Source organism: Halichoeres trimaculatus, unplaced genomic scaffold, assembly GCF_033239565.1.
Source record: "Halichoeres trimaculatus isolate MK-OKI-2021-1 unplaced genomic scaffold, fHalTri1.1 fHalTri1_scaffold_3, whole genome shotgun sequence".
Lineage (NCBI taxonomy): Eukaryota > Metazoa > Chordata > Actinopteri > Labriformes > Labridae > Halichoeres > Halichoeres trimaculatus.
Genome location: NW_027437181.1, coordinates 2,995,401 through 3,067,489, shown reverse-complemented (window position 1 = coordinate 3,067,489; position 72,089 = coordinate 2,995,401). Strand labels below are relative to the sequence as shown.

At 39.2% G+C, this 72,089-nt stretch overlaps 1 protein-coding gene across 1 annotated transcript; it reads right to left on the bottom strand.

Annotated features, from left to right (window-relative positions):
* Nucleotides 1-24,568: 24,568 nt before the first annotated feature.
* Nucleotides 24,569-62,523, bottom strand: lingo1b (leucine rich repeat and Ig domain containing 1b). Its single transcript, XM_074667006.1, has 3 exons — nt 62,509-62,523; nt 61,666-61,946; nt 24,569-30,821 (listed from the first exon to the last, which is right to left on the bottom strand). The coding sequence occupies exons 2-3, from the start codon at nt 61,675-61,677 to the stop codon at nt 28,962-28,964; spliced, it is 1,872 nt and encodes a 623-aa protein (XP_074523107.1). The 5' UTR covers nt 61,678-61,946; nt 62,509-62,523; the 3' UTR covers nt 24,569-28,961.
* Between the last annotated feature and the right edge of the window lie 9,566 nt (nt 62,524-72,089).

The window sequence follows — 72,089 nt, the reverse complement described above, 5'->3', positions numbered from 1 at the left end:
GCGTTCACAGGCTGATGGCTCGGTCCCAAATTACATTATCTATATATTCACTTAATTTGAAACCCATATGGTGCTTAGATGTGGATAAGTAAGAACACATTGCAGTGGAGGATTTAATTATGTGTGTTGATTGATAATTACAAGTCACGAGCTCAGAAAGTTCTTTGGGATGAGGAACTTTCAAGTTTGGGTTTCAGAACTTTTAAGGACTCTTTTTTTGTTGTTGTGTTTTAAAAGCAGGATGATAAAAGCACTAATAAAACTTATTTAAAAAAAACTTATAAAACTTTCAAACAAAGACGTCACTGCCTCACTGTCTCACTGCAGTACGTGAATTGTCTTAAACTGAATATATAGAATCTTTGGGTGAACTTCCTCCCTTCATTTGAGTTACAGAGCGACTGTTTCTGAAATATCAGTGCTCCAACACTAAAACCTTTCTGCCACATGCATGAGCACTTTTGATCCCTCTGTGTGCTAAAGGCTTGACAGCCCTGAGGGCTTTTTGTTTCCAGACTCTTTCACCCAGAAATTCACTCTTTATGTCCCCTGACCTCTTGTCTTCTGGATGGGCAGAGGAAGAGAAAACACAGTTTGGAAATCGGTCCACCGTCCAAAACACACTGAAACATCGGAAATAAAACTTTTTTTTTTGGTAACCAATACACTGCACTCAACATATCTTTCAGACGACCACCCAGGGTCAGATGTTTGTCACCACTATCCTAAATTCACTGAATGCTGCACACAAAAAAATCTATATCTTTCAATTTTCTGTACAGGATAATCCACCTGTATATGTAAGCCCTTTAATCAAAATTTTATCTTTCATGCTTTAATAAAAGTATTATTTAATCCATGAATTATTAAATGTACTGTTGTACTGCAAAGCATTTTATTTTTTTGTAAAAATTAGAATTAATGTTTTAGTTGGAAGTACAATGTGATTTCAACACCTCCACTGCAGTAGATGGCACCAAAGAGCTACTCTGCTGTAATTCGCCAATAGTCTCTATAATAGGGGTGGGGGATATAGCCTCAAAATTATATCACAAATTTTTAAGGAAATTTGCTTTTATAATCCTAATATTGCTTCTGAATAACAGCACTTTTATTGCACACACAGTATGGAAGCCACTTTTTCAATCATTTCCTACGACTACACAAACTTAAAATGTAAACATAGTCAGTAGATCAGATCCAGAGGAAATCTGACGTTTTGGAGGAGGAAAAGTTCATCTTGCAGGTAAAAAACTTTGTAACTCTTTCTATCTCTAAGGACACCAACAGAAAGGAGAAGGCATGGACTGAAGGAGCTGAAGTTTAGGAAGGATCAGATGAGCTTAACATGCTAATTAATTACCATGAAAGTTTGTTGTCATGGGTGGATTCCTGCAGGAACATGTGATTCTCCTGTGATCTCTAGTATCCAGCTGCTATGGGCGCTGCCCTGCGCTGTGCTGCAGAGACACAGCCAGTATGAATTGGCACACCCCCAAAATCTGCAGACCTGCGCTGCACAGCGCTCACCCTCTATGTGTGAATTAGGGTTAAGGATGAGACAGAGTTCAGACGTTCATCTCGACCACACGTCCAGTCGTAGAGGCAATATAATTGCACAGATGATAACGTAGCTTTCACGTCCTCCTCATGTGTCGTCATTAGCTGGTTGTATTTGGCCGTGTGTTTCAGCTTTAGGGTGTGGAACCTGTTTTGGTGTTGCTATCCTATCCACATCCTTTAATGTGTTTTGCTGCATGTCTGATCTTTGTTCAGCCAAACAACCTCCACATCACTGAGGTAGCTCTTCTTTTGGGCTCTAAATCCTCATGTGAGGACGAAGCTGATGCTGCCGGGCTACTTTCGCCCTCAGCCGTCATACAGCAGGGGGTGTCATACGTCATTGCATCTCTGCACTGTAACTATAGTGAAACGACAAATTTATATAGTCAAAGATATTAAACCAGTATTATTGTAGACGGAATGATGTGGCACACCTCTACTGTATAATAAATGTAATCGCAAAGTATATTTAGAATATTTCATTCTTAAACTTGATGATTTGGGTTCTGATGCCATAAACATCTGTTTCATCCTGTTTTTGGGTCAGTTGGTTTTAAAACATTTTAAATGTCATTTTTTACAGTGTAGTAAACTGGTAAAATCATTATCATACTAACTTCTTTTTTAATAACCAAGTAACATTTATCAGTTTGACCAACTGACCACATCTTTCACTCAATAATTTCTTTGCAACATTACTTAAATGCTACAGTAGCTTAAGTGACAAACTTGATGCAAGTGTTTGTATGAAACACTGCATCTGACTTTCATTGTTTCAAACACAATAAAATAGAAGAGTTGTTTTCAAAAAGAGTTTTTACTCTTTTTTTTCAATTCTGAGTAATACTGTGTGATTTACATAAACATCTTTATTTTTTTCTTGGTTAACTGTGTAGAATATTGCAGTATATCACAATATTGTGATATCGCGATACATCGGGACTATTGTATCATGACCCAAGTGTCGGGATGCATATCGTATCCAATACTCACCTCCATACGTTATTCTTCATTAGTTTGTGACTTCTCAGATATTTTCAGCATGTTGGCTCAAACTTGTGTATAGATACCTGAATTCAGCTTTAAATTATTTACCCCTCTTTAAATTGGAAGCATAAAGAACTCCTCGAGAAAGGACGAGTCTGAATTATAGGACAATGATGCTAAATTGTTTTCTCGTTTTTGAGAAAGTTGGTTTTATAAATCTGTAAAACTTTTCTTCCTGCTAAATCAGAATTTAATTATTTGGGTTTTTAAGTCTGTAAAAGTTGCACCCATCCTTCTGGCGGCCCTGATGCTGGGCTTATATGACCATCCATCCCCCCATTTCTCCATGAGGAGAAGGCTCGTAAACAAACCATCTTTTTTAAACCCAAAGACTTACATTTTGCTGGCACAGAGGTACTTACTACTAAAATGCAATAGTTTGAATTTCACATTAGCTGAAACCCACATGAGTATGCATTGGAGGTAAGGAAATCAAACTTCAGACTAACTGACTGGCCTGAAGGTAAGAAAACACACAAGTCCAAAGTGAGCTCATTTATTTAACAAGGGTAGATACAAGTTTAGAGAGTCTCAAGGCAAACTGTTGGAAATTGGTTTAACAGCCTCCAGTCTCCCTCAGAGGTTCAAATCCAAAACTCTGACTGCTGGTTAAATGGTTTATCCCTGTTTCTCCAACTTTGCCTGCATTTTCTAAAACTAAACTGTGCTTTGAGATACCATCTGTGCTTGTTTACATCCAGGTCGTATAGCATTATGGCATTATGGCTGCAGTAATTAACCAGAGCTACAACCTAATAGAGTAGCAGGTGGCTGCAACGCACCCTTCACAATGTATTACCAGCATTTACTCCCACAGTATGAAAACTTACTGACTTGTAATTATAGGAACACTTTGTGAGGATGGTCTTTTAATTGGTTGTGAGGAAGACCGGTGAACAGAAACACATTTGCAGCTTCCCTAAAACATGTTGGGAAACACACATTTAAAGCATTATCAGTCAGGAAAACAGAATTTTTATTTTTTCTTTTGCAAATTGCAGAGTTATTCAACATCCTTTCAGTGCATTATTTTAACTTTAATTTTTATTTTATTTCAGCCTAAGTGTGTATATATATGTTTTTTTTATTTTTCTCTGTATCAAGTTATGGATTATTATTATTATTATTTTATAATTATTTTTTAATTATTTTTATAAGCAATTATTTTTTTTATTTTTCTATGTAAAAAGTTGTTGTTATCATAATAATAATAATAATAATAATAATAATAATAATAATAATAATAATAATAATTACTATTATTATTATTATTATTATTATTATTATTATTATTATTATTATTATTATCTTATGATTATTAGTTTTATTATTTTTTATAGCACTTAAGCTTTTTATTTTCCATTTTTCAATATTTAGTGTGTATTTACAATAATTTTACGGTGAAAGTGCGGTTATTATTTTTTATCAATTTTTTTCCTTTAATTTATTTATTTATTTATTTTTTTCTTGTATTTATTTTTTATTTTTCTTTGTACAAAGTTCATAATGATATTATTAATGATAATAATACAAATAATTGTTGTGTTATTATTATCTCATTATTATTATTTTTTGTCTATTTTTTCCCCCTAAGTATTTTTTTCCCCCCATTTTTTTCATATGTTGTGTGTATTTACAGTATTCGTACAGCAAGACTGTGGTTAACAGGAGTCAAATTCCTTATATTCTTGAGATACTTTAGAATAAAGGCCATTCAGAAACAGAAACATAGCACTCTTTCTGGTATCCACAGTCGGTCTTTAAACTTCTGCTGTATCCTGGTGGACCTGATAGTGGAGTGCTGTCCATGGTGCTGAACCTCAGCACCGTCTGGTCCTCGTGGTATTCCAGCTCCACTGCTAACCATTGTGAACCAGCCTATGGGACTTTCTTGTGTATAGAGAGTAAAACGCCTGCACACTCTCCCCAGATCACCTCCTCTTAATTCCCACTCCCTTCACGTACCTCATTTGTCACCTTGCCCTCCCCCAGCCCTCCCACAGAGGATCACCCCAGGAATAAGCCTGTGGGTTTTATTGTGTAATTTAATCCCCGCCAGCATGTAGGTGTGTGTGATAACTGTCTTCAGGTGGAGCTGTGTTAAGTGCATTTTCTGATTGTCAAAGGTATGTATGCATCTATATAATACACTTAGCCTGAGCCCTTCACTGTGTCCCGTAGAATACAAGTGTGAATGCCGCACACATCCCTGCTCTCCGGTCTCTGACTGTACGCCTGCCTGCTCAGGAGGACTGGTTAACTCTTTCATAGAGACATACGTTTCCTTGAAAGCAGAGGTTGAATTTTGGATGATAGTGTTGTTTTTACTATAAAGTGAATGAGTTTATGTGGAAGAGGCTTGTTGCTAAAGATGCACCATTGGAAATCTACTTTTTGTGGAATAATAATTGTGGACGTATATTGTGAGCAGTGAAATTGACAGAGCATCGGGTAGTATAGTGTGAGACGGCAAACTTTTGAACTTGGCAAACTAATTGTTAGGCCTGGGGGGATGGTCAGATCGATCAATCATACGTCACGCGAAAGCAGCTTGATAATAAACAGGTTGGATGACAAGAGTTTTCACTGTGTGCATTGCTTTCAGCATGAATGAGTGAGCCTCATGAGCTTGTGAGGTGTAGTAGAAGTAAGCAGGAAAAAAGATGATTGTAAAGTGAAACACCACAGCCTCAGTGTAGAAATATTTTGGCTTAAAACTGAATGAGCGAGGTGAGTTTATCAACACGGACAAGCCAGTGTGCAGCAACAAAACAAGGCAACACAACAAACTCAAATGTCCACCTGTGCTTTTTTTACTGGGCCAGTTTGGTTTTTATTGTTTTTTTGTTTTGTTTTGTTTTGTTTTTAGTCAAGGTTATTTGAAAGTTATTGATATTCCAATTATCATAGAAAAAAAAATACTCCTAAGAAATAAAGTTTTTATGCATTTGAAAGGGTGTATTCTGTTAGTATGATATATTATTTTTATGCCATTGGTTAATTTGGCCTCAAAACAATATTGTTTATTGCAGTGGTGGACCGTGAGCACTACAGCTGGGCCTTCACCTCAGCCCTCACAGCCCAGAAAAGAAATCATCGCGGAAAAAAGTAGTGAACAAAAAACATTTTCATTGAATCAATAAAATAAAAATAAATACGAGGCTTTACATAAAACAATGACTAACATTATTAAGTGAGTTTACAAAAATTACTTAAATAACCTAAAAAGATGAATAAAATGTCTTAAGTTTTTATCTTTGTCAATCTGTGTCATACATAAACTCGTTACTTTTACCCATTGAGAGTACTGGCAGGCTGCCAACACTCTTGAATATGGAGGGAGTCTCCCATTTTTTAAACCCCTTCTCTGGCTGTTCTCCTGGCTTGTGATTTCTCCTGATTGTCCCCCAACTTTAAGTATGCTCCTGTGATCGCTAATATTTTTTGAAAGTGAATCAAGTCCTGTACTTGGGCGTTATATCGAAAACTCAAAAAAACATCCACCCCCTCTCTCTTAGTTGGTTTGATCCAAAGACGCTGCAGGAGACCTCTCAGAGACAGAGACAGGTAACAGTGCTGCACTTGTTGATGAAGACTTTATCAGAGCCTTAGCTGTTTTCTTTCTTTCTTTTTTGATGTTGACATGTCGTGAGTTAAACTAACGTAGCTCTGCTCTAACGCAGCATCCTCACCAATCAGGAGAGTTTAGAGCAGCGTGAATCATATAGTTAGAAGGCTGACTCTAAAACAGTGAAATGTGTGTCATTGTGAAGTTCTGTCTGTCTTCGGTGTGTGATGCACATGTACGCGACAGCGCTCTGTCTTTAGAACAGGAGAGTGTTCAGGTGGAGGAGACTGACTGAGCCAGTGGAAGAGAGGAAGAATTCAATCCACAATGTCTTACACAGTGCCCATGATAGATGAAGTATTAAGACAGAAGCACTCGCACGAGCGCGATCAGATGAAATTTTTACTCGCACACGCTGAAAAAATGCTAACAAGCTAGCCACAACTTTGCTCTCGTCTTCTGCCATTCCTTTCACCGCTCTCACAACTCTGCTCACTGTTCGGACTTCACGAAGGCCTATGCTCTTCTGTTTTTGTCCCGCCCCCCAAAAAATCAAATCGATCTGATTGGTCAATTTTCCTGTCTCTCTCCAAATCAAAACACACAGCCTGGCCTTCGTGAAGTCCTAACCACTTAACGAGCCAGCAAACCGGGCTCTGACAGAGATAACATGTTTCAAAACAGTAACCCTTTCATTACTGAAGTGAACTTTGCAGTACACTTAATTTTAAAACTTACATTTTGTATTAAATGTATTTTATTCGACTAAATGAGAAAATATATATATATAGATATATGATACGTATATTTTTTGGTCCAGATTTTTTAAGGCCTTCTCTGAAGACCTAGAAGTCCCTGAAGGTTCCCCACTGGTTTATCGTCAACAACCGTGGGACAATATATTGTCCAGCAAAATTTGTTATTGGCCCAGGCCTATTAGTTGTGCAGTTTGAGATAGGGCTTAATCAAACTATTTTAAATATGTCTAAAGTAGACTTACCTTAAAACAGCAAACACTACACGTCTGTGCTGTGGCTTACTGAAAGGACAGATGCTGCAGTCTCTTTGTTTCTCTGCTGAGTGCTTGATTTTCATGATTCCTGTAACGTCATGGGGAGCAGGAATGAAAGGTGTAACACGCCGTAGCAGGAAAAAACTGCATCTGTTGAAGTGTCTGTGTAAGAAACCCCCACCCAGCCCGACTCTGGAGCTTAACTTCTTTATTTCACACTCTCACGTTGTTCAGGTGTTGATCTGTAAAATTCATTTGAATCCTGATTTCTTTTCTGGGTAGAAACTCTGTATAACAATTAGTGTCCTGCACAGTTGCTCTGTTGGCTGAAATGTGGATATGAAATAATTAATGGCCCTGCCATGCACACACTCATCCTCATGGAGCTGGCTGGTCACACCAACTCCCACTCGTCCAGATGGCCAGTCAACCTTGGCTACACATGTTGGCACACACACAGACAAAGTTTTCACTGCCTACCCATAACATTATTCAGCAGAGTCAGTGATATAACCCGCCGTGTCCTGACGTCTCTGCAGAGGATCTGAGCTTCGCCACGGGCTCACCTGGTCAGGTTAGCCTCACTTCCACTTCCCCTGACAGGTGGAACAGGTGTCTCCTTGTGGATGCAACAGAGCCTTGTTGGGTGTAATGAAGTGCCACTCCACTCCGACTATTAGAAAATCTTACAAGACAAAACCTGGTCGGGGTCACGCTGTCCTCAGACAGAAAAGTCTGAGCTGGGGGACGTTTTATCGATATTTCTCTTGTTAAGGTGGAGCTCTGGAAAAAAAAGAAGAAAAAACTCTGTATGAATGCTTTTATGTGTCAGAAGAGCTCCCAATTACTGCCGTCTTTGTACTTTGTTGTGTGACCTGATTCTGTCACAGGCGTTCCAACATGGAGTTATAGACAGTAATGACAGAAACGCTTAGTAGCTGAAAAAGCTTTGAGTTTCCCCTCAAGGGTGACATGTTCTGTGTTTACTTCTGAGTGTGGATGAAAAAAAGGAGTGACAAAAACCTTAAAAGTAAAATATGAATTATTAAAGAGACATATTCTCATTTACACTTCATGCATTTTGGGCAGACAGTGTTTGCTTTCCAGTGTCAAATGATTGAAACGAACAATAAATCACTGTCCAAGGTGGAGTGAAAGACATAATGGTCTGATGCCTCCACTGTCTCTTCCCCTCCAAGTTGTGACTCCATCAGCTGTGCAGCGGTGTAGAGAGGATCTGTCTGGGGCTAAATACGGAGTCAGAGTGAAATGAGACAGTGAGATTGTTTAATCTGTTAAAAATGGAGGAAGGTTAATCAGGTTTTCCTTCACAGCCCAGAGAAAACGTGTCTCCATGACATTCAAACAAATGTAGATTAGTCTCATTCTACACAACAGAGATCATCTTATTGGCTCAAAGGAGAACAGTTAAATGTGGCAGCAACTCAATGCATTTAGGCATGTAGACGTGGTCATTGACGATCGAAGGGACTTTGAACGTGGCATGGTTGTTGGTCTGAGTATTTCAGAAACTGCTGATCTACTGGGATTTTAACCCACAACCATCTCTAGGGTTTACAGAGAATGGTCCCAAAAAGAGAAAATATCCAGTGAGCAGCAGTTCTGTGGGACAAAATGCCTTGTTGATGCCAGAGGTCAGAGGAGAATGGACAGACTGGTTGGAGCTGATAGAAAGGCAACAGTAACTCAAATAACCACTGGTTACAACCGAGGAGCATCTCTGAACACACAACACGTCCAACCTTGAGGCAGATGGGCTACAGCAGCAGAAGACCACACCGGGTGACCCTCCTGTCAACTAAGAACAGGAAACTGAGGCTACAATTCACACAGCAACACCAAAACTATAGAAGATTGGAAAAATATTGCCTGGTCTGATGAGTCTGGATTTCTGCTCCACATTCAGATGGTAGGGTCAGAATTTGGCCTCAACAACATGAAAGCATGGATCCATCCTGCCTTGTATCAACGGTTCAGGCTGCTGCTGCTGGTGTAATGGTGTGGGGGATATTTTCTTGGCTCACTTTGGGCCCCTTAGTACCAACTGAGCCTGGTTTAAAGTCCACAGCCTACCTGAGTATTGTTGCTGACCATGTCCATCCCTTTATGAGCACAGTGTACCCATCTTCTGATGGCTACTTCCAGCAGGATAACGCTCCATGTCATAAAGCTGGAATCATCTCAGACTGCTTTCTTCAACATGACAATGAGTTCCCTGTACTCAAATGGCCTCCACAATCTGCAGCAACTGTGTGATGCTATCATGTCAATATGGACCAAACTCTCTGAGGAATGTTTCCAGGACCTTGTTGAGTCTATGCCACCAAGGATTAAGGCAGATCTGAAGGCAAAAGGGGGTCCAAGTTTCTCTTCTTTGAAATACAAATTTGCGGCTGAATTGTCTGTAGGCGTGAGTGTGTGGGTGAAAGGTTGTCTTTCTCATTGTCTTGTTGTCTGGTGACCAGTCCAAGGCGTACCTCACCTTTCGCCCTAAGATGGCTGGGATAGACTCTGGCCACCCACAACCCTGAACAGGATAAGTGGTAAAGATGGATGGATAGATGAACTTGCATGTTGCTGTATGGCAAACTTCCCAATGAGCCAAGCAAAGTTCTTTATTTTCTCACATCCAGATTTTTTCCATTGACTCTTACAGCTGACAGATACAGAAGCACTCAGGAAGATAACCACTTTTCGAAATAATGCTAATTTGTTAAATTAAAAACTTAATCCCTTTATCTTCTGTTTTGAATTTAAAAAAAAATCAGACTAACGATAAATTAAAAAATGTGAAGTTGTGATTTGTTCAATTTCCATGGTCAGTAGTTTTGAACTTTTGTTCCTCCAGCTTAAAACTCATCTGGAAAGTTAATTTGTTTCTACTTCACTTCATGATCTCTGTCTCTGATTAATGGTCTCTTGTCGGCTGTTTTAGGCATATGCACATCAGATTTGTAAAACCAAATCAGAGCAGGGCCTTTCCTCTACCTCACTATGAAGACTTGGGATGTTCGAAAGCACCTAATGTCTGTGTCTGTGAAATGAAAAATGTTAATTTTCACTGATCAATTATAGTTAAAGGTCAGAAAACACAAACACAGGCATAATTGAGCAGGACTTCTTCAGCGGAGTCGACACAGAATCAGAGTCTGAGGTCAAACTGGTTTGCCGAGTGAAATCTGGGTAGGGTCATGTATCGAGAACTGACTCTGAATTTACAAGACTTGTTGCATCAACAAGTCCAGCGCATTTTCCTCCCAATCACAAGTTCCTGACAGTGGCAGATTTTTTAGGATTAAGCCTCGGAGAGAATTCTGGAGTGACTCATAAAGTTTTTTTTTTTATCTGCCAGATAACGTTACACCACATTTTTGATGGGGCATGTCAACAATGTTGGCAGAAAATGTTCAAAATGAACAGCAACAATCACTATGACACAATTTCAACAGCGTGAGTTAGAGGGAACACTCTGTCTTCCGTGTGCTGTGGTCTCCTTTTCATAAAACATCACTGTAGTAACGACTCATCCTGGGGACAAACACATCGTTTTATACCGAGTCAAACAGTTTACAAATATTGAATCAGTTTTAATCAGATACGAGTTCAGAGGGCTCCCTCCCTGATCCTCAGCTCTACGAGGAGTCCGTGTGCAGTTGATTATTTCAGACAGTGTCAGGTTGCCGTGTTGCACAACTAATGATCTGAACTTCAGGTTTAGAGTGACGAAAATTATCGACTAGTGATTCTGAGGCAAACTAGCAGGGCTGACAGTAGCTGTGTCCCAATTCAGGGGAAGGCTGAATTTGAAGACTGGTTACGCCACAGCAGTGCATGAAGGCAGTTCCATTTCAAAGGCTCCTCCTAAATGTGACCAAAGAACCCAGACTCCCTTTCAGGTGCCGCAAAGAACGGAAGATTCCCAAGATTCATTGGGCGTGAACGCTGAAGATGATGGGCGTAACTGAACGCCTGTATCATCTGGCTGTGGAGGATTTCTGGCAAAAACTGATTTCATTTCTAAAAAAATAATGAAGGTTTTATTTTACTGTGAGAAAATGTGTTGTTTGGGTTCCTTTTATGTAATTTACAAAAACACTTCTTCTTTACAAATATTCTCATTGCGGCAAAATTCTGTTCATAAATTTAGATTTTTGGGAAAAAAACGTCTTTGATTTTTTTTTTTTTAACAGGGAAATCAAACAATACATTCAATCAATTCAGTACTTTAATAAAAGAGAAGCAGTCAAACTAAAATGGGTTTATACAAATTTTTGTACTTGATTTACCAACCCCCTCCTGGCACTTGTGCAAATTTTGAAAATGTACGGTTTTGCTTAGCTCTGTATTATGACGTGATTGTGGGTCTATACTCCTATTTATGGAAAAAAAAATATATAAAGTAAAAAAGTAAGAAAAAATAATTGTACAAAAACACCCCATACTGTTTAAAATTTATGTGAAGTTGGTTATTTAAGCCTGACAGGTGAGCGTGACGCTGTGTGACTATGAGAGTTACCAACAGGAAATGCTTTGTAAACCAGACCGTCTCAATTCAGTTCGGCCTTTGTGGTCTGCGCAGGGTACGAAGACCAGGTCCTCTGAAGTAGAGATGGACCAATAAGGATTTTTCATGGCCGATACCGATACAGATTATTTGTAGTCAAGGAGGCCGATAACCAATATTTGAAGCTGATATTAATTTGCACTCAAAGTGCAAATATTGGTGTCAAAATTTTGAACAATACAAACTCCAACACTTGACTGCTTTCAAATGTCTTCGTTATTATTTCAAGCATATGTTTAACAGCTCCCAGGCTTAGCAGCATGTTTTATAAAGTTAAATGAAAACTTAAAAAAATCAATAGCTAATGTTTTCTACAGTAAATAAAGTTTTTCAAAATTTCAAAGCAACTGCAATAACTGTAATAACTGCACTGCTGATTGGCTGTTTCCCAATCCATGGCTCTGCTTGTAACCAATCAGATGGTACTGTGGGTGGGACAGTGCTGGGGACTGAGTAGTGACTGCAGACAGTGGAGCGGCTGCATCAGAGCCACAATGACACAGTTTTAAATTTGTTTATCAGCCATCGGATTAAAAAAAGGTTGATGCTGGTATGCTTCAAAATGCCAAATATCAGCCCTGAAAATTGGTCTATCCCTGCTCTGAAGGCTGCAGGCCCTAAATTAGGAACACAGAGACTGTTTGTTTCATATCATAGCGTTATTGTAACGTTCGTTATTTCACTGTTAATGGCAACATTCAATGACAGAAATTATATCTCTGATTTGGCAAGGAGGTAATAGCCTAGCATTTAACACTAGGCAGCTAAATAGGGATAGACAGATTATCGGCTAGGCCGATTATCGGGGCTGATATTTGGCATTTTGAAACATATCGGCATCGGCCTATTTTTAATTGGACGATTGATAAGAAACAAATTTAAAATTGGTTGTGGCTCTGATGCAGCCGCTCCGCTGTCTACAGTCACTATTCAGTCCCCAGCACTGCCCCACCCACAGCACCATCTGATTGGTTACAAGCAGAGCCATGGCTTGGGAAACAGCCAATCAGCAGGGCAGTTATTACAGTTATTGCAAATACATTGAAATTTTGGAAAACTTTATTTACTGTAGAAAACTTTAGCTATTTATTTTTTTAAGTTTTCATTTAACTTTATAAAACATGCTGCTGAGCCTGGGAGCTGTTTAATAAACACATGCTTAAAGCTATTTGTACTTTAACTGCAAATTAATATCGGCTTCAAATATCGGTTATCGGACTCCTTGACTACAAATAATCGGTATTGGCCCAGAAAAATCTATTTTGCTCTATCTCTACAGCTAAAGATAACTATCCCTATCAAAATTTTTAACCGTCATTTTAAAGTTGTCCTTGATTGAATCTCCCATGAGCAGATGCAAATTGTAGTTCTTATCTGACTAATGGAGAAACACGTGGCTGTGGTTAGGTGTAAATGAATATGTATAAGATCGTGTTTGGATTTTATCAAAGTTTGATACAGATCTAGTTACAAGTTAAGATCAGATAGATGGTGAGATTAGGCAGATTATCCAAAGATGAGATGCTGAATGCTTGAAGGCCTCAGACAGGCCTCTTGAAGTGAATCTATCACCGATGCTGCTCTTGAACTTAATCTGAAATGGAGAGTGTTTTTTGACAGTCCATAATAACCCCCAGATGGATCTCCCATCACACCTGTCAAAAAGAAAACGCTGCGTCCTTCGGCGTGTTTATTCCTCCTGCTTCATTATTTACTCCTGATGTGCTTTTATTTTTCTCCCCTTGGGTTATTTCTTGGCTGTGTGATTAATCTTAATCTCTTCCCTGACAAGAAACGGGAAAATATTCCAAATTGTCTCTTATCGCGTAGCTGTAGGCCTTCACGGTGGCCAGAATTCAACCATACAGACTGCACATCAAGCTTTCCTTCGACGACTTCAGAAACTTTAATGTGAAACTGGGGAATTATTCAATCAAACGTGTAAATTTGAATAAATAAACCAGACTGTTGTTTTGTTGTCTCTCCTTTGGCAATAACACGCTGTTTGTCCCGAACACGCTGTGACTCAGCTCCAGTTTGTACGTAATTCCTCTGCCAATAAGTTGCTGATTATTGATAGAGAATAAACACACTTCATTCATCCATATCAGACTCTTTTCACAGCTTCTCTACGCCGCTTTCATTACAGAATCGATTTTAAAGTTGCAGTTATTACTTGGCTCAGCGACGTCTGGCTGCTTACTGCTGCTGCTACAGCTGTAATTCTATAAAGTGTGTCCTGCAAGTTTCTCTTGCTTGAAATTGAAGCATAAATAAAATCCCTTCCTTAAAACACTCTCACAGAGGATGCACTGTACTGCAGAGCCTGCAGAAGCATTTATGTTTCTGTAAGTGAAGCTGCAAATAGACAAATAGAGTGTGGGAGTGGAATAACTTGTGTGTAGATATTAGAGTATTGTGTCCTCAGAGGGAAAAGAAAACAGGTTGTATTATAAACATACTAATTTAAGCCAATGCCTGAAATGATCCAGGGGAATCTAAGCAGAGAGACGGCCGTGAGGGTGTTTTCTGTGTTTTATAGCCAGACACATCAACGAGATTTAAGTAGGAGGATGTTTCTTGTCATCCTGGAAGTTATTTCACTTCGTCTTCAAGCTTTCTGGCTTTTACGAGTATTATGGTTGTTGTAACTTTTATCTCCATATCAATTTAAATGTATAACCGAGAGGAAACGGCTTCTCGGAAGATTTGGGGCACGTCATGAGGCTCATAGCCCAGCAATAAGGATGCTTCAAAACAAAGTACGAGGTAAATAATGCAGAAATAAGTCCTAAACTTTCCACTGGGTATCATTCAAGTAAGGAATCCTTTACTTTTATTTCACGTTTGTTTCCCAAAGTCCTTCAGAGTTTAAACAGAGTCTGTGTTGGTGGAGCTGGGTGACAAAAATAATCATTATTTATTTCTTTGGAGAGTCTTATAGTGGGGAAGATAAGTATTGAATGCGTCAACTTTTTTCTCATCACATTTATTTCCAAAGCTGCAATTCAAACAAAGTTTCTCCCAGACATTGGTATTAACTCAAATAATCCACACATGAAAAGAAATCACAACGTTCAGCTCCATAAATAATGATTATGGTGAATTAAGTACGATAACACAGGAAAAACATATTGAACACGCTGAGACTCATCTAATACTTAGTGGAGAAGCCTTTGTTTGCAATGACAGCTTCCAGAAGCTTCTTGTATGTTTGAACTAATGGCCCACACTGCTCAGGTGTGATTTTGGCCCACTCCTCTGCACAGATTGTCTTTAAATCTGGAATATTCTTTGGTGCCCTCTGGTGAACCCTTTTCTTTACTTCTTTCCACAAATGTTCAGTTGGATTGAAGTCAGGTGATTGACTAGGCCGTTCTAACAGATTGATTTTCTTTTTCTGAAACCATTTGAGAGTCAACTTTGCCGTGTGCTTTGGATGGTTGGCCTGCTGGAAGGTCCAGCCACGTCTCATCTTCATCATCCTGGTGGATGGCAGCAGATTCAGATCAAGAATTTCCCCATACATGGCTCCATTCATTGATCCGTCAGTTATATGAAGTTTGCCAACACCATGAGATGAGAAACAACCCCATGCCATGATGCTTCCACCTCCAAACTTCACTGTTGGTGTAGTGTTTTTTGGCTGATGTGCAGTGACATTTCTCCTCCAAACATGGTCTGTAGTATGACAGCCCAAAAGTTCAGTTTTGGTCTCATCTGACCAGACAACATTCTCCCAGTATTCTACAGGCTTGTCAAGATGCTGTTTAGCAAACTTTAAACTAGCTTCAACATGCCTTTTCTTGAGGAATGGAGTCTTGCGGGCTGAGCGTCCATAGAGGCCATGACAGTGGAGTGCATTGCCTGTTGTTTTCTCTGTAACAATTGTACCTGCTGCCTCCAAGTCTTTCTGGAGCACTTTCAGGGTGGTCCTTGGCCCGTTGAGTACTCTTCTGACTATCTTTCTGACTCCCTGGTCAGAAATCTTCAAGGAGCTCCTGTGCGTGGCCTGTTGATGGTAAGGTGGTGCTTCTTCCACTTGTGAATAATGGCCCCAACGGTGCTGACTGGAATATTCAGGTGCTTTGATATAAGTCTGTAACCAGTTCCATTCTGATGCTGAGCAACAATCAGGTTGTGAATGTCTTCAGAGAGCTCTTTGCCTTTACCCATCATGAGGTGTGTGGTATTTAACTGCTGGATGAAAAAATGAGAGAGCAGTTTTTTGTTTTACTGTCTGTGGTTGTGACCAGTGGCGGCTGGCCAGTAGAGGGCGCTTTGGTGCCGCCCGACCTCCCACAACATTACCTCGATTCAGATAAAAAAAAAGAAAGGAACAAAATAATCCTGAGCTGTATGTATGTATATTTTAAAATCTACCCAGAAATCTTTGACTATAGACTCTTGTTTAAAGTTGTACCATGCAAAACGGAGAAAGACAAAACGAATAATTCAGTTAAATCACTCAAAACAACACCTTTTCAGAGAAAAATGTATCAGGGAAAGCTTGATTTGAAAGAACGTGGACCTGATCAATCACTCCACAGTTTTACAAACATTGATACATTTTTTCTTTTAATACACGTGTAGTCTGGAGTTGTAGCGCCCCTGGAGAAAACTCCTCTAGTCGCTACTGGTTGTGATGTTTACACAGAAACATTAGTGAATGTTGGTTTTGAAAAAGTCTTGTTTGACCTGCTTGTTAGTCTCTACCAGAGCAAACTTTCCATTTAGCAAAGCTTGGTCATGTGACTCCATGTTGCCTCTTTAAGTGTCGCTGGGTGCACAAAGTGCCGCTCAGTACACATTAAAGTCTTGGTTGGTGCTAATTGGAGCAGCTGTGGCTCAGTGGTAGTCTGTTGCCTCTCACTTGGAAAAGTGGTGGTTACTAATTGTCTTTGGGTTCCCAGAAAAACAAACCGTGGCAACTGTTTCAGATTTGGTCTCAGATTCAGTGTTTTCACTTTCTTAATACATTTACTTTTCTCATACGGTCTTTACACACAGATAAAAGCCGTGTTATGAAGGAGTGTTCTTAAAGTCCAGTTAAGTAAAAAGAAATGACTCTTACTGTGGACACCGCAGCTTTGTTTTAATCTGTAGTTTCAGATTAAAGTGTGATGGACACAGAACGAGGCGTGAGTTACACCTTTTGTAACTGTCCGAGTGCACATTGGCAGGTAAATAGATCTGCGAGAAATAGGTCATCTGCAGTAGAGGTATGGGTTGGTGGTAGGGCTGAACGATTTTAAGAAAAGATTGAATTGCGATTTTTCTGGCAGATATTGTGATTTCAATTTGATACACGATTTTCTTCAAATCAAGCTTTGGGATATTCACATGTAGGGCTGAACGATTTTAGGAAAAGATCTAATTTTTCTGGCAGATATTGCAATTCATGATTTTTTAATCCTCAATAGTGTTGATAAATAATCTGTTTTCATCAACTTCTACTCCTAAACAGAGGCTTTGTGTTGTTGACCTGCTTACCAGCACTTTTAACATATAGATTGTCTACAGATTTGTAAAACATAATGTGTATAATCCTTGACACAACAGATCCTGGGTCAGTCAGGAGCGCTGCAAAAAAATTGCTGCTTTGGCGATCTCAAAATTGCATTGTCTAAAATTGCGATTTTGATCTGAAAACGATAAATTGTTCAGCCCTAGTTGGTGGGTTGGAGGGTTGGAGGTGGAGGGTTGTACACTGATGTGTGTTAATGTGGATTTGTCAGCTCACCTATGATTATCATTAGTTTTTGTTTGTTTTTCTTTTGTCAAGCATGTTGTGTTGCAACTCTTGTGCATGAAAAGTGCTTTATACATAGTTGGATCGATTGATTGATTGAATACACGGAGCTATTGATAATAATGGCAGCAAATATTAAACATAAATATCAAACAGTTTGGTCACTAACCCCGGGAATTTAAACCATTGAAAGATATTGATCCAATGCAAGGGTGTGCCATCTTATACTGTGTTTGTTTAGGGTGTAATGTGCACCTGTGTATGGATTTAGTGGTCAGTTTTCATGTATGGAACAAATGAATAAATAAAATAAAAAAATTAATAAATAAATACTGTTCACAATAAGACCAGTATAAATCAATTGATGATAAAAAAATACATATCCTGATATTTACACTACAGCGACAACACAAAACTTCCAACAATGTCTTAGAGTGAGATTAGCACAGCAACAATGGCTTCATCTGTCTGACACACATAATACAATAACCAATAACCCAATACAACAATTGAACAAAAATTTGACCCCAGAGGATTAATAAAGATGTCAGTGGGACATTTTGGCAGCTGTCTTGTTTTGAGGTTTTGCCTCCGCAAAAAAGAGACCAACAGGGACGCTTTGCGATAATCCTTTGAAGGAAATGCTAGTTACATCACAGAACAGGTGTCAGTATATGCCTAGCTCCAAGCTAACGCTGCACCCTTTGACTAACACAGCGACAGGAATGTACTGTTTTTATTTTGAAGGAATAGACTCATGGTGGAGGAAAATATGACAGATTTTGGATATCTGACGGTCCAACACCAACATTTTCTTCTTGTCATTGTCTTGTTCAAGGGGTCTCAACCTGCAGCTCAGGAGCCTCATGAGGCTCTTTCACTCCTTTGACCTCTTTGTAGCTTTAAAAAATATTATTGAAATAAAGAGTTTTTATTTTTCTTACAGAGGGTATTGATGATTAAAGACAATAACACTCAATAAAATCATGTGTGAATTTGTTGAACTAAATGTACTACATCGTGCACTAAATCTTTCATTTTTTGGCATTTTGACATTTAGAATTAAAAAATGCAAACAAATTTCTATTTTTATTGTGTTTTTTTTTTTTATTTGAGAAAATTCCGAATTTTTTAAAGATTTTGCAAAGTTTTGAAATTTTTAAAATTCTATTTTTGTTTTTGAATTTCTAAAAAAATTGCGAATTATTTATATTCCATTTTTTTTATTTTTAGTTTTATTTTTTTAATTTAGTTAATTTTTTGGATTAGATTTTTTGTGTTTTTTGTGTTCTTTTTTTTCAAATTTATGACATTCTAGCAAATTTTTGAAATTTCAAAATGTTAGAAATTTAGAAATTATGAAATTTTTTTGTACATTTTTTAAGTTTCATTTTTTGGAATAAAAATTGCAACTTATTGAAATTAAATACATTTGGCAAATTTATGAATTTATTACAGTTTATCTTTAATTTTTTCTTAATCATTTGGAAAGTTATTAAAAAATAATAAAGATAAGCATCACATGCTCAATTTTATTAACCCCAAAATTTCTCATTTAGAAAATTGTCTACTAGATTTTACTATGTTTAGAATTTTACACACTTTTGTGGCTCCTGAATGACTTGAAACCAGATGAGCTGAGGCAAAATGGCTCCTATGAAAGTAAAGGTTGCAGACCCCTGGTCTACTTAATGTAAAAAACAACAAAAACATCTGAAGGCTCATTTGATCGTTGTTGACTAACATGCATTGTAAATTTTTTGTTAATGAAAGTGAATGAATTAGATGTGAATGGGTAAATTTGGACAGTAGTGGAAAAGCACAGGCTGTTGGAGAAACTAGTCTTGTGACATTTAGGTAAAAGTCTATTTCCCGTATAATTAATCCTGTCAGTGAACACACTCAGTAGTCTATGGAAACAGTCTGTTCTCTGTCCCTAATGAATTCACTCTTTGTAGAAAGTGTTAATCTTAAATGACAAGCCGTAGTATGGATTAATGAACACCTGTAAAGGTATTTCCCCTCTGCGTGTGCTTGGATCTGTTCTCTAAAGGTGCTTGCACAGCTGAGCAGGGTTCTTGGAAACTGTCAGCAGTCGAATCAGAACATATGGAGCTATTTATCAACGTTAACCTGACAGCTTTCAATAAATGCATGCAGAGGTGTTCATCATGAGTGAACACAGAACCAGAAACTGGAGCAGATGGTTTCTCCTGGAGGTTGTACTGAAGCTGTGTCCAAGCATGACCCGGTTTAAAAAGTCGTATGAACACACGGTTTTTACATGGTACAGGAAGGAAGAAGGGCTTTACACATCAGGTGTTTTCATTAATGATTTATGTTTTTTATTTACTCTATTTTTGTAAATACTTGTGTATTATGTAACATGTATGTTTGATTTAGTAGTGGAGAAGGGGTGGGTTTTAAAAAAAGCTAATGCTTCATCCTACTCCTATCAATATTGGTATCAGCCAATGTGTTCAAGTTGGCCGATATTTACTAATTAGCTGCCGCTGTTTTCAGAGCATTTTAAACGATCTTTCAACAACCAAATAAACTTGTTTTCTCTGACTATGTAAACACCAAAACTACCTAAGAAGAGTGAACTCTCTTCTTTTATGTCTCACTTCCTGTTTTTGATCCAAAAACAAGACAAAACGTACTTTTTTATCACGTTTGTCTCAGGTGCTCCAATCTTTGATCCTCTCTATGGTCATCTTTTCTTTAGATGGCGCCACTCTTTCTCTGAACTACCGTAATTCGTCATCTCAGATTGTTTTTTTATTCTTTTTTCACCAATATTGATATTGGTAAATATCGGTTATTGGCCATAACAGTAATATTAATATCTGATATCGGTATAGGCTAAAATTTTCATATCGGTGCATGCCTAATACTGTTGTCATCTTTTTAAACTATTCTCACTTTTTTTTTCTACTTTACATCTTGCATTATTTGCACACGTTTGAAAAAAGCAGTCATACATTCATGCATTACTGAAATCACAAAAGTGATCAAAAGAGCTGAGTGCTCGAACACTGTGATGTTTCCTTAACCGTCTGAATCCCAAACCCGCAGGTGGGTTTGGGATCAAGCAAAACCATTGGCCTATTCAAAAGCTGTAAAAAGTAGGGATGTCCCGATGTTACATTTTCACTTCCGATACGATACCGATACTGCAGCATTGAGTATTGGCCGATACCAATATTAATCTGATACGAAATCAGCATTAAAAATACATACTTTTATTATTTATTTTGTAGTATGTCTGTCATGTTAGAAAAGGCTTGATAAAGTGATATTATTCAAACAAAGAACAGTAGTCAGCAACAGTAGGTATGAGGAAAAATACGATATCAACATCAGACTGGGACACCTCTAGTAAAAAGTGGTGTTATCATCAGATTCTCTAGTTTCTGGGGGTGCCTGAATGTATCACACATGACCTCAGCAACATGCTGAAAACTGGTGGGAAAGAACAATGATGTTTGTGAAACTGCGTCCACATCTCGTTTATTTGCACGTCCTCTTTGAAAATCTGCAGAAAATCAACTGTTTGCTTGTTGTTCAGAGTTTGTAAAATGAAAATACTTCACTTTCCTTTGATCCAAGACTTGAATGTATAAGTGGTTTGTACATAGCTATTCACAGTTTTTATTGTTTTAGAGTAAATATTCAATTTCGGCCTTTCTTTGTTGAATAGTTCCTTGCATTCTGGTTATGTTATGTTGCTGAGACATTGTTGACTTACATCTGTCTTTAGCCCTGGTTCTTCTCCAAAATATTGTGATATGTTTCGTATATCGTGACATGGCCTAAAACTATCGAGATATGGATGAAATGCCACATCGCCCAGCCCTAATACTGCTATCTCATTTGACTGTTATCACAGTTTTTTTGTGTTTTTTCTTTCACTTTTTGCATTATTTGCACACATGTTCGAAAAAAGCATTCATTCAATCCAAAGCTCTGAGTGCTCAAACTCTGTGATGTTTCCTCAAAGGTTAAAAAAAGGTGAACAAACATTAAAACAGTGTACAGCAAAGCTTTGCTGGAAGGAATTGTGCAGATTTTGTTTTTGAACCGTCCCCGACACATGCCTCACCGCCCTGATTTTAATAGATTTTAATGAAATAAAATTTAGATGCAAATGTGATAATTCCCACCAATCCTGAATGGTATCCCAATTCAGTCAGAGTAATCCTATTATGATTTTTCCCCACATTGTGCTGCCCTCGTCCCGTGCATAATCATGTTTTGATTTAGACTGTGCACAGAGAAGAGGGGGAGCTGTTCAAAGAAGGGTCTGAAGAGAGGGAAGAGACAGCGAATGTGATACGCTCGGCTCTGCCATGAAACAAGATTTCACTCGTTCTGAACTGTAAAAAAAAGAAAATCAATAGGTAGAGGTCAGTGTTGATATTTTGGCAGGTGGATGAATCAATGTATTGAAAACACGGCTAATATTAGCAGTGAACCCAGAGGACGGCTGCAGCTTACAACACACGGCTCAGACTGATGGAAACTGAGCCAGGTGGGACGATGGAAATGCGAAACCTTGGCCTTACGTGAACTCACATTGTTGGTTTGCAGTACATTACACAACACAGAGATCCTTTGGGGCTTTGGTATACGATTACCTTCAGGTTTGAACATGACTTTTATGACCACACTGAATATCCAACCTTAAAGTGATTGAACAAGTTGGGTCCTATCACAAGGTTAAGGGCAGAAATTACCCCTACAGCAGTGTTTTTGTGCAGCAGAAGCCCAGAGCGCACGCACCAAACACGCCCTCCCTGCTCCTCTGCCGGTTTCCTCTGCACTCAGACAGGGCCATATTTTACTTGACCAAAAACACAAATAAACGGACTCCCACCGAAAGAATCTGATATCAGTCTACATTCACGTTTTTTTTTAGAGGATTTTCAGTGCGTTTCTTTCACACAAAAACACCGCTAAATAAGGCTCTAGTTCGAACAAGTACGGTAAGTTTACGTTAGCCGCTGCACATGGCTCTTTAATATTCACGTGAGAACTCGCCTATGATTGGCTGAGCAGGGAAGGCGTTTTAATATTCATGAGGAAAGTGGTCTGTGATTCGTGCTTTGCGATCATGTGCATATCATGTGGACGTGACGTCTCACGTGAGCCAATCAGAAGATGAATATCAAAGAGCTTCCGTAGCCACAGGAGCTTGTGTCTGAATTGTGCATCATGGCTGCTGCTAACGACCAACTGGAGCTTGAAGAGCCTCCCCCCTCGCTGTATAATGGCAAGTTTTTGGTTTAATAAACATGCTAAACAAGCTAATGGTTTTGCATTGTTATAATAATAATAATAATAATAATAATAATAATAATAATAATAATAATAATATCCCTTATTTAACCAGGTAAAAAACTAATTGAGATTTAAAACCTCTTTTTCAAGAGTGACCTGGCCAAGACGGCATCACAAATAGAAATAAAACAAATTTCAGTTACAGATACAAACAAACAACAAATATGAATGTATAATTACACAGTGCAGTCACAAGAACCAATTGAGCTAATTTTTACGTCTTTTATAATTGTTTTAAATTCCCCTAGAGTTACAAGATGTGTCAACTGTAAGTCCTTTTGCACATCATTCCAGAGTATCTGTGAACGTACAAAGAAGGACAATGTGCAATTGCATATAGGGAACAGTGATGAACTCGACAGCTGCAGCCAGTAATAAAACGCAGGGCACAGTGATATACAGTATCTAATTTCTTTAAAAACTGATTAGAAGTATTCATAAAAAGCAGGTCTCCATTGTCCAAGAAGGGTAAAAATGTTGTGGTGATCAAATGTCAAAAATAGCATGGTCTTTGATTTATCTGCATTCAGCACTTATTTAAGTTGAGTCAGGCGCGATTGAACAGCGTCAAAGACTGACTGAAGGAACTCAAGGGATTTCAAAACTGAGGGAGATTAACAATATATCACAGTATCGTCAGCATAGCAGTGTGACACAGTATTCCATACTGTACCAAAAATGTACCGAACCGTGACCCTAAAACCAAGGTACGTACCGAACTGTGATTTTTGTGTACCGTTACACCCCTACAGACTACCTGCGTTTCTTTATATCTGGCACGCCGTGCCCGCGGACTGATACACAATGAGAACTAGAGCCTTAGGCCCCGTTTACATGACGCCGAAAACGGTCAATTCCGCAAACATTTCGTTGCGTTTTGGCCTTCCGTTTAGATGAGACCACGTTGCATTTTCAGTGAAAATGCAATCTATTGAAAACGCTCCCCAGAGTGGAAAGATTTGAATCTGCTTCTCCATCCAGCCTAAACACAGAGCAGAGCGTTTCAGGGTGAAACGCTGACGTCACCGCATGCGCACTCGCAGTTTCAGGTGAAGGTTCCGCGCGCAGCCACATTTCCAGTTGAGCCATTCTGGTCCAGTAGGTGGCGGTAGTGCCCGTCATGGTTGGATTGCCGACCGTCTCACACAACAAAACGTCAGAAAAAGAAAGAACAGAAGAAGTGACTTGTCCTCCTGGAGTCGTATGAACGCGGATCGTTTTCACGCCGTCCTCATGTAAACGCAGGTGGCTTTTGGAAACACAAAGGAAGAATCTTTGCGGGAGTCTCCGTGTAAACGGGGCCTTATTTAGCGGTGTTTTTGTGTGAAAGTAATGCGCTGAAAATTCTCTAAATAAAGCATGAATGCAGACTGATATCAGATTTTTTCAGTGGGAGTCCGTTTATTTGTGTTTTTGGTCAAGTAAAATATGGCCCCGTCTGGTTTGGTGCGAGCGCCTTGTAGCCCCTGCTGTAGGGGTAATTTCTGCCCTAAACCTTGTGATAGGACCCAACTTGTTCCACCCTGGAGTATCACTTTAAGAGATCACTGTGGGATGAGTATTTGGCTTACAGAGAGCTGCACACAACGAGCTCTGTGAGCATTACTCTGATCAAAGGACATCTTCTCCCTTATAAATGATGGAAAATGTGCCTCAATGTTCTTTTTTTGAGCAGATTACCACAAAATGAGCACTCCGTAGTATAAAATGTTATTTATTTTAATAGAATTCCTATCTGCTCATCCCTTTAAACAAGTTCTTCAAAAGTAAATGAACACATTATCTTCAGAGCAGACCTTGACTGTGAAATTAATTCGACAACATAAAATCCTTATGAGGCATAAAGCTTCATTTTACACATAAATATCGGGTATTGCTCAGCTGGAAATTGGTTACTTAAGGCAACAAATTAATAAAGTCACTTCCTGGAGTCATCAGTGACAGTATTACCTCCAGAGCTGGCCGCAGCGCTCACACTTCTCCAGCTGCCAAGTGTGTAAACAAATTAATTGAGTTACACTTGATGATGAATTGTTAGTCAGATTTATTTTGGAGGGTTGGGTCATGTTCTGAGTAATGCAGGAGCTCACTTTTGGTTTAGTTCATCCAAAACATGATGAGTCATCTTTTTAAAATCTGCTCTCAAGATTTTAATATGTTCATAAACCACAGCTTTCAAAAAGCAATACTGCTGTGCCATAGCATAATGTACAAGGAAAGAATAAAATACAGAAAAATATGTATAGCTGGACATGTCAATACATTTAATGACACACTTCTTTTGTTGGCAGAAAGGAGCACGATACTGCAGGACTGGCTTGTTTTCCTTGTTCAGTGTGTTAACATGCACACTTGCACGCTCATTTGACTGTTACCACATTAAGAGTACACTCCAGGTATTGTAACCGAGACACAGTTAGATTCACGCATAATCACTAGTCAGTAAAAAGTCATGGAGATAAGTGCTTCTGTTTAAAATTTCAGACATGGTTCGTTCTCGAGGAAACAGCAACACTCAGTTTAATGATGTTGGGAAATAAAGGCCACCATTGCTGACACCGCTTACTGACACCACCCTTCTTCTCTAATCCCACAACAGATTCTTGATTCAGTTTTGATTTCAAAACCTCTTCAAAGACTACAACTTCCCTCTTTTCACACTGCGACCTTCCAACAGTCTTCCTTGTCACACTGTGTTGTTTCGAAATTAAAGCGCTAACTTTGTCATTGAGTGACTGGAAGTCTGAAACTACACTGTCACTCCCTTCAAGAAAACAGTACCTCGTCTTTCTCTTATTTTTTGTTGATCTGAAAAGTTCCCTTCACCCATGTCATCCTTGTCAATCACTTGATGGAATAAAAGACACAGAGTCACTGTTTTCAATTTAGCATTTCAAGTAGCAGACATGGGGGCACTGACAATGGGTTATTGTGCTTTGTACATCCATTAAAGCAAAGAAAACAACATAAAGACCCTGACAAGAAAAAGCTTTCTCTTATTTGTGCTGATGTCAGGATCACATCTAAGAGCCAATTCCAACAACCCTCCAGAAAGTTACCCACCCAACATGTAAACATATTTTATCAGGAGAGTCTTTCAGACGTGATCGATGTGCTTCTTTTTGAGTAAGACCTCATTTTGGCCCCTTTGATACCAGGGATGGAACGGTTTCTGAAAACAATCCAAACAGTTCGGTTTTCCTCTCTGGGTTCAGGGTGTGTGTAGGCTTTGTTCAGTTTGCGTTTTTCTTTTCCTTAATTTTACGATTCAGTTTGAAGCAAGTATGTAGATGACGCGCGGAGAAGATAGAGTTGAGGCCTTTAGGTTTATTTTTTTGCGTTTTTTCGCATCCACCCAGATCGTTTCCTGGGTAGTTTGACCATTCAGAGACGCCGTAGGCTACTTTCAACATCACATTTTCTGACATATTTTCTCCACCCATTTTGGGCGATGTTTAGTTGATGAATGAAGACTTGTGTAGATGTGTATTTGTGTGTGTGCACGCCATGCATACCTTTAGCACATTGACTGCCGGTGCTCAGGATCAATTGCTTGCTGATTCCATTTTTCTCATGCTGCACATTTTTCACAATTAGTACAAAATAAACACATCAGATTCAGTGTGCAAGGTGCCTGTGCGTGATTTTTTGGGGGATTACAGATCCAAAAATCAAATTTAAAAAAAACAAAAAAACAATGGACTTGGTGTGCAAAGATCTTAAGAGGATGTACCTGTGACATCGGGGCATTTTCGATTCACTATGAGCTCTGATGCCGGCAGTAAGAAAGTGGAGGATAAAACCAAGACTTGGAGACTTTGCTACATTTAATGACTTTTCAGATCCCCTGGTGAGTTTTTCTTAAGATGACAATTCTTGCGACTTATCTGGAGCTTGGAAAATCTGAGGTTAAAACATGTTTTGGTTGCCACAGTGGTTAGAGTGTGTGTGTCTCATTTACACCATTTCCACCTAACTGATGCTGGTGCTAGTTCCAGACCAGTGCCTGGCTAAGCACTGGTTCTTTGTGTCTCCACCAACAAAGAACTGGCTCCAGGTGCTTAAAACTGGTGCTTGGCGAGCACCAACTGTTTGCTGGGCCAGAGCTAAGCACTGATTAAGCACTGACTGTGTAGGGGGCCTGGGATGGGGCTACAGTGACCAACGCTCAGTGTGAAAAACAGCCATTGTTGAAAAGGAAGGCTGCTGGGTGAGTCGTCCATTGTTTTGTTAGTTTCCTCATTCATGATTTGAGATGGAGGCAAAATTAAAGCGTGAATGCTTGTCCTCTCTTATAGATCAGATCTAGACCTTGTCATTTTTTAAAACAGACTTAACAGCCTCATGTTATTTATCATTCTCTATAAGGAAAGCTGCTGTGTAAGTTGTCTGTTGTTTTGTTGGTGTTTACGCATTCATAACTTAAACTGGAGGTGAAATTGGAAACAAGTAATGAAAAACTAATCTCTGCCTAGTTGTTAGTGCTCCCAGGGCAAACTGTATGCCATCTTCCGCGCCATGTATCCCCAGCCCCCACCGCCACTGCCCCCGGCTACGTATGGAGTGAAGTACTGACGTTTTATGGTGACACAATGACGTGACACAATGACCTGGCACCGACTTGGCTCTTGGTCTATGGAAAACCAAACCGGTTCTTAGAAAGAACCAACTCAGCACCAGCACTGGATGAGCACTGGTGGAAAAGGGGTAACTGTGGTCACTTCTGCTGGTCCCCAGCCCAGATAAAGGAGGAGGGTTGATATTTAGACATAAAAAAACAGGAATGGACAGAAGGGAGTTAAGTTGTAGCTGTAAACATATTTATGATGGCAGCCTCTTTGTCCTCTTTTAAATCTCTTTTAAAGACATTTTTATTGATGTGCTTTTACTGGAGATTCTAGCTAAGCTTGTTTTAATTGCTAAAATGCTGCTTTTATTTTACCTTTAACGTTTTTCTTTCACAATACATGGACAGGATCTTAAATTCTTATCTTTTTGGAGTTTTAATCTGTTAAAATGTTTTTATTGTTTTTATTTATTCATTTTTCTGATGTCTTCCTTTCCTTTATTTGGTGGTGGCTTTTAGCCTTTTATATATAAAAGCCATCATTTCTTTAGTTTCTCATATTTGTCTTCTATTTCTCTTTTACTCCTCTTTCATTTCTTCTCTTTTATCTCTTCCATTGTTTGTTTCATTTTGTTGTGATTATTATTATTAATAACATATTTATGATGTTGTGTTTTACCTGCTTTCTGTCTTTCCTATGTTATTTCTCTTTTCTACAGAGTCCATGACAATCACATGCTCATGGATTATTATACAGATCAAACAGCAGCGTCATTTAGTGGCTTTTAGTGACTTCTGGGACAGCCAATAGAGACTTTTCTAACCGAGCAGTTGGCATGTTGAAACTAGCGATGTTTCACTTAGCTTTGATGATGTCTGAAATGGGAAACAGCTTCATTTTTTAAGCTTTTCATGACTTTACATGACAGAATTGATTAAAAATAATCTGTTAATGGTGGATTATTAGGGTGTATGATAATCTGGGGTGTTAAAAACAACAACAGTGTACGCCAAACCAAACCGAACTGTGGTCTTTGTGAACCGTTCCATCCCTGTTCGATACACAAAGTGCATACCATTTCGCTGCCTACTTATCAGAGCAGCCCATTTTTCTTTCCAACCCTGGTCCGACGTCACGTGTTGATCCTCGCATCCATTTTTCATTCCCTGTCGTCTTTCTCTGTGAAATAAAGGCAAAACGTTCCCAAACACAAGCATTAACCTAACACCATAGTTTGGTTACACGCAGCAGTTGGATTAAGTGCATGTCAACATACTGATTGAGAAATGCCAATACAAATTTACATTACATAATCAATTTCAATTTGATTATTTGAAATTCAGCTTCTGTTTTTAAAGATTCAGTCCCTGAAGTAAAAAAAAAAAGAAATGTGTTGGGTATACTGTCGAGATGTGGTTTGCTGCTGTGCATTTTCTATCGCTCACTGACGGGAGTACATATCTGAAGCGAGGATAGTATGCATCCTGATTGCAGTTTGAGTTTTCACAGACTCCTTTTCAGGCTCACATGATCTTCATGTTGAATTGTACAGGCGGCTCAGTCGGACTGGCCTCCTCAGTTTCGTCCTTTCGTGGAACGTATTCAACCTCTATACTCGACTTTGTGTTGTCCTTCCCTCTACTCCAGAGGAACAATATTACAAGACAGAACAAGACAACTCCGAGGAAAGAGATAAATCCCATGGTGGTTGCGATGATGAGCGTCTTTACATCAAATGGGAATGGAACCGAGGCGCGGGTTACATTGGCGCCTTCATCGCTGGGCTGGTTGGAAATGAAGGCGAATGTCTTATTTGGCTGGTGGGGCCAATTGGGGGAGTAACTATGCACAAAAAGGTGGGCAGCTTTGGTGTCATTGCCGGCCGCATTGCTCGCAATGCACAAGTAGGTGCCGTTATCCTGGATCTGGGAGTAGCGCACCTCCAACGTGCCATCGTTAGACACAGAAAGTCTTGACCCAACAGTTTTGGTAGTAATGTATTCCTTTTTAGGAGAAAGCCACATTATCACAGGGACCGGATCTCCCTCAGCCTGGCAAGAGAAGTGAACTGTAGTTCCCTCATCCACATGGCTCTCCTCAACCTTGTAATCCACAATCTTTGATTTCTGGCAGGTGAAGTAGTCAGCCGGGAGGACATCTGGGAAGTCCTTGAACTCTTTTCCTTGCACGATCTCAGGTGAAGCGCACATGGGCTGTTGTCTGTTGAAGTTAAGCCTCCACCGCCGGCGGAAGACCCAGAGCAAGCGACAATCACAGGCCAGGGGGTTGTCGTACAAAGCCAGGGTCTCCAGGTTACCCACCGAGTGGAACACAGACTCCTCCAAGGAGCTCAAACTATTGCTGGAAACATTGAGGACACGGAGGTGGTTGAGTCCTCGGAAAGAGTAGGGCTCGATGGCGGCTAATCTCCCTCCAGCCAGGTGGAAAGCCTGCAGCTTCTGGAGATTGTGCAGTTGGTTCCCTTCGATGGAGTAAATTGGATTGAAAGACAGATTCAGAAACCTCAGATATCTCAGGTGACTTATGGCTTGGTACGGGATGACGGTGAGATTACAGTTTGTGATTGACAAAGATGTAAGGTTGAGTCCAAACAAGCATTTTGAGGTCATGGTATCCAGGACAGGCATATGAGAAATCTCCAGCACTCTGAGCCTGTACAGCCTCTTGAAGGAGTAATCCCTTATGACAGTAACATTGAGATAGCGTAATCGAAGTGACAACAGGTTATGCAGATGGCTGAGGGCATCAGTGGGCACTGAAGCCAGGTTGCATCCCTCAATGTGGAGGCTTTCAAGGTTACTGAGGCCATGAAATGATCGGGGTGAGATGAACACAAGGTCGTTGTCCCCCACCTCCAGAGCCCTCAGGTTATACAGCTCCTGGAACATATAGTCAAGCAGGATGACAATTTTGTTCTCACTTATGTCCAGCTGCGTGAGGTTGGTCAGACCTGTGAACACCCCGAGCTGAATCAGCTTCAGCTGGTTGCTGCGCAAGCCGAGGATCCGCAGGTTCATTAGGTTGCTGAAAGCCCCGGGCTCAATGGACGAAATGGTGTTTTCGTTGAGCTGCAGATCCTCAAGCTGAGGGTAATTAATGAACTCCTCTGGACCGAGAGTCTTTAGTCGGTTCTTGCTGAGGTCTAGCAGCTTCGTCTCGGTGGGTATCCCCTCGGGAAGAGCCGCTAGTCTCCGCCGATGGCACACGACTGAACGCTCCTGAGCGTTGCAGTCGCAGCGGGAGGGGCAACCGGTGGTGGAGCCAGAGAGGACGGTGCCCAGCATCAGGATCAGGATGGGCTGCCAGCATGCCACCAAGTAGCTGTGCCCTCCTGTGTCCCCGAACACCATCCTACTGCTTACCTGCAAAACAGACAAGGAAAAAAGGGTCGGTCGGAGACTTGAAAAACACATTAGAGCAGCATGAAAATGATCATTTACATTTCTATACAACTTCATAAACCTTATATTCCACCTCTGATAATATTTTGATTTGATTTTACATCTCATTAGTTTCATTTCCATTTGTGACAGGGAAAATATGACTATATTATTTACTTAAAGCAATTTCTTTGGGATGAAAATGTCTCAAAATATTGTACAACACTTTGACAAGCCGAGTAACATGATGATAAATAACACTCTGTCAAGTTTCCGACACTTTGACTGTGATCCCCACCCTGATGTATTTGTTACCCCTCTGATCTGTAATTAATCAGCTTTCATAAAACTTTTGAAAATCCCAACTTTTCCTCCATCGTCACACCTTCACACAGACACAAACCGCCTGCTCCTCTCACATTTTGTTCGCTTCCCGCACAAAGTAATGAAATCAGCCAATCAATAGAAGGGCTTGGTCAGACGACGTGACCACCCTGCTGTGATTCAGACTTCACCGCGTGCTGAAAACAATTACTTCCACTATCACTGACACGCTGTCTCCGCTCATACTAACTATTTTTAATTAGAAGCCTCCGTCTGCCGTGCTTGGTGTGGACAGGGTTGGTCCGAGCATCCACAGAGTTAACACAGCCCAAGCCATTGCTGAGCTGTTGACCTTGCAGTGATATAAAACAGAGATTGCTGCCAAGCGGTGATAAATGGAGGGAGGGAGGTTGTCAGAGGACTTTAAACCCCCATTTGATTTCGACTCGGGGGAACTTTAACTTGCTAAAACCTTCAAGCTCTACTTCTCACATCAATCATGCCACTTCAGTCGCAGCCACATCTGTGAGATCCTCTCAGAGAAGCCACATGCAAAGCGCTCCAAAGTTCAATGTTTTATCATATCTGTTATTTTCTTCCCTCTTATGCCTGGTCTTCTTCACAAAAAGAAAAATATAAGACGTATTAGTTTGGGGTGTGTGATATGATGATCTCATCTCAGATAGTGAAAGATTAGAAAAGGGGTGGCCGACCTACGCTTTTTCATTTGTGGCTCTTCAATTCATTCATAATATCTATCTATCTATCTATCTATCTATCTATCTATCTATCTATCTATCTATCTATCTATCTATCTATCTATCTATCTATCTATCTATCTATCTATTTGTGTGTGTGAGTGTGTGTAGATATGAGTAATGGTGTACCAGTCAATCTAAAATATTGACATATTGATGCCAATGTTGGGATCAGTATTGATCAAAACTTTGGTGATGAGATTGATACTTAAGTTTCAGTTTCTTTTCTTTACATGAGCTCCTCGATAGATAGATAGATAGATAGATAGGTAGATAGGTAGATAGATAGATAGATAGATAGATAGATAGATAGATAGATAGATAGATAGATAGATAGATAGATAGATAGAATTTTGCTTTGAAGTTTCCTGGATTACAATGTGACAATGATCTGTTGAAGCACGGACATCATAGAGCTAGCCGTAGTGCACATTCTATCCCTTGCAGTTCTGTCTGCGCTGTATGGCTACATGCCCGTGCACAGCTGCATCCAATTTTTTTTTTCTGCTGAATCACACCATTTGCCAGTCTGCTTCATGTTGGCACTTCAGACACATTGATGAACCAATCAGAATGAGGTGTAGGCAGCGTCTTGGTTTGTTTATCTCACTCCCCACTTAGAGGAAGCATGGCTGCCAACAAATGTGAACTGGTTTAGGTTCTCCCAAAGCAACACAACACAAACAGTCGTTTGCAAAATTTGCACCGAGAAAGTTCATACTCCTGACGAAAACACAACAAATCCTTTTAACCACTTGAAGAGACAGCACCAGAATAGTCTACTCAGGAGACCAACAGCTACACGGTCATTCATGCAGTCGAAACAAACATCTTCGATGCAGGTATTTGATGAGGGTGCTCGGTATGACACTACAAGTCAGCTCTGTGAAGATGAGACTGAAGCAGGAACGTTTTACCTTACAAAGGATAAAGTCCCTATATGGCTTAAAAATCTGTGAGTAAAAACAAAAATAACTGCTTCATTTTCCTTTTCACAGTGAACAAACATATTCAGCACAGATTTTTGTGGTTCTACTGAATTACATTGCTCTTTCAGCGTTAAAGCAGTAACTCAAGTTTAAATTTTAATTTTATGCTTTTCAGTAGGTTGATTTTTTTTGTTGACGTTAAATCTTTCGAACAACTTTAAATGAAAATCGGCCTAAGTAAAGTTAAAGTCACTAAACTAATAAGCTGCCTTGATGAGCTAACTGTTATGTAGTAAGTGTGCACCTTTCCTTAATGTTGTGTTCAAGTTGATTTTCATTTTGAGTTAAAAAAAAACATATAAACAAACAAAAGAAAACAATAAGACTATAACTAAAAACTAAGAACTTAACGTAATGCACATCAACATTTTTGTTTGATTTTAACTTTACTTGGCACAATTTTGCCAAATTGTTTACCTAAATTAAAAAAGTGTTCAAAAAAATACTTTCTCAAATGATCTTTTATCAATTTTTTTCCCATTTGGAACTTTGGTTGTAAAGAGGTAAATCGTTTTTTTTACATAACATTTAAATCTAATCTAAACCAGAGCTGTCAGGCAATTAAAAATTGATCTAATTAATAACAGGATTCGTAATTAATTGATTAATATAATTAATCACACTTTAATCTCATATCTTCTTAAGGTCACCAAATAAAGAATTTGATATCTGGACTTTACGAAAATGTGACTAATCAAACAAACACATGAAGAAAAGAAGATTTATGAATCCACATTTTTTTAATTGGCCAAAATTAAAATTTTGGCCAATTGAAAAAATGTTCGCTGCCATTGACGTTGTGCAGCTGTTTATTATATTGAGCTTGTCAATCAAAATCCTGCTCGTAAACTACTGTGGGTGAGAGCGGTGTGCTCTTTGGATGAGAGCTCAGCATGGATATGAGGAGAAGATGTGAGATGACTGAGGCATAGTGAGACGCTGCAAGTCAGAAAAGTTCAGGCAGCTCATGCTCCAACTGAGGATGTGTTGAGGTAGTTTATATGGTGATTCTGCAAAAATAAAATCATGATTTGATTTTTCTTATACCGCCCTCCCCTGGTATTAATCTTTCCGTGTAAGGGAGCATCTAAGGTCGGAAGTTGTAAAAGATGGTGCAGGCCACTGTACGTGTGATATGGTTAAGACTGGCTTTGTTGATATAACGAAGACTTAGTCTTTATTGTTTTTCCCCTTTATCAGCACGTAAGGGCGCCTTAAGCCCTGAGGTTTTAAATAATAGAGCACAACATTACTGTATGTGAAACAAGAGTTATTTTTTATCTGTACAGCTGCACCTCTGGGAAATTAATCTCCACATTATCATGATATTATTAAATGATAAACAGCAACGTAAAGATGAATATCTTTTAAATCTCAAAGTGGGAATTCCATTATGAGAGCTTAATACAGTCCTTGTCCAAATGTTCACCATAATGAACACTGTCATAACACATGGGAGCTGAACAGGCGCAGCTTATTCTTCCTGTAACTCATTCACCACAGGAGTGGTTTTTGTAAAAGGGCTTCAAATGATCGGCTTAGTGCTTGTTAGGACCACTTTGGCTGTCTACCATAACGCTGCAGCACTAACACAAAAAAAAAGCCAACCTGATAGTGAGTATTAGAATGATCTGTTATTCCACCGACACAAATGACACATCACTCCGAGTGAATTAAAGTCATGGGACGGAGGCAGCTTGGATTGTGGTCTGAGCAGCTCCAATGCAACACTAATTACAGCTTTCATTTTCACTTCCTCCAGAACTGTTAATTTCTGTTGGCTGCATATGTCAGACACGTCGGGCATCAGTCCAGTGCGAACGGGGCATTGTGAGAAAGCAGACTCTCCGAATGAAAGCGGCTGACTATCGGTTACTCCCTTGTGATATTCCCTCCTGTTTTATCTTCCACCAATTTATGGAAAACATGTACAGAAGGCTTTTCCGACGGGGCGGGGAGATGTTTTCTAAAACAGCCTCTTCAGTGCATTTGCAGACTAAAATCTCATGCATAGTGCAAGCTCAAGTTTAAATGTGATCCACTGTGACAGATGCAAAAACCTCACCGTGAAATGAAATATTACTTCGATACTGGGAGCAAAAAGCGGGTGACAAGTTTATCTGTTTGACGCAGAATGTGATTTTATCTCGTCAAGTCAAGGATGTGAATGAGGATGTGGGTCACTGGTGTCGTCGCTAATCGGAAACAAGCAAAAGCTAATGCAGAGGTGATTTTCTTACTGGAGAGCCATGCATGATTTATGATTCATGGTGTAGTAAGAGAGTAAGAGCAGGGGCTTCTATCTTTGTAATCTGGCCTCACAGCCCAGATCTAACTGTATCACCACTTTGTTTTGACCTTGAGCTGTAATTCTGGAAAAAGGAGCTGGCAAATAACCTCCGGATAACAGCGGCAGTCTTTTCTATACGCCGCGTCTCATTTTTGGATTGGAATTTCAAGCATTTCTGTGTTTTAAGAGAACAAAATGTCACTCTGTCTCAGGCTGTCACTCACAGATCCTTCTTTTTTCTTTTTTTTTGATTGTTTGGCGCAGAGAAAGACGCGCCTTTCCCTCCCTGCTCACATTTTCTCCACGGACCCCTCACCTTGTCATAGTCTCTGCCCCTCCATTAGGTGGTTGTTGCACGCGCCCTCCCCCTTTGGTGCCGCGCGGTTTGATAGCAGGCGGACCAAAGACGAGAGGTGTGCACCGTTAATGGGTCACAGAATGTCTGCAAGCAGCACACCGACAAATGAGCGGTATGCTTGAGTGCATACATGGCCTCTGGTTGTTTTCAGTTATTGTTAAGTACCTCTGTGTGTGGCATAATGTAGGAGGGACTCTGGGGTATTTACATTGCTGGGGGAATGTGGGCCCTTATTGAGTAGTATTGAGTCTTTTCTGAGCACAGAAGCCAGAAATAATAATGTAAATACTTCATGAAAATTTAATTAGACTGTGCAGACGCAAAATCTCGCATGCAACCAGAAGTTTTTCCATCATTTGCAAAGATACGCTGCTACTCTACTCGTCTGTCATGTCCCTGCAGGGTTGTTTGAACTGGTGACCGCTGTCATGAATCATCAAAGCAGCCTCAGTTCTCGGAGTATTTCCCCTGATGTGGTAAATAATTTAGCTGCTTGCTGTGATTGACGTGCATGCGCTTGTGACGGAAAGATTTGTCTGGTGTTTCTTTGGGGTGATGATGATAAATGCTGCTTTTGTTGGTTATGAAGATGTAAGCTCCATTTAATGAAGGTTTGAAGCCTTTTTCTCATCTCTACACGACTTAGGGTTTAAGATCTATGGGAAGTATCCGCCTGGGGATGCAGAGATCCAGCTTTTTGAGTCCTGATACCAGAGCCACCTGGGCTGATGCCAATTGATCTGATACCAGTATTAATTTAACATTCTCTATCTCTTAACATAAAGTTTAGGCAACTTCAGGCTTTTCTAACTATGTCAACTAAAGTGGAATAAAAATGTTCCCAAACTGTTTTATTATTTCATGGGATTATAAATCAGTAAATGTGTGGTGAGTACGTCTACAACTCTAACAGGAATAGCATTTCAGCTGCAATCCTCCGCAGTGGATCAGAGGAATTAAAATTTCACATTTTGCAAGTTGCTGTCAGAGTTTTTGGCAAAACAAGCTTAGAAAACCTTCAAACTGCTGAGTTCTCATCCTTCATGCTAGTTCAGTTCTGCTTGAAGTGAGATATCCTCAAAAACTGCTCCCCCTGGTGGCTGGCTGCAGTATAGGTAAAAAAAAAAATCCATCTCTCCAGTCATTCCAGATGGGCTGTGATCAAACTTTAAAAAATTATTACACCTGGTAGAAATGTTTCTCACGTCTGATTGTTGTGGTGATTTGAAGATATTATTTGGCTGCCTTATATTCAACTCCTCTTTTTTCTAAAAAAGTTTTGTTTTGTATTAGTTATGAGGCTAAAAAAAAGGTTTTACTTAACGTTTAATGATGATTGACAGCTGATGTTTTTGTGTAATTTTTTCAGGGATTGTAAAATATGTCGGGAGGTAGAGTCAAGAAGAGATTAGGCTTTCTGTGTCTTATTGTGATGACTCTGAGATCGTGCTTTGTGTAAAAAGATGTTTCCACAAAGGGCAGCCAGTGTGACCGCACCCTAACTTTTCAAGACTATATCAGGCCGGTACCTGATCCCAGGATACTGGTGTTTCTCTTGCGCTGCCCTACCACTCTCTACAAGGAGGATGGCAGGGGGATATTAAACGAGATTCTGAAACATCAGTTTGAAACTCATCTCTTTGTTTGTTTTTAAAGATCAGCTTAGATATTTTCCTGCTGAAAACCAATATCTTTAGCATTTTTGCTTAATGATAACCTAATTGATTCTTCACACTATGTCAGAGCTGCCAGACCTTACACAAACTAGTCTGCCCCTGCTATCTTAGCTTAGCAGTTAGCTAGCATTTCCTAAGAAAACTCTGGTTCAAGATTTTCAGCTAAAAGTTTTACTGAACAACTGAACTCACAAAGAAATGTACATTACTCTCGCACAGGAGATTCCTGCTAAGCTCCTTATTTCCCAAAAGCAAAATAAACAAAATAGCATTAGCTTGATGCCATTGTATATGGGAAACTGCATAGATATGCCAGCCGTTAGCATACATCTGTATGAATCTGGCTTTATCACAGACACATATCACAGTTAGTTGTTGTTAAAATCACTGAAAACTCCAAATGTCTAAACAATCACAGGCAAATAAAAGAAAAGTTACGTCAAGGCTCATGGCTGGCTTCATGACTACGGCAAGGTTCCAAACAACTTAAAATATTGCTATAACCACTTCAAGACACTAGATGACCTACTTCTGTCAATTTCATGTTAGAAAACAGTACATCAACGTCACATAATGTTTTTTACTTATTTCTGTATATTTACGCCCAGAGATATCCAGATCCAGTGACCAATTATATATTTATTCACTTATAAACTCAATTTAATGTTGACCCAGAAATCCTGTAAAGCTACTTTTTGTACAGAGAAAATTCACAGGAGGAGTTGATAAGTGTATCAATAAGGGTATTAATATCTATAAAACTTATCAATACCCTTCCTTAATGGTGTGGCGAATCGGCTCGGTTCCCTACTCTCTGTGTGTAGTTGTTGTAGATGTTTGTTATGCTAGTTTAGCCTAGCAAAGTTTGCACATGACCTTAGTTATGTTTTAACATCAGACATCCAACAAATGATCTTTCTGGTCCCAAATTTTACAGAACAAAACCAATTGTCTGCTAACTAGTGTGACGCTTTCATCTTTCATTTTGAACAGACAGTTAGCAAAGTGAGCTTCAGGATGCTAACTTTAGCTGCAGTTAGCCTGTTGTTTTAGCCTGTAATGTTATGGTAAACGAGCTTCTCTGTTTTCTAAACATTGTGCACTCAGAGCTCGTGGCGCCGCTCTCAGTGACGTGGAAGAGTGGGGCGGTATCAGCGGTGGCTCATTTACATATGAAGGCCACGCCCACTAAATCAGAGCGTTCTGAACAGAGGGGCTATGAGAGCCTGGAAACAATGCTGCTGTGCTTGATTTATTGGCTTTTTGGACCAAAACATGTTACTACCATTTCATGAAGACATCAATGATCCATGTTAAACTGCAGAAAAAGAGCAGGATATGGGACCTTTAAAACAAGGATGTAGTCTCCCTGACGACACCTGCCTGTTTCTGAAACAGAAATTGAAGCAGATCGGCTATCGTGGCCATATTGGTAGTGGCAAGGGATTGGGTGAGCTCGCGATCTTGATATCCTTCCTATAGTCAGCGTCAAGCAGACACTAGAGAAACAGCAGATTTTAGCACTTTGGCATTGTCTCATTCTTAGACTGGAGGTTGCTGCTTGAAAGTCACAGACAGGAAGTAACAAAAGTTCAGACCTCCTCTGAAGTGTTGTTATTCTCAGTGACGTGAGCGTTTAAGAGCTTCAACCGGATCAGCTGGAGATCCGAATTCACCGTCATATGACGAAGGTAAAAGTAACATGGGGTGGGATTTCAAAGAGCTGGTTTACTTCCAAAGGTTTGCTAATGGCATGTAGTTATGCTAGTGCGCTATTTGGCTTTTCAGTCCTCAGGATTAGACCCAGCATGGAGTCAAAAAGGTACCACCAATTTAAAGCACTCAAAAAACACCCACTATGTTCATTCAGCTCAAAAATACACCTAAATGCTTTTTTTTTTGAAATTTTGATAATGAAGTTAAATACCTGCTTTCACACCTTTTATGGAATATGCATGTCTTAGCGTTTCCTGCAGCCCCCCTGGAGAAAAACCCACCAGCCGCCGCTGCTGCTTCCAGACGGAGTATAACAAGACTCCATCTTCTCCTGAGAGTCAAACACACACGCCCACAGTTTCTTTTCTACTTTCCTCATGTTTGTGTCAAATGCTTCCATTTCTGTTTATGACAGCTCATAAATGAATTGTTCTCACCACTTTAGCCTTCATTATTGATGTGAATCATGTTCTCACTTGCACCTCTCTTTTTCGGGGCTTTTTGTTAAGTGCTAAACACACCTCTCAAACTGTTTTTTGTGCTTTTGTTTTTTTTATATAACAACTGTTCAGGGAATAGTACAGATGAAACAAAAAAGAGAAAACAGCTGCAAAGTAACAGGGTAAATATGTTCAAGGTTTAAGCGATTTAAAACTGCTTCCACTGGCGTGTTTGTGTTCGACTGACAAATTTAAAGCAAACACGAAAAAGGCGCTAATCAAACAAACAAGAAAACATTGTGGGCTGCATCAGAGTAACAATGTTTGCAGGAGATTACAGTGGACGAGTCTCCTCGAGCATCATGGCAGCGCTGTGGGGGACTGAACTCCACCTGCAGGATGTGATATCTAAAGAGCAAACATCCCCTCTGCTCCCTTTAAGTGTGTTATTTCATTATCAACACAAAAGCTCCCATCTTATGTAAGTTAATCTTCTTAGCGAATCAAAATTAGCTTCAAAGTCATCACATTTTAAATGGTTTTCAAACATCCAGATGAAAGCCGAGTCCCAGGCATGTGCATCCAAACATAGCTTCAAACACCGACGACATCCACGGACCAAATATAGCGACAATGACCCGCAACAATAATGAAGTTCCAACAAATATTTGCGGGGTAAACACAGACGCATCAGGACTGTACTGCCGAGAAGGATGCCAGCTAATCTACATCCTGCAGAAGAATGAGCAGTCAGATATGAGAAATCCCATAAAAACAAATCCTCCATGGCAACCTCAGATAAATGCAACACCCCCTGCAAACCGAAAAAAGACACGGCATGCCCTGTTGATCCACGACGCCAGGATGGAATGAGAGGAGCAAAATGGTTCAGTGCATGGGAACTACCCCTGTTGAGATGCAGAAACACACCTGCATGTGGTCAGTGAACCATCAATCTCTCTTTTTATCCTCCAGCTAACAGGGCTCGCAGCCAAGAGAAGTCATGCACTCGTGCCTCTGAAGTTTCTGCACAGTAGATACCCACGCTAATACACTTATTTATTTCTTTATTTATTCTGAAGGGGATGGTGTCAAGAGAGATTAAGGGAGTGCGGTTAATTGCTGTGATCGGCACAAGGACAAGCACATGCACAGAGGTCTCTTTTCAAAGGAATGGATCATGTGGAAATGGAAACATCTAAGGACGTTTAATTACCTGTGTCACGCTGCACGTCTTCATAAAGCACAATGTAGCCTCTCTGATAGTCGAGCTCAAAACAAAAGAGCTCAGTCTGACGTTTTTAACTTCCGCAGGGAACTGAATAACCCCCAACTTTGTGAACACGACACACCTAAACACCTCATGCTCTATAATCCAGGATAATGGGTTTTCAGAATCCAAACTGTTTCACTGAGTCTAAAAGATTTACACAAGCATTTCCAGTGTTTTTCATGAAAATTAGTTTTCTGCAGTGTTCTGCAAAGAGATGTTTTTTTCCAGGCTTATTAGGAAGCAGTTCACGAGAAGGAAGGAGGGAGACGGAGAGGTGTGCACTTACAAAGCTGTGCTCCACTGAGGAAACAATTATGACCACAGAATCATAATATGTCCATAATATTATTCGCAGCAAAGACAAAAAGAGGAGGACAGAGGGGGATTCAGGTGGAAATGTCACCTGGTTCGCCCTTTGGACAGAAAACAAGACTCATCCAGGTTTTGGAGAGTTTGAAGCTGCTCTGAAGTAGCAAATTTAGCAGTTTCAGTTTCCTGGCAGATACTGCAGCTTAGGGCCTGGGCCATAAAACAATGAAGATATATCCCAAAATAACTTTTCCTTGATAGAAATAGAATTTGTTCGTGTTTTGACTGACGTATGACTGGCCAATCATATCTGAGTGCAGGAGACACAAATGTAATCATTTAGTGCCTGAAACTGTTAGCGGTCACTGTTTTAGCGCCTGAATTTAGCATGTTTGAAAGGCAAGTGCAAACCGGCACAGTGTCCAAAATAGTTAACTTGAGTTAAAGTCTGCAAACAAAAGTAGTGTGATCCTAAAAATGTAATTAAAAAAATGCAATAGCTTAATAAATTCTAAATGCAATATGTTTTTTAGAAGATTAGGTAGTTTGTACTAAAATGCAATTTATGCAATAAACATAACAATATTAAGTTGGCATAACTTATTCAAATTATATACAATGAACATATAAAATGAATTTACACAATATAGTAGCAAAGGTTTAACACATAGTTAATATATATACCTAACATTACAATAAAATAAAATAATAAAATAAAGTATGGTAAACGTGTATAAATCACTTGCAGTAATCGCAATTTTAACTTGTGCAACTGATGTGCACCTTTTTTTAAGCAATACAGACAGACTTTTTTTCAGTGTTACACACAAATGACTGAGGTCATTGTGGCGCGGAGGTGCAATGAAAGACGAGGGAGGTAGAGAATTGCTACAGTTGGACTGTCAGAAATAAAAATAGTGGAGACATATCGTCTATCCAACAACGCTATTTTCTTTCTGAGCTCTGACTTTTTTCAACTGGAGCTATGTGTTTTCGATGGCTGCACTAGTCTCCACCTAACCTGCGTAATAAACATTCATCTCCTGCGATCTCCAGAGAGCACAGGAGATGGACCTCCCTCTTCAACAACTCGTGGCTCAGCTGAAGGACCACTGCCACTGACTGACCTCCAGACTGTTGCCAGGGCATTTATGATCAACGTCAGTCCGGACACAGCACCGACCAGCTTCTTCATGTGAGCAAAGATGGCCTGAGTGTCACGTTGGACCCAGCTCTCATCTCGTGTGCAGCAGCTTGTGACCCTAACGTCTGAGTTCTCCTCCTCTATGGCTTCACACTTCATTTTTCCTTTACAGTCACTTGAAAAGGTTCATTAGTTGTACTGTTAGCCCTTTATGGTAATAGGGGGGTGGGAAAAACCAATTCAGTCTTCCCATTGGCTGTTGATAATATAACAACCAATCAGGGTACTGTATTTATTTATAATCTATCCCACTTCATTTGCATTAGGTCCACTAGGACCACTAGGAACTCTTTTGGCTTTACTAGAAGTGTTGCTAGTAGACTATAGTGTGCCAAAAACCTTTACTAGTTAAACAAAATTTTGGTTTACTAGTACAACTAGTGATGTTAAAATGTCTTACCAGTAGTACTAGTACGCTGTTTGTAGTCTACTTATACTACTGGTAAAGACAAAAGAGTCACTCGTAGTACTAGTAGACCTAATGCAGATGAAGTAGGAGGGACTATAAAGAAATACAGCTCCCTGATTGGTTATATTACAAAAGCCAATGGGAAGCCTGAATTGTTTTTTTCCCCACCCCCTTTTTTAGTCGTACTAATAGGTTTAAAACATTCTACTAGTGCTACTAATTGACGTTTTTCAGTCTACTGGTTACTTGTGACTCTTTTTGCTTTATTAGTGAAGTCTACATGTGCACTATTAAACCAAAATTGAGTACATGTCCTCTGAACCTGAGTACTAGTAGAGCTGCACTATGGTTGATATCACTGATATCAGTTTTTTGCTCTAACAGTTTTCCATACATCTGTCATGTTTGACAAAAAAAAAATAAACCAAGTCAATAATTACCTCCGGACATCTTCACAACTTACTGATGAGTAACGGATCATTTCAGCTTGTCGATATAGTTATTTGATGTATATCCTGATAATTATCGCTATTGACTGATGTGAAAAATGATCTGGATACGTTTTTGTTCTCATGTCACCCGCCCTGCTGCAGCTTAGGGCCTGGAGGCCGGTTGGTTTGACAGGTGACACAGCAGACCAACGGCCTGCATGAAGCCTGTTCTCTATCTAACATCACCAACAGCTGTGGTTAATGGAACTGAAAGTAACAATCTCCATTAGGCTTTCCATTTGACGGTGTCTGTTTCAGAGCACCTTCGCTGCACTCTGACCAACACGGCGTTCATCCAGCTGACAGGAATCACTGCTGGAAGTGCTGGACGCCGGCCAGGCAGGTTGGAAGCTTTTATTGTAATGGAGTACAAATCCTCCACCAGCAAAAGGCTCAGCTTGGAGCTGGAGAGAGTTCTGAGCCTCCACGTGATATTTCCTTTCCTGATGAAGAAATAATTAATGTGAACTTCAAACAAGGAGCGCTGCCGCTCAGTCGCCCTCCACCTGCAGCACGCGTGCTCGTGAAAATTAATCGTTCATGCTTCAATCCCAGCAGGCACGTCATGTTAAGATGGAGGACGGTGCATGTCCCTCCACAGGACTTGCACCATTTTTTGAGGGCAGTGTAACTCTGTCGGCCAATAGCAAGTCAGCAAGGATTGCATCACTCTGGCATTGTCCTTCTCTGCAGCAGCGATCTGGAAATAACAAGCTTCAAGATCAAATCCCTCTCTCATCTCCTGTGTGGTCAGCGGCTCGGCCTAACTTCATCATCTCTGATCCTGCGTCTTCTGAAGTGCACCTTTAACCATTCAGTGGAAACTCTTTTTGTTTGAGACACCTGACTTATCACGGCCTGACGAGCATCGCTCCGTCATAACACTCGTGTATGAGAGGCATTTTTCACACAAATCATTCAGCGTGTCAGGGTGGGAGAGGCACAGGTGTGGATAAAAGAGGTGATTGAAATTTATTCAGCTGCCTCAGTTTCAGGCACGTACTGTTTCGCTCCCATTGTTCGTGTTATTAGCAGGAATGTTTTTTTCTGCTCTACTTTGACGAGTCAAAACAGTGGAACAGTGCTGAAAAGGGCCTCTAATGGTTTCCTAGATTTATTACAGTGGACAAAAGCATCGGTGTGGATAAAACAGGCACAGTGCAAGTCAAACAAATTACAACCAAACAACAACTGCTTTGATTTCTGCAGGTACACAAGAAAATAACAATTTTCTCACAGCTTTCAGGCCTCACCCAATGATTCTGATTATCTCGTCTTCAACCCTCATCTGATGTGTTTTTATCTCTCTATTCCAGGGGTCTGCAACCTTTACTTTAGTAGGAGCCATTTTTCCTCAGCTCACCTGAATTAAAGTTATTCAGGAGCCACAAAATCTACTGTAGCTTCACAATAAAGACTATAAAGTGTATGAATCCTCTGCATAGTTAAATGATTATATAAAATTGTACAAGTGATGACTTAGTTTCTTCTTTAATAAAATAGCGGATAAAAAAAATATTACAAATGTAGAACTTTCAAAACTTGCAAAATTATTTTAAAAAGTTGCATGATCTTACCATAATCACAAACAAATTGAAATTTAAAAATTAAAAAAAAAAAAAAAAAAAAAAAAACATTAAATAAATAAGCAAAAACCTCAGCTCACATGGATTAAAGTCAAATTGTGGTCTTAGGTTTTATTTTTCATAAAATTTCAAAAAAAAAAAGAAAAAAATATTAAAGTTTCATTAATTGCAAAAAAAAAAAAAAAAAAAAAGAAAGAAAAAAATTGCAAGATTTTACAGAAATCATTCAAAAGATTTAAATAAAAAAAGAGAAAATTAATTTAAAAAAATGAAGTTAAATAAATTGGCAAAAAAAATGTAATTTCAACCCCCCCCACCCCCAAAAAATAAATAAATAAATAAATAAATAAATAAATAAAATAAAATAAAGTAAAATAAATTCTTTTATTTACCAAGTTAAAAAAATTGAATTAAAAATGGAAACAAATGAAATTTAATAAATTTGCAAAACTTTCCAACATTTTTGAAAAAAATACTTGAATCTGATAACATATATTGATCATTTGGCTCAATTTATTATTTTTTGTTTTATTTTTTGCTATTATTTTGGCAAATGTCAATCATAGAATAGAATTGAATAGAATAAAATAGAATTATTATTATTATTATTTTTTTTTTATCCCCATGTGGGAATTTGTTGTTACCGTAGCAGCTCACAGAAAAGTGCAATAATGATAATAATAATAATAATAATGATGATAATAATAATAATAATAATAATAATAATAATAATAATAATAATAATAATAATAATAATATGAAATTAGAAATTTAAAGAAATAGAAAAGTAGAATTATATAAAAAAATATTACTATTTACTGTGAAGATCATGTACTGTATATAAAGTCATCAGTAAAATGAATCCATCCACACAGAATTAAAATCAGTATTTTCTTCCAGATGAGTCTTTTTGTAGATGTAGTTATCTTCCCAGGGCTGTAAAACTTGAGGTTAGCCACAGGTGCATGGAAAGTTGGTGGGCTGTTGATGTTGTAGGAGGTGAAGTAGAGCGGTGGCAGGCTTTATTGACAGATGGGATGAAGATTTAGTTCAACTAAATGTTAACACAGGATTTTATTTAGTGTCGGTGTCTTTAATCATCAATACCCTCTGTAAGAAAAATAAAAATCTTTAATATTATTTTAAAGCTACAAGATGCCATTACAAAGGAGTCAAAGAGCCACAGTTTGTTCTGGACGCTGTGGTTGGTCTGCATCCTGCTGTTCATCAACTCTACATGTACAGAAATTGTCAATATGCCACAACACCTCGTAGTTTGACCACAAACGAACACAGATGCAGGCCTAGACAGAGCACATATGCTCAGACCATCTGCTGCACACGCAGACAAAGACTCTGGGACTCGTACATTTTAAAGCAGCTAATCCTGAGCAGCTCCGATAAGGGCAACCACAGTGCTAACAAAACAGCTTGCTCAGAAGAATAAAAAAACAATGTTAAAAAATATTGACTCACACTCTGCAAACAAAGCTGATCTTTGGAGAGGAGGGTTAGAGGAGTGAGCGAAAAACAAACGGGAAATCCTCGGCACTGAGAGTTCTGATCTGACACCTACGTGTCATGCCCTGAAGAAGACTCCTGCTCCAACGTGTGGGAGTCAGACACGCTTGAATAAAAGCATTTTTACTACACTCTGAACACTGCCCGGGGATTCTTTATCATATGGTGCGTTATTTGGTCTGCCTAATGAAACGCTTTCCTGTCCTCAGTGTGATCTGAGCAGCCGGGGTGGACACATGACAAAGACTGCTCCAAATCCAGTGAATACGGAGAAACATGTCAACAAATATGTGAGCCGTGTTTTATTTGTTTATTTTCTTGCCAGTTTAGCCAATCAGACAGAGCCTCTGCTAGCCATCAGCGCAGATTAATCTGTTACTGTGCTGCAGTTAAATGAGATAACACTGTCTGAGGAGGAGTGACTGGTTGACACAGAGAAAAGCAGGTACAGTAAAACAAAAGCCCAACAACACAAGAACAGAGGATCCAGGATGATAACAGTGATGGGAGTTTACTTATTGTATTTGATTACTCTAAATATTTGATTATCTCCTCTTCAGCCTTCATCAGATGTGTTTTTATCTCTCTAACCTAGAGGTCTGCAGCCTTTACTTTCAAAGGAGCCATTTTACCTCAGCTCACCTGGTTTGAAGTTATTACAGAGCCACAAAATCTACTTTATCCTCACGATAAAGAATATAAAGTATATAAATTCTCTACATAGTATAATTACTTTATAAAATTGTACATGTGATGTCTTAGATTCTTATTTTTTTAAAAATTACAAAAAAAAAGTATTTTCAGAAATTGCAATAAAAAATTAAAAAAGTTCCAAAAATTTACAAAAATCACAAATTGAAATTTTAAAATTCCTACAAAAAATTCTGCAAAAAATTCTACAAAAATTAAATTAAATTAAATTAATTGGCAAAAAAAAAACTACATTTCTAAAATTTGCAGAAAAAAAAATCAATAATTTGCCACAGAAATCATGAAAATATTGAAACCTAAAAATTTAAAAAATAAATATTAAATTAATTGGCAAAAAAGTGAAATTTCCAAAATGTGCAATTAAATTTCAATAATTTACCAAGTTTCCAAAAATTAAGAAATTGAAAAAATGTAAAAGTTAAATTAAATAAATTTGCAACACTTTCAAACATTTTTGAAAAAAAAGAATACTTGAATCTGATAACAAATATTGATCATTTCGCTTAACTCATCATTTTTTGTTATTTGCTGTTGTTATGCCTCATATCAATCATACAGCAGAATGAAACTGAATAGAATGGAATAGAAAATTCCTTTATTGATCCCCCATGTTGGAATTTACTTCTTGTATTTGATTACTCTAAATATCTACTCTGCCAAAAACTGAAATCTAATCAAGTGTTTTGTCTTATTTTCAGTAAAAGATATTTTGTAAGGCTTAATATGAGCACAATCACCTGACTGGTCCAGAAAAATGTCTTGTTTCAAGTTATTTAAAGACAAAAATGAGGTCTGAATTGCTTGTAACAAGTGAAAAAAAATCTGCCAGTGAGTTCAGGAAAAAGTTTGTTGTATTAAGACATTTTAAGAAACTTAATGAACTCATTTTTCTTCCCACACAGGCAGACATTTTTACTTGTTACAAGCAATCAAGTGTTCATTTTTGTCTCTTAATATCTTGAAATAAGACATGTTTCTGGACTCGACAGTTGGATGTGGCTCATATCAAGGATACTAAGACAATTTTTGACCAAAATGAAGACAAAAACACTTAGGATTTAAGGTTTTGCAGTGTAAAGAATGGAAATTTGAATACTCCCTTATTATGTTCATTATTTTTCTTAACCATAAACAAAGTACGGGTTTATTGGGCACAGACTTTCTGGATCTTAATCAAAGTCTTTACCTACATCTTTTCCACTCTCTTCGACCATGTCCACATGTAGCCGGGTATCTAGGAAACCTCATATATATTTTTTATAAGTTCAGGCCTGTTGTCCACACAAAACCGCAGTTTTACGTCACTAAAAACTAGACATGCACCGATCGATAGGCCCATCCTTACCTATGAAACTGATCTTATAAACCTCCAGGAAGGTCTGACAGCCAGCCGTTGTTGCTTTTTGCTCCGAGACCTAAAACTCAGGACACTTTATTGTTTGTTGAAGTTAAAACATAAAGATTTTATTGTTTCACAAGTATTGTTCAATGATTTCCAAGAAAGTAAGATTGGAACATTGAAGGTTTATGCTCTCAGTTATAGAAAATAAAAAATAAAAATCGGTATCAGCCCAAATTGGTATCGGCAGGTCAGGCTTTTTAAAGATCGGTGATCGGCCAGAAAATTGTGATCGGTGCACCCCCACTAAGAACGATGTTTTCTGAAAACTCTGGTTTCGTGGTTTTGTGTGTACGGCGGGAAACTGAGTCTTTGGTTGTCCAACGTCACAGCTGAATGACAGGGTTCATCCTGATTGGCTGGCACTGGTTTCATGTCTGAAAAACACTGACAAATATGGGTTTTGGCTAGGGATGGGTACCGAATTAGGTACTTTTATAGGTACCGACCAAATTCTGTCAAAAGTACCGGGTACTGGTTCTTGTAAAATCAAAAGGTACCATGTTTAGGTACCTAAATGCATCTTTGTGACTGTGAGCGAGTGGAAGGGTAGCCAATTTTCCATGCTGGACATGAACACAGCATTGCAAGGTTATTTAATGAAGAATAAATTTGTGTTGTCAAAAAAAAAAAAACACATGTATTTTATGACTAAACAAATTGTTATTTTTTACCACAGAAACACAAAAAAGCACCGAAAATTGGTACCCCTGAGTACTGGCATCGATTGCCAGGTACCGGGTATCGGTACCGTATCATTTCAAATGTGAAAGGTACCCATCCCTAAGTTTGGCACACTTTGAGCCGCACTCAGCTGTGAATTTGCCCACTACATATGGATGTAAGCATTTATAAGAACGGATCGGGGGGGATATTAGTTTTTTGAAAATACCTGGCTAGGTGTGGACAAGGCCTTAGATGTTGTTCTCTGTGGTAGTGGCTTGTACTCCGGCTCGACAAACGCCACCATCTCTCTGCAGCCCTCACCTTCCACTAAACTTAGCATTACCACTTTGGGTTATTAGCAAGCTAATCTTCTTCACTCTGGTTTCGTCACGTCATGTGCTTACAGGGCGAGCAACTGACGCGATATAAGATGTGTCTTCTCTGTGTGCTGTAAATGCATGTGATGAAGCATTGAACTAGTTATTCTATGGCCTGTTTTAAGTTTAAGTCCACGTATCTGTCCCTGAACATTAACTAAATCATTTTTGTCAGACGTCACCTTTCTTAACTGGCATGTCTCAGCTGTAGCAAACGGTACTTCATGTTCCTAGAGAGTTGCCGTAACTGCTTTAAAACAGTTGCTTTTGCTGAAATCTAGCTCGATATGCTGAAGCTCTGGCTGGAGATGTCATACGTTTGTATCCTGTCAATAATTTTCCTAGCTAGTGGATTCAGTTAGGCGAAGACAAAAAGCTGGGTCACACACGTAGCGCTGTATATGTTGAAGTTGTGTTGCCAAAAGCAACACTTGCACTAGCGAATACAAAAGTGACTTGAACAATGGGTGAACGGCGAGTTCTCACTAACGCTGTTTTATTAATCACCCATCACACCATGTACCCTCAACAGATTACCAACCCCCAATCAACCTTTTTCAACAGCATTTGTGATACAGTGTTGACGTTAGGCTCATTGTTGAAACCATTTCTAAAGCATTGTGGTTTCTTCTTCTTCTCTCATTAAACCATTAAGCTCCATTTAAACCTCCAGTGTTGTTGGTATGACTCACGTTCTGGCGTCAGGAAGCCAACAGACTGGAGTCTATCTGTCCTGTCTCACACCGTCTTAAGTTACACCCTCTTTTCTTTCTCACCTTCTTTTGGCGTCCGTTGTGTTTGTTTTTGTGATTTCAGATCTATTTTGAGAGAAGGTAAATTTATAGCCTGGTCTAACAAATGTTTGTGTGACTATGTGTGACCAGCATCATCGTCATCATCATCATCATGGTTCTTCTGTGGCTTCATTTAAAATAATTAACGAACAAAAATCCCAGTAAAATGGTCGACATTTCCTCCATGTTTTGTCTCTTGTGCTAACTACAGACCTCGAACATGGCACCACCTGACCTCCATCAGCTCATATTTCTGCTCCATTTCTTCACAGTTTGGTCGTTCTAACATCTATAGTAAGAAGAGCAGAAAATGTTGGTATCACAGTTGATGAACAGTTAATGCGCCCCATGTACAGACAATCATTCACTATATCTATATATATATATATATATATATATATATATATATATATATATATATATATATATATATATATATATATATATATATATATATATATATATATATAAATAAGGCTTCATTCAAATGCCCTCAAGCATATGTATGATAAACAGCTTGTGCTGCTTATTACAGGCATGTCATGCAGTCGAATTAGTTTTCGGTTTGGTTTTACATGAGTGATTTTAAATGTTTTGACCATCTAGGGCTTCCATAGTGTAGACAGTAGTGCTGCATGATTTGGGGAAAAGGTGCGATTTGCAATTAGGTGGACAATATTGCGATTGTGCTTGCGATTTAATAAAAAAAGTTGTGTCATGATGAGTCTACAGACTTCCTTGGTTATCATGGAGAAAAAATCTGAATTGCATGTGCTGACATTGCGATTGCGATTGCGGTAATCGTGCAGCCCTAGTAGACAGTGAGAAATTACGCGCTGAGAAGCATCAACAAGCAGCTCCTGAATTTCTGCAGTTTAAAACATTTCTTATCATTTCTAAGAGGCAGACAAACATATTCAAAATTGTTGTTGATTGACTGTTGATGATTACTAGGCGTTGCCCTGTTGGCTATGGCTGCCTTTGGCAGCAGCTCTCTCTTCTTCGTCTGCTTCTTGTCATTTTTTTGTCTCTTTTTTGTAATCTTTGCATTTCGAGTGGATCATTACTTTGTATGGCTCATTTGTTGGTCATGGACACCAAACTTTTTGTGTTTCCAGTGATATTTTTACTACTTTTTCTCCTATGTTTTTCTGGAGATCCTATATGTAACAATGGCTGCATTGTTTACATGTGAAATCAGCTGTTAGCAGCCTGTAGCATGTCAGTGCTAACTGGTGCTAGGCCAGATGTTTTCCCACAAGACAGCCAAGAAGTGACAACATGGACCTGTCCTTCCATCCATCTTGGGAATGTAAGATCTATCTCCATTAAGATGGACGAGCTAGCTGTGCTAACCCAGCAACAGAGGGAATACCAGAGGGCAGAGTAGCATCATGCTAGTCACAGACATGGCTAAAGGAGCTAACATCAGACACCAATGCCACATTGGAAGAGCTTCACCTGCTGTGAGCAGACAGGATCCAGGAGACAGAGACTGAACAGACTGCTGAAGAAGCTCAGTCCTGGACCCTGTGGAGGTGGAGGCTGGCTGACTGGACAATGATGGACAAGCTGTCACCATCTATTTTCTTATGGAGCTTTTTACACTTTCTATACACTTTCTTATGTTTGTTTTCTTGATTGCTGCTGGGACTTTAATTTTGTTGTACTTGTTACAATGGCAATAAAGTTCTATTCTATTCTATTCTATTCTATTCTATTCTATTCTATTCTATTCTATTCTATTCTAAAAAAAAACAAAACATAAAAAAAATAGTGACTGCAGACAGCGGAGCCGAAACAACACAGTATTGAATTGGTTTCATATCGGCCATCGGATGAAACAAAGGCCGATGCCGATTTGCCCCAAAAAGCCAAATATCGTCCCTGATAATCGGCCCGGCTGATAAAATCTGTCTATCCTTAAAAACAGTTCCTGCAAACTCTGGGAATGTAAAAAGTTTAAGAGCTGGGTTTCTCTCCCAGGTCTTCGTGTTCTTGTGTTAGAAAATAAAAGCGGTTTTGCACGATTGTTCTTGTTTTAAAAATTAAAGCTTCAAGTTTCCATGATAGATCACACAGAAAACCCCCAAAACAAAGCCTTGGCCCAAGAGCCGTCTGCACTATTTTAGGAGACTAATGTGATCCAGCAGAACATGGCCTAAGGACGGCCCGTGGTTATTACTCATTCTACATTTATATTCTTCTGGACTCCTTGCCCGGCCATGTGAGAAATGGTCCAGTTATCACTTGAGTGTTAGTCCTTGTTTGGTCTTTAAACTCCTGCAGAAATATCCTCCTGCCTCTTGGGTTTCTTCTTGTTTGAGCGTCTTTACCAGGCACTCGACTCTGCCAGAGATAGTGGCCCCGTCTCTGCTTTTTCACACCAGGGCAGGTAGCGTTCAGTCGCTGTGTGGGAGCTTTTTTCGAGCTGGGAGCAGCAGGAGGAGGAGGAGGAGGAGGAGGGGGAGGAGGGGGTTTGGTGAGAGCCAGAGGGACTGAACCAGACGTGCTGGTGAACCAAAACAATTAACCGGACGAGGCTGGAAACTGCCGACTGGGCGGTTCGTTCTCTCAGACCAGCAGTTTCCAACACATTTCTCAGATGAGCCGTTTGATTTAGTGTCCACTCAGAAAACGATACCACATGGGAATTCAATTTGTCGCCAGAATACTTTTTCTTCTTCCTGTTTTATTCTTTAAAAGTGATGACATGCATCCTGGCTTTTTCAATTTAAATTTTTATCATATGCGGCTTCTCTTTTTTGACTCGACAGCTCAGCAATCATCATAAAATCAGGATCTGTGTGTTTTGCATTCTGCTACCAGCTCCAAATCAATCAGAAGTTGAACTGGAGCCATTAAAAAGGATGTCGAAGCAGCTAAGTGATTACCACCCTTCAAATAAAAACACAAAGAGAGCGCCCAGAATAAAGCATGTCCTTAATTCAACCTTTTCCTACAGTATTACCACACAGATCTGTTTCTGCTTTCCACAACATCGTCTAATACCACAAAGAGGCTCTTCTCTTCATTAACACTCGTTCCTCTTGAAAGTCAAGTAGGATAAGCTGGAAATTACACAAACCTTTATCCCCGGCTCACCATCGGGGAATATAAGATGTTTTTTTTGTTGAGGGGGGGGGCTGGGATGGAAAAGAGAAAGGGCTAAATGCTGTGCTAAAGGCAATTTTACCTCCAGACAAGCGTCTTTGAGTGCTTCATCAAAAGCACAATGGGAGATTGTGAGAGATTTTCACACCAAATCACTAAAGTAATAATCACAGGGTACAGTAGAAATGTGGAGTGCCAGGCTTTTTAAGGCGATTCATCTGGATGATGCGTTTGAATTGCTTTCTTTATGTCTCTGTCTATCAGGAGATGCTCCAGCTTTATGTGTTGATTGAGAAATGTAGAGGTCCCTGAAGAGGTTCAGAAAAATAGAGTATTTCTAATCAGGTGGTTTTGAAATCAAATAGAAAATCTACTTATCTGGTGTTTTGCTGCTGTTTTCTTAAAGATGCCACAATGAGGATTTTTTTAAAAAATTGGACTGCAGCGCCACCCTCTGGCCTGGAGTCTCACGCACACTATTGTAAAGATGTGACTTTCCACGAGGTGGAACAAATTTTCTTTGTTCAAGTTGACTTCTTACTGGTAAGGTATTTGTTACAGATGCACGATATACCGATAGGGATGGGTACCTTTCACATCTAAAACGATTTGGTACCAGTACTCAACAGTACCAATTTTAGGTTCTTTTTGTGTTCATGGGGAAAAAAAATTATCAATTTGTTTAACAACAAAATGTTTTTTTTTTTAATTTAACATATGTATATTTCAAGATATAACCTTGTAATGCTGTGTTCATGTGTAGCATGGAAAATCTAACGATGCCTTTTGATTTTACATGAATCGGTACCCAGTACTTTTGACGGAATTCGGTCAATACCTATAAAGATACCTGATTGGGTACCCATTTCTATATATCGGTATTAGCCGATATTTACTCATAAGCTGCCGGCATTTCCAGAGCATCTTGAACGATCTTTCAAGACCCAAATAATCTTGTTTTCTCTGACTGTGTAAACACCAAAACTACCTAAGAAGAGTGTTCTCTCTTCTTTTATGTCTCTCTTCCTGTTTCTTATCCAAAAAACAGACAAAACAAACTTATTTTGATCGCTGTCCTCTCAGGGGCTACATCTTTTGTTCTCTCCAAGACCTCTGTTGTCTATCCTATGAACTACCTCGACCACAGACTGTATAAAACATGGACATAGTCTCCCAACGTCACCTGTCTCTTTCTGAGATGGAAATTGAAGCAGATTGGCTATAGCGGCCATATTGGTAGTGGCAAGGGCTTCGCGTACAGCCATATGGCGCCTCTCGGTCACATGACCCTGAGCTTTGCCTCTGATTGGGTAAGCTTGTGATCTTAATATCCTCTGAACGGCCGACTTAGAAAAAAAAATCACTTCCCGTACAGTGTGTGCTGTTAGTAAGCGACTCAGACAGGAGACGTTTTTTGAACCAGGCTGTAAATAGGTAAATTTCTGCTTTGAAAACAGCTTTTTTGGCTTGATGTGTTTGTGACTTCCTGTACTTCTGGAGCCAGCCTCAAGCGAACACTCCAGAAACAGCAGATTTTAGCACTTCAGTATCGCCTCATAGTCTTAGACCAGAGGTTGCTACTTGACCTTGACACATCATCTCAGATTCTTTTTTTGATAAACATTGATATAGGTAAATACAGGCTTTTGGCCATGACAGCAAAATTAATATGGGATATCAGTATCGGCCAAAAATTTATCAGTACAGTTGTGTAGTGTCGTTGTTTGACACATGACGACAAGCAAATGTAAGGATGTCATGATCCGATACACTGATTGGTATCGGTGCCCCATATGGCTAATTTTTGAAGGATCGGATAGCATCAGATTTTGTTACATGATCCGTACTGATCCAGTTTTCATGTGTTTTCAGCACCGTCACACTTTACGGCTGCTGTAAATCAAACCATGCTGCAAACGTGTGGAACTGAGCAGTGATAGTAAAACAGTGTCATGCAACATTTGTAAAGTTAGTGTTTAAAACAACAAATATGATTCGGCAACAGAATTACCCAACAGAGTACAGGATTAATCAGAGAAAGAAATCTGCAAAATGTATTGTGAAAAAATTGGATTGAAAGTCAAAAAATCTGTATCGGAACATCTCTAGTGCGTCTGTAGCTACTACATGTAGTGCTATCGGCAGCCCGGTGCTACAACGTTTCCGTAGGCTAGTCATCTAACCTCACTCTTCATTTTATTGATAGACTCTCAAGTTTGAACAGACCACTGCAGAATAACTGCTGACTGTGGGTTGGAGTCAACATTAGCACAAACAGTTTAGCCTTTAGCACTTTTAGCCTTTAGCTCGTGCTCTATCTCTTTCCTGTTTCTCTTTCTTCTGCTCTTCTGTCCTTTTTCTGTCTGACAGTAAGGCTCCAGTGTCCACCATCACTACAAAATTAATCACAGCAGGGAAAAACACAGTCATGAAGGCTAAATAAAGAGCTAAATAAAAGCTTTACTGACAGATGGATGGATAGGAACAGGACCGTCTTACAGAAATTTCCACTTGATTTCTTCTAACATACTTCAATGCAGTCTCTGCGCCTCTGCTGTGTAGGAGCTTGAATCCAGCCAGCAGCCATGAGCACGTGGCAGCCTCGGCCCTCCATCCTGCTGGCCCCTGACTGTCTCATATTTTGCATAAAGCTGTTATTATTAAATTTAAATGAGCAAGGCTGCAGCCGAGCAGCAGGACGGTGACCTTCTGAATACATTTGTAGAACGCAAATTTGAGTATCCAGTGACAGATCTGCCTCCGTCTGTCACCCCGGCATCCAGCAGACACTGTACAAACACGAGCTCTGGTGCTCGTTGCCACAAACGCTTTCAGCGCTTCCTCTTCAAGGTGGCTGATGTTACCCATTATGTGGCAGTGACTTGATTCAGCATGGATCTGGTTTCAGAGAGAACACAGGCTCTGATAGTAACACCCTAGCTGCGTGCCTGGCCAGTTTGGACCTGACTCCTTTCTGGGGCATCACAAATGAAGTGTAATGTGCAGGAGTGCCCTGATTTCAGCTGTAAGTAAAATGGGCTATAATTAGCTTTCCAAATCAAACAGGAGGAGAATGAAAGATGAAAAAGACCCCACAGAGGCACGGCGTGGAGGGGGGTGATTCGCTCTGTGTTATTGGTCCTCACAAAGAGCACATGGAACAAACATGGAGGCTTTTAATTCATTACACTCTTATTCAGATTCATGCAGACGGCTGCATCACAGAGCATGAAGCACATGACGGCGTGGAACAAAGCCGTGTGAAAAACAGCCACAGCACAGCTCGCAGTGCGCCCAGCTGTTCTGTTTTGTTTGGAAGGAAATCAACAGAAGTTTGGGCCTTGTTGTTTTTATTGCAATCGAGCATTGTCCTTTAATCCTTTAACAGTGAACTAATATTGGTGAAAGGACCGGGCAAATTGAGTCAGTGTTTACATTTAGAGAGAAATGTAGAACATTTCTTTATTCCTCTATTCGCGATTAACGAATTGAGTTTTCCAACACGTGCCTTTGCTTGGATGTTCGTACATTATTCATATATAATAGCGCTGACCGTGAATTGTAAACACAACTTTTCTTCTTTCATTTTTCACTACAGGCTGCTGCGAGTAGAGCTTTTGTGTCGTGTAGGCGTAAGTTCTCCGTCTTCATTCTTTCCGTGGAGGGTCCTTCAATTTGAACGAGTCGACTTCGGCTATTTATCCGTTTTAATTCAATCAGTTTGGTGAATACAGCAGCTGTGGGTCGTCTGTTTTTTGTGTCAAACACTTTTAGAAGCTGAAGATTTGTGTGGTTTGGTTCAGCTGACCAGACGTCACCTGTAGTAAATAATCACAGGTAACCAAGGTCGTTACCTCTGGTGCTGCGTGGGCTCTCTGATCCTGCTGACGGGTTTTCATGGATCATGTTGGATTTTCTTCTTTTTCTTTTGTTTTTAAAGTTATTTTTTCGAGCTTTTTCAGGCCTTTATTTGGAGAGAATAGGATAGTGAATAGAGCAGGAAACTAGGGATGGGTACCTTGAGTGATGGGTATCACTACTCAATACTTTTGTGTGTTTATGTGGTGATAAACATTAATTTATTTAATGATAAAATCTCAAAGTTTTTCAATTTGACATATTTAGTCTTCAGTAGATAACTTTGCAATGCTGCGTTCATGTCCAGCGTGGAAAATCTCCAACTCTTCCACTCCCTCACAGTCGCAAAAATATGTTAAAGCTGAAGAAATCTGAAATCTTATCAAGTGTTTTTGTCCAGAAAAACGTCTTATTTCAAATCATTTAAAGACAAAATGAGGTCTGAATCACTGTGATGAGTTAAGAAAAAAATCGACCAATGGAAGGAGACAAAAGTTTCAAGTTTCAAGCAAATTTTCTGGCAAATTTTTTAAAGATTTTACTCATTAGAGCAAATCAGACACTATTTTTGCTTGAAGAGCTTGGCACAAGACAATTCCTGGACTGACCAGGTGAATGTGGCTCATATCGAGTAAAACAAGAGAAGTTTTTACTTAAAAAAGGATAAAAACAATGATAAGATTTCAGCTTTTTGCAGTGGGTATCTCATCATGATACCTTCTAGGGCTGGGTATTTCCATGAACCTCACGATTTGATTCGATTTCGATTCTTTAGGTTGCAATTCGATTATGGATTTTCATGCCCCAGGTGAACATATGTGGAATGTCACCTCATGCCTTGGAGCAATAAAACAACCCAAACGTCAGACTTTAAAGCCAAAGAGTCTGGTTTATGCTTCTGCTGCTTTGGCTGACATTTTTTTATTGTCTGGTCTATGGTTTCCCTCGTCCATAGAAGAGATCAATCGACTCACAGGATTTGCTGAATCGATATTGAATTGGCTGGGGAAATATTTTGATGCATCGATTTAGCATTATTTTTACCCACCCCTACTACCCTCTGGTTTTAAGTGAATCAGTACTCGTTGCTACAGACAGAATTTGTTTGGTACCTAATCTGGTGCCCATCCCTGCAGGAAACAGGCTAAGGCTGGGGAGGACTTTTAGGGAACAGGCCACAGGCTGGACGCAAAGCCAGGCCAACCGCTTGAGGGCAAACCTATAGATTTTCTAACTACTGGTCTCATTTTTTGTCTTACTGTCAGACTTTTCTGTTTTCAGATTCAATTTTTTCGAGCATTTTTCCAAACCATTGTTTTAAAGGTACTAAATAAATAGAGTCTAGCGTAGCAAGTCATTTTCCCAGAAAAATGTTTGAACCCTAAAGAAGAAGAATTGCATCTAAAATGACGTAAAAAAAAATACACTACTGGAAAAAAAGGACCCCAGCTTCTAAAGTGCATCTTTTTAGTTTTCTTAAAATGATTACTCATTGTTTTAATCTCTTTATTTGAAAAGGGACATTGTCAATCAATTGGCATTTGTACAGATGTTAATCAGCCAAGTTAGCCAAAAAACGGGCAAATTTTCATTGGCAGTCCCTTTGCCAGGTATTATTTGTCTACACAGAAGAAATACGACTATTTGTTTCAGAAAATGGTTTAGACATACAGTTAAGGAGCAAAATCTAATAAGAAAAAAATAAGCTCTGATAGCTTAGCTGTCATCATCGGTGCTGATCAGCTGATTGATCGTTTGACTCCCGTGCGGGCTATTTCTACAGCTCTAGCTCAACCTCTTTCCTGCTTCCTCTGCTGGCGTTTTGCAATCCACCTCCTCCTGTCCCCTTCGTCGATTGCTCTGCTCTGTCTGTGTTTTCAATTTTACTGCTGCTCTTCCTGCTTATGCTGTTCACGATGGCTCGTTATGGGCAGGAAGGTGTGCTCTTCCTGCCTCAGGCTTTCCACGCAATCGAAGAGCAGGGAGTCCCAGAACAGAACCACACCGCCAAATAAAACTGTGCAAGTTAATAATGGTCCTGACTGAACCAAGGTTTTAAAGGAACTACATAAACAGAATCTGGTATAACAGTTATTTTCCCAGAAAAATGTTTGAACCCTAAAGATGAATAGTTGTATCTAAAGTGACATAAAAAATATGGATCCCAGCTTCTTAAAATGATTACTTATTGTTTCAATGTATTTCTTTGTTTGAAAAGGGGACATTGTCCATTAATTAACATTTGTACAAATGCAGATGTACCCAACCTAGCTAAAAAAGGTGAATTTTCATTGGAAGCCCCTTTGGCAGGTGTTAATTGGCAACACATAAAAAATACGACTGTGTGTTTCAGGAAATTTAAAAAAATACAGTTTAGGAGCAAAGTAGAGATTATCAGGTATCAGGACCACTCAAAGCTGGATCGGCAACGATGGTAAGGAGCTAATCCATGATGTGATCAACTCTATGCCTGATTTTTAACCTGCGCTCTCGGCTACTTGTTTTTAAAATGTTTCCTCTGAGGCTCTTTCTAATTTGTTTTTTTTTAGCTGCATCACCAGTCTACAGGGTATAAAAGTTTAACATAACAGTAATTTCTGTACATTTTGAGGCTTTGTTTTGCTTCTGTACACTCATTTTTTGCCTTTTTCCCAAAACATTACCAGTCTGGTATCAGTTCGGGATCTGTTTCAGTCGATACCTTAAGTCCAGGTATTGGTATCGGTATTGGTACCAGAAAAGTTGTATCGGTGAATACAAAAGCAGATTAGATAAATGATATTAATGATAATATAATACAGCGATGGTGGCAGGCGATACAGCACAACATCCTTTGGTGTGATGTTTTCCTGAGGGGAATGGTCCACTCCCTCCTCGCTGCACTTCTTGTATTTGTGTTAACTTTCTAGGAGATGATGTTTAAATATTCTGTTTTAGCATATTTAAGCTTAAAGTTTTGCATCTTTCTCCGTCATGGATCAGATACAGCAACGTCACCGTCCTCACGCTCTTTAGCTCCACGTGGCCTAAGCCATGGAGGAGTCGGCGTCCAGCGAGGGTTTGAACCCAAACAGGAGAAATCTGTGAGTCATCGGCGTACGTTTGTGCCCGGGGGGGGAATGTGTGTCTGAAGTGTTACCTGAATGTGCAAATATGGTTTACTCACAAAGCATCTCATGGTGATAATGTGCCTGTGTAGTGCTCATATGCAAATCCAGATCCCCATTAGCTACTGTAACTGCGGCTCGCTGTGCTGCACCCGTTGGGGGGGATGAAATCAAAAAGGAAATCAATGGATGTATGCAAAAAAAAAAAAGCTTGATATTACGCAGATTTGCATGTTATGCAATCACATCAGTGTTAATTTCATTAAGATGCAGGGCAGTGTGAAGTGTCACATGGATTTGATGAATTCTAAGTTATTCTGTGGTTTCTCTCTGACTTATGCAAAAGACTGAGGGATACTCAGAGATCTGCAAAGAGGATGATCTCACCGCTTGTGAGAATAAGTTCTCCAGGTCTTGCTGGGAGCGATAATCACCTGAGATCATCAGAAATTCCAGTCATCAACATACTGCACTCACATCCCCTCGGAGCTGTGGAGCTGCAGACGTGCACCAGGAGTGTCACGCATAAATAAGTGCGAAAGAAGGCGAGACTCCAATCAGCTGTCATAACCTGATTACAGGGACCCAATTAAGAGCTTTGTGGAGATCACAAACCTTGACGTGAAGAGCAGACCCTTCACTCTGAGCCTGCCGGAGGTCTGAGGCTCGCAGAGGTTGTTAAAACCAGAGAGGAAGAGTCCCCTCATCGCTGTCTGCCTGCTGGAGCGTTGCAGCCATGATTATGAAGATGCAAATATAACAAGCAATAGCAATTAAACCAGAGATTGCTTATTGGGCCTGCATAAATAATCAGCCCCACCACTCCCACCATCACCCATCTGTAACCTGTGGCCAATCAAACACCTGCATAGGATCCCCCCCATCGCCACTGAAAAGAGCCAACAGCAAAAGCCTGCTGAATGAATAAGTGTGAGTGGAGCTGAGTTTACTGGCATTTGAAGGGAACATGAATGTTAATGAGAGCAGATTAGGAAGCAGGCTGGCAAAACACTGGGAGAGGAGCACAAAACAGACGCTCTCCTGCTCAGCTTCACACCTTTCAGCTGGGCTGGAGAGGAGCAGGACAAAGGTGTGTTTGGATGCTCAGTTTGATCATTTCCAACACTTTGTATCTACGCTGAAATGTAGCAGAAATTCACGTGAAATCTGCAAAGACTTCGACACTTGTGCGGATTATTTTGTGTGGAGAAAGTGGAGCCAGATTGCCTGGCACACAGCAGAAATGAAACCCATCTGGATGACAAAGCACAAATAAGATCTGAAGCCCCGCTCTGTGAATTACCCCCTTCTTTGCATCCCTTCTTCCCCCTATGATACACATTTTATTCCTGTCATTATTTGCTCCCTGGCGATCCCCTGGCCCCACCACTGCACCATAATAAATCAGATCCAATGCCTCAGCGCTCAAAGCCCACCATAGAGACAGAGTACTTACCAGGACTGTCATGCAGAGAATTCTAATTCAGGCAGCTCCATGTTGCCAAGGAAATTCAAAATGCCTCCGAAAGCATGGAGACAGGGACGCAGGACTCAAGACCGGGCTGGATTCAGATGGGGAAGAGGGACGTTGGAAGCGATGAGGATCCCTCGTCTGAGGGGCATTTGAGAAATGCCTTCGTCCTCTCCAGATGCGCTAAATCCGGCAGCACTGATAGGCTGACATGTAAACACACAGGCGGCTCTGCTGGCTCGCACACGCTCACATACATGCTGCACCTAGCAGAGACGGAGAGGGGAAGAGGGAGGGGCAGCTGATGAGAGGAGGTGGAAGGAGGAGCTGCAGTGCACTGGGAGGAATGAGCGGCACAGAGCGCAGGCAGGCAGGCAGCGAGGGGACTTGGAAAGAAAGAGACAGGAATGCTGTGTGATTGCACCGCCAGCGTCTTCCTTCCGCTCATTTCTGTTTACTGTACTTTTTCCTATTTATGGGAGGATGGGAGTGATGGGGTTAGCCGGGATCCAGGCTGCAGGGCGGGGAGACGGAGCGGGAGCAGAGTGTGTGGTTACAGAGAGGAAAGGAGGTTAGAGAGATGTGCAAATAAAGCAGGATGATGAAGACGAGCTGGAAAAGTGAAGCAGGGAGGAGGGAGTGATGAGGCTACAGGGAAAAAGAGAAAATGAAATTCATTTTCTGCAGTGTGCAAACGTCTGCTGGTAATGAGCGCCAACTTAAGACTTTAGAGGATGGAGAGCTTCTTCCCTCTTTAAAGATTCCTGCATAAGTCCAGGATTATCACCACCTATAGTGTAAAATCAGGTAATGACGAGGCGGACTCACCTTTGCTGAGAGGATCGGGGGTTCAGGGTGGGATGCTGAGGCTTAGTGGTGCTAATGGGCACACAGGACTGGCACACACAGGCGGGCACTGCCAAGGAGGCTTCACAGTCGGGAGTGTTTATGGGAGATTACGCTGCCGAGGATTTAGTGGAGTGGTGGACATGAAGGGCCTCTGGCCACAGAATGAAGAATGTGACACATGTCGTCAGGCGTCACAATACACATCCGTGTTTGTTTTATCCATCTTATCCTCAGTGATGCTGTTTATATCAGGATTTAGCTGAATAACTCATACATATTTACTCTTACGTGAACAAAAAAAGGATTTGCTTGAAGCACATGAAGGGGAAACTGCTCCAGAAAGGATGACACCGTAACTAACAGTCATTTTCTCTTAATAATACCTTATTACAAAGTTTTCACCAAAGAAAAAATATTTGAAAGAAATTGAAGAAATAAAACACAGAGAAGCAACTTTTCCAGGAATCAGTAGCTCTGCAGCTCAGCTCTGCATGTCGTTACTCCTCGTTGGTAAATCTGTCACATTTTGGAGGCTGGCTGCAGGAGAAATTATCAAACCATCACATTCTCTTTGTTTTGTTTTTGTTTTCCTTTATCGTAATATTTGCATGTGCACTGCACGACTATGAGCTATCTAACGCTGCTCAACGCGCTCATGCATGCTTTGGTTTTATCAGTTATAACTTAATGTAGAATTTACTTAATGCAGTTTCTTGTTTCTCTTTTATTTGTTTCATATCTGTGGTGACTAACTAGAAATGGGACGATATGCTTTTCTTGCTATTTGATTCTTTTACGATTTTTGGGTTGCCAATTCGATTTAAATTGCAATTCTTCAATATTTCCAATATTTTGGAAATCTTTAGTTTGCTTCTCTAACACCAGACCATGTACAAAAGTTGACTCATGATGTCCACAGATTATATAAGGAGACATATTTCCCCCCAAAAAATGCACATCACTTGAGATAGAAAAATCATTTTGCCCTCTGCTGGTGGAACATGGTATTTTTTTTCCAATTTAACTCATAAACAAAGACTGAAGTGAAGAATTTAAATAAAAATGAATAAAAGTAAATAAATAAATTTGAATCCCAATTTTAATATTGTTGAACAAAAAATCTTGATAATTATATGAATCATTTTTTTTTCTCCCAGCCCCCGATACTTGCCCTCATGTATTCATTTATTTTTGTCAGGTCCTAGAAATGTTTCACAAAGGGGTGTGACTTGTTTACCTATAACTGACTCACCATACTCTTTATTTTGCTTTTTTTTGCTTTTTTACTCTAGCACACTTACAGAAATGTCAATTTATATGTAATGTCCCTTTAAAGTAAATAAATTAAAATAAAATAAAAAATAAAATAAAATACAAATAAATAAATAAATAAATACATTTTAATAATGAATTAAACAAATATATATTTTTCTCTACTATTTATTTTGTATTTTACCTACCCGCTTTTTAAATTACTCTTATTAAGTTTGTTTTTATTCATTGTGTTCTTATTGATCTTGATTCTCAGCCTGTACAGCACTTTAGCTAACTGTGGTTGCTTTAAAATGTGCTATAAAAATAAGGTTTGACTTGACTTGACCAAAGAAATAAAAAGATTAATTAATTAATAAATCAATTAAAGAAAAATAATAATTATAATAATTAAGTTGATTAAATAAATATAAATTAAACATAAAGATACAAATAAATACAAATAAATTATTTAATAATTAACTAAAAATAAAAATAAAAAAATAAAAATAAAAATAAAAATAGATAAATACATAACAAAATAAATTAATAAATACAAAAAAATAAAAATAGTAATATAGAATGAAATTGTGCTAGGATAGCATGCATGACTCTAAAAGAAGTCTGTACTTAGATATAAAGTGCATAAGGCCACTGCTTGATGGTTACAAACCCCCTCAGCTAAGATCATCATGTACAAGATTACACCCATTCCATCACTTTATTACTCCAGCACAAAAAACTCTGTTAAATCAATGTGAAAATCTTATTTTCAGAGAATGCTAGAGTAAGCGTTTATTTCTCAGTGATGATTTATGACCGCATGGATCGGTTTCTATGGTCTGGATACACAACTGGAGATAACAATCAGCATTAAGTTTACTCTGCAGCTCATCAGATTGTTACATTTATTCTCTCCACTGTACATGGTCCCGCTTTTACAAATAATAAAACAATAAATTAAGTTTTGAGCCCGCGTTAAGCACCATCCTCCTTGAAGAAAGACGGTGCTGCATTTGTACTAAATCTGTGAGACTAACAGCAGAACACAGCCCTGAAGACAGCCAATGGTGGAGCATCTGTGCTCTACAATAAAACATATAGAGGGGGAAGAATTATTCCTGCCATGGAAAAGGGGGAGCACTACACCAATACAACATAAAAGAAATTTATGGCTCATTTCTCCAACTAGAAGCTAATCTAAGAGAGATGACTTATGTCCCTCTTTGGGAATAAAATGGGATGAAAGGTGAGTTTTGAAGAATTCTCAATGAAGATGAGAACGGCCTGGCACGGAGCAGAATGAATTCATCTCGTGTTTTATGTTCTGAAGGGTGCTGAGCCCACTACGGCCACTTAAAAAAAGATTGGCCAGCTGATTCACGGCGTGTGCATCTGCATTGAATGGTGCTTTGGATGTGAGCGTGAGCATATCAGGGCCTTCAGATCCATATGACTCACAGGCTCTGAAACTGTGAATGGATTTATTCCGAAGACGGAGGAAAAGCACAGACGTGTCTCTAACGGAGCAGAATCTGAGCCCAGTGTAATTTTTACATTTGTATGGGTTGTTCTTTTTCAGGATGCATTTCTCATGCATCACAGGGACAAATGTGCACAGCTCTCTGAGCCGATCCTTGGTAAACAGCTGACAAAGAGCAGCGGGTTGAGTTCCTGAAGGAAAACATACAACGTCATAAACATTTAGCCTTAATCTCAGGGAAAACTCCTCATACTAAAAAGTAAATTTGCTTCCTGAGAACAGAGCTGCTGGTGGCAGGTTGAACGAAATGATGATTTACTGAAAATAACATTTAATGGTTCAAAATTTCAGTAAGAGATTGTAGGTTCAAATCCTGCATCCTGTTTTTTTTTTTTTTTTTTCCTCAATTAAGTTTACATTCACTCAAATGTCAAACCTATGGAAGAGGATTAGGGCCACTAGAAAAAATTAATTGAATAATTTATTTTTGTTACTTTTTTTTTCTAAGAAAAAAAAGTCTTAATTCTGTTTTTTTTTTTTTTTTTTTTCAGAAAAAAATAAATAAATATATAAGAAAATTAACATTTTCTTTCATTCTGACTTTTTTTTATCTCTGAGGAAAAAAGTCAGAATTCTGATGGGTTTTTATTTTTTCAGAAAAAAAAAATATTAAAAAAAAAAATCAATGTTTTCTTTAATTCTTACTTTTTTCTCTGAGAAAAAAAGTCAGAATTCTGATGTTTTTTTGTGTTTTTTTTTTAAAGAAAAAAATATATTAAAAAATCTATGTTTTCTTTACTTCTGACTTTTTTCTCTGAGGTAAAAAAAAAATCATAATTCTGATGTTTTTTTCTGAAAAAATTAAAAATAAAAAATCTCAATTTTTATTAATTTTGACCTTTTTTTCTCAGAAAAAAAATTGTAATAAGAAATATTAAAATTAAAAATGACTTTTTTGTGATCTTTATCCTCTTCTATACAAACTCTTTGATTCTACGCAGTTAAAACATAAATTAACAGTTAAATCCCTTAAATTTGACTAAAAAAAGGGCAAAAATAAGAACAAAATAAAATGTAGCTTGAGGGTCTGAGTCCTGATAAATGATGCACCTCACTCTTTCTTTTACTTCTATGCTTCTACATTGGCTCATTTTTAACTTCCTTTTCATAACATGGCATTTTTTAAATTAGTTTTGACTATTTTTTTCTGGCTTTTTATGTTTTGATGAGAGGACAGGGCAGTGGACAGAACAAGAAACAGGACGACAGTGAGGAGAGACTACAGCCTCAGGCTGGCAACCTCATGTAAACAAATCCACAAAACCATATCTGAGACCAGCATATCTGTATTTTTACGGTGGTATTACATTATTCATAACATTTTATTGCTTTAGGTGTGCATTTGTCTCCACTCTAAAAACCTTTTTTATTTGGTTTACATTTCAGTCACTGTAAAACACCCTGGACTGCATTTCACTTGTTCAAAAGTTGCTGTGTATGAAAGTTGACTGATTGAAACACAAAGTAGAAACACCAACCGATCATCTCTCCAAGAGCCACAAATTTCATCAAACTACAGCTGTCGACTCATGTTCCTCTGAATTATTTTACTTCTCTCCCTGTTTTTTGAGTCCAAACCTCCTACAAACCTTTATTGTTATTATCATTACATATTCATGGCCTGGCTAGTCCAAACACAGTCTGTTTGCAGAGGCATGTGTCTGTTTTTCCTCTACACTGCAAAAAAAACTAAACACTCATCAAGTGATTTTGTCTTATTTCCACTAAAAGATGTTTTTTTAAGACTTAATCTGAGCACATTAACCTGACCAGTTCAGAAAAATATCTTGTTTCAAGTTATTTAAAGACAGAGATGGGGTCTTAAAAAAGGTTTTTGTATTAAGACATTTTTGTCTCTTAATATCTTGAAATTAGACGTGGTTCTGGACCGGTCAGTTTAATGTGGCTCATATCAAACATAATAAGACAACTTTCACTAAAAATAAGACAAAAACACTTGGTAATATTTCAGTTTTTGCAGTGCAGCATTCTTTTGTAGCTCCAACGCGTTGCAATAAGAAGTTTGATTGTAACTGAAAACTTTATCCCAGCGGCTGACTCCTTCAAATATGAACTCTGACCGGAGCTGTAGGCTCAGGATGTGCACATGGTTTATCCCTGCTTTAGAAATTAACAGAATGTACCTTTATTTCTTGACATATGTGAGTCTTTAAGTGATTAAAAGCTCCTGTGAGGAGCTCTCAGCTTTGGTTGATTTTGGCGCCCCCGATGGGCAAACTGGTTTCTCTTATTCTGGCTGAGATATTTTTTTCCCACTAAAATCTCACCTTTAACATAGCTGTATCTGGTCTACTTACTTTAAAGGTTTTTTGTAGGCAGATTAAAAAAAAAATCCTCACAGGAGCTTTAATTTACATGTTAACATATTGTATTTATGGTCTATTTTTTCTCTTCTTTAGAACGACTTATTTACTAACTCAAACTTTATTACATTTCCTGCGTACCATCTTTAAACTGAAATGAACAACCAAGTATTTTTTTCCTCTAAGACCAAATTCTGGTTCTGATTCTAAGAGGAGCCAAACAGCACGTCCTTTGTCCTTGATACATGGAAATGTGCTGAAAGAAAAGAGAAGTCGGCCTCTTCACCAGCTGACTTTTAACAAGACAACACAAAGAGCAGGATTCATTTTTCTTTTCAGTATGAAAAAAAAAAAGTCTTAAAAGTGCAGCACAATAAAAAAGAACACAGGCACCGTCTCGGTTTAAAGGGTACACATTTGCATACCGGGGTTGCTGCACACACTTTTGTTCCTGTGCTCCTGCTTTTATAAAAGCTAAAAATCCTCTACCAGCCCTGGAAGTCTGTGTTTATGGGGTTTTGATTTACTGCGGGCCCGTCCACACTGCATTAGCGGTGAAATCCAAAGCTCTGCAGGCCTGCTGGGTTACAGTGCTAACCCATAAAATATCAGTCCAAGGGAAGCGATGGGCAAACAGGAGAATCAAAGAGTCACCGTGAGCGTGTGATGACAGGGAGCAAACGCCTCCCTCCTCTCAAGGTTTCAGGTGACCTCGGTTCAGAGTTTGGCCGCGGTGTCGAAGTCGCTGCGTAACTCGGCGCTGTCTCTGGAGGGTGTGTTGCTAACTGATGAGCTGCTGCTTTTTAACCCCACATATTTAATTCACAAAGTGAAAGAATACCGCGCAGTCACACAAAACTGCTGTGCAAGCTTGTTAGAGATCTGAGCCGGAGCTTTAGGTGCTCTGGGGTTTGAGCCTGAGCGTGTTAAATAACTGTGAAAACTCCACCTGCAACAACAATACCATACAGCCGCTGTAGATTATAGAATCACTGAACAGAATAATAAATTCATGCCTTTCCCCAAACACAATCCTTCAGTTTCTGCACCCACAGAAATACATTTGTTGTTGCTTTTTACGTGTGGTGTTTCTGCGTGTTGACAGGAATGCTTCTCAGCTTATCTCCAGCTCCTGATTGGTCGAGGTAAAACTCTGACACGCTGCTCTGAGGTGCTACATCTGAGACCCTGAACGGCTTCAAGATACACGCCAGACAGAAGACGTTTATTTTTATTTTAGGTTAAATCCAAAAGTCAGATTTATTAAGCAAAATTGGAAAAAAGCTCAGGTTAGCATCCAGACTGGATGATGTCAAAGGAAAGGCTCAAGGTTGAGCTGTTTTATAAGAGTGGGAGAGAAAAATGTTTTTTTGTTGTTTTTTGAGAAGAATTTTTTGTTCAAGGGTTTATTTAACGAGTTTTTAGTCTTTGTTTATAAATCCAGTTGGAAAAAAGTTGAGATGTCAGATCCCCTGAATAAATCCTAAAGAGTGACTCACATGTGATCTGCATTTTTGGGGAAAATATGGCTCCTGATGTAGTCTGTAGACATCATTATCATCATTAAAGTTTTTCACAGGGTTTGGTGTTATAAAAGCAAGCTAAAAATTGCAAAAATTGAAAATATTGGACATTGAATCGGCACCCCTGAGATCGTAAAAGGATCTAATTGGGAGAAAAGCAAATCATCTCAACCCTACTGTTTATAATCCTACACAACCACATGGTAATGTTTCAATAACGGTAAGTTCCCTTGCACAACTTCATCTCAAAACAATCCTTTAAAAAATTAATCAAGTATGCATAAAATATCTTCTTTAGACACCAATTTCCTCACTCCCTGAGTAGAAATTACAAAACTCAAGTAAAGTAAAAAACTCAGCGTAAGTTAAGATAGGAAAGTGTTCAGAAGCCAGTCAAAAGTGAGCACAAGCTGGGAACACAGGATCACAGGAAAACCACGTCTGCATGGTTTCCCCAGCGTGGCTAATGTTAGCAGAGCTAGCACCAGCAGCCTCCAGTCCTACTTCCAGGTTAATGTCCATGCACCTGTTCTTCTTAAACGTTGTTTTGGTTTAGTGTCGGGATGGGTACCTTTCACTTTTGAAACATTGATGCTTGGTACCTGGCAATCAGTATCAGAACTCAATGGTACCAATTTTTGGTACTTTTGTGTGTTTGTGTGGTGATTAATACCAATGTGTTTAATAATCTCACAGTTTTTCAATTTAACATATTTATTCCTCAATGTATATAAACTTGTGCTTCTACTGGTGCAACACTCAGACACAACCAATGACTGATATTTGGGACTTATAGAAACAAAGAAATAAATGTTTTGTTTACTGGGCAAACAAGTGAGGTTGATGAGGTTTAAGTATTTTATGACATAAACTGACACATCCCCCAAGAGTAATAATTAAACTGGTGCATGTTCAGTGCAATAGAGCAGTCATTCAGGAGCCACAAAATCTACTTTATCTTCACTTTACAGGCAAAATAGTGTATAGAATTATATACATGGTAAAATCTAGTGATTCATAATCTAAATTTTCTTTCATTTTTGATTTAGACAACAGCTGCAAAATAATAAAAATCCCCAAAAGTTTGAAATCTTAAAAAAATTCGCCAAATTATTGAATTTCAACAATTATGCAAAAGTTTCAAAGATTTTGAGATTTTAAAAATGTGCAAAAATAAAAAAAATAAACTTTGAATCTTTTATTTTGATTTTATTTAGTGCCAGTGTCTTTAATCATCAAAACTCTGTTAGAAAAATAAAAATTCTTTATTTCAATAATATTTTTTAAAGCTACAAGGAGCCACTGCAAAGGAGTCAAAGAGCCATAGTTTGCAGACCTTTGCAATAGAAGTTGAAGCGAATGGTAGGTTTATCAACCCAAAAGTACATAAAAGTAAAAACTGTTCATCCTCTTATTTGATCTTTAGGTTTCCAGGGAAGTGTGTGGGTATTTAGTAACAAGATGCAACACTCCAGCTCTGCTCTCCAGCTGATGGCTTGAACAGGTCTCATCTTGTCTTGAAATGATACGATGAACTCCAGGATTGAAACACCAAGTTGCTCACTGTTACACTAAGATAATTAGCTTAAAAACACTGCTAAACTGAGCAAAAGTGCAGAGTCAGGGTGATGAGTTTAAGGTTTGTGTGAATCTATTAAGAAACTTTAAATCTGTTTGTTTTTATCTCAAGACCAAGCATTTCAGACCTGTCTTCATCTTTTCTGTCAGACAAACAGATCTTTACCAAACTAACAAACATCAAACAACAAGTTTTTAGAAAGGGGAGGATCTGTGCTTACGGTAAATTAATGTAACTGAATGTCTTATAAACAAATAACGGTGTCACTAAATCAATATGTTGACATTCAGGAGGCTAAAGAGAAGCAAGTCTGAACTTTTGCTCTTTCACTTTGACAATCAGACCAGATGCAGCTTCTCACAGTCGATAAAAGAGTTAAATTAGCCCAGGAAGCAGGAAATGAAGACATGATTAATATTCTCACAGAGTATTCTCAAAGATTTAGCTTTTTTTTCAGCTGAGGGAGAAAAAACTCCTTAACTGCTGAATAAATATGCTTATCAAAGCTGAGACTGCGTCAAAGATTAGCCCAGATTTTTGGGTAAATGCACTGACAATGTTTTTAATGGGGGTAATGGTGGAGTCAGGGGGAGTTAATGTGACAAACTCATAGTTGCTCTCATTAATTCAGAGAAACAGTCTTTGATGTTTGAGATGGGAGTTCATTCAGACAGTAATGGAGGTAAATAAAACCCGAGAAGCGTTTTTGTTTATATCTTTTTACTGATGCGGCTTGAATAATAATTTCACATCACCTCCTCTTCTTCTAGAAAGCTCTGCCTTTAACTTCTGGTCTTTTTGAGCTCTATGTTTAACTCATGGGCTTCCTCCTCCTCCTCCTCCTCGTCATCATGATTGAACGTGACATAAACGAGTCGAAATGACTCTTTCGGCCCTTCAGGCCTCCACGTGTACAGCTGAGTGCAGGCAGCCGAAGCCTCTTTCCAGATGACCACTCACGGTCTCTAAACTTCGCCCGGCTGTAGCAGTCTCCCTGTAGAGACTCGAGGGGGGCGGCGGGGGGAAGCCTGTGCGTGTATTTTAGGAAAATAAACCCGGCCACATGTTGGGAGCAGCCTGAGAGACACTTAATACCAGATATAGAAGCTCTGGGAACACACTCGCCACACATTTTGGTGTTAAATCCTCTCTGATCAGGCTTAATGGGAAAAAATCTACCCTGAAACAGTTTGAACCCAGCACGCTGTGGCGAGGTCTCTGTTTTTCCCGTCTTTTAGCCACACACTACGTCTGAGCGAAGTCCTTTTCCACATTGATATCTGGTTAGATGTAGAGTCAATTATGCCACTCTGACCTATTTGCAGTGATGGCTGTGAAAT